This window comes from Pistacia vera, unplaced genomic scaffold (genome assembly GCF_008641045.1).
Source record: "Pistacia vera cultivar Batoury unplaced genomic scaffold, PisVer_v2 Contig478, whole genome shotgun sequence".
In the NCBI taxonomy this organism is placed as follows: domain Eukaryota; kingdom Viridiplantae; phylum Streptophyta; class Magnoliopsida; order Sapindales; family Anacardiaceae; genus Pistacia; species Pistacia vera.
Genome location: NW_022196310.1, coordinates 1,794,136 through 1,866,224, shown reverse-complemented (window position 1 = coordinate 1,866,224; position 72,089 = coordinate 1,794,136). Strand labels below are relative to the sequence as shown.

General features: G+C 32.4%; 2 protein-coding genes and 2 pseudogenes across 2 annotated transcripts; all 4 read right to left on the bottom strand.

Annotated features, from left to right (window-relative positions):
* The window catches only part of LOC116146449, a 2,239-nt pseudogene extending 619 nt beyond the window's left edge, over positions 1-1,620 (bottom strand).
* Positions 1,621-7,329: 5,709 nt separating this feature from the next.
* Positions 7,330-9,738, bottom strand: LOC116146447 (serine carboxypeptidase-like 35). The gene is made up of 7 exons (XM_031431840.1): positions 9,372-9,738; positions 9,063-9,251; positions 8,728-8,816; positions 8,111-8,371; positions 7,877-8,013; positions 7,696-7,788; positions 7,330-7,588 (listed from the first exon to the last, which is right to left on the bottom strand). Exons 1-7 carry the CDS (start codon positions 9,736-9,738, stop codon positions 7,330-7,332), a joined length of 1,395 nt encoding a protein of 464 aa, XP_031287700.1.
* A 6,424-nt stretch (positions 9,739-16,162) lies between these two features.
* Positions 16,163-17,962, bottom strand: LOC116146446 (annotated as a pseudogene).
* Positions 17,963-20,242: 2,280 nt separating this feature from the next.
* On the bottom strand, positions 20,243-38,524 carry LOC116146464 (BAG family molecular chaperone regulator 7-like). The gene is made up of 3 exons (XM_031431863.1): positions 37,624-38,524; positions 23,419-23,709; positions 20,243-20,597 (listed from the first exon to the last, which is right to left on the bottom strand). Exons 1-3 carry the CDS (start codon positions 38,311-38,313, stop codon positions 20,370-20,372), a joined length of 1,209 nt encoding a protein of 402 aa, XP_031287723.1. The 5' UTR covers positions 38,314-38,524; the 3' UTR covers positions 20,243-20,369.
* Positions 38,525-72,089: the final 33,565 nt, after the last annotated feature.

Genomic DNA, 72,089 nt, shown 5'->3' with positions numbered 1-72,089 from the left:
TCACAACGTTTCAAAAAAAAATTAACAACATAAGGCAAAAAATATTGCCACTGGTAGCATCAAGTTGTCAAAACTTCAGTGCTTAGCAGAAACCTTTACCTTCTCTTCTACATTACGTAATGAACAGAGATGCAGAATTTGTTGTTCTCAATTTTACTCCCTCAACTCTCTGGTATCTCCACAAGGGAACTAAAAATTGTTCATACACAATTAATATGAAATTGTATATTACATCAAAGAGAAAAAACAAAGCAAAACTTGTGATCTGACCGTAGAGGAAAGAGTTACACACCTCATCAATCATAGGCAAAAATTCCCTAGCAGGCTGAAAAATATTAACTTTCCTCCACTAATCCAAGGAAAGCATATCAAAAATCAGTTCACAAAAAGAATTAACATGATGGGGAACAAAGTAGTAGAGGAACATTAGCATCACACTACTGTTGCTGGTGGACATATATTGTTTGGGTGATCACCAGATGTAAATTGTTCAACAGGACCCATGATGTCCATTCCATGACTTCCAGCGTAATAAGCTCTTTCAGTCTACAAACTCGTACCTGAATAAGTGGGACCAAACAATTGTCAATACTATAAGGACAGTGGAATTATAAACAAACAGAAAAAAATGCCATGGAAGAATTTAGACTGATATCAATGTCATTTTAAAGAGAAGATCAGCAAAGTAACCTTGTCACGGCTTCTTCGCTGGTATTGCAGTAGGGATATGTTTTGCCACCTTTTTAACAAACAGCACGCATCTGAAATTTACACAGTGCAATGTGAATATGGAGGAAATAAAATAAATTAAGTTTGCTGGAAATTTCACATGTTGTTCATACTGAGAATCTGTACTTACAGCATCAGACATGAAGGCACAGTCAGGGTTGTCCACAAGGTGAAAGAGTTCCATAAATCTAGAAACAAAGCTATCCTCTTGCCTTTTGCACAATTCGTTATTTGTTCAAAAGACGTAAGTGTGAGGGAAATGGAGCTGCAAAATCAAAGAAATGTACAAAGAACAAAGAAAACACATTATATAACCTATCAAAAGTTTGTCAGACAAAATCCCATATAAACTTAAACGCGACAACATACCAGCCAAGTACGGTAAGCAACATCAGCATCAGTTGAGCAAGGTCATTGTTAGAATCCTGGATTATCTTCCTATGAGGAGGAGATGAAGCTTTCATGGCATCCAGCCAAGAATTAGCACGAACATCATCAAGTATTCCAGTTTTCTTCCGAGGAATGTTTAGGAATAAATCTGAGGAAAAGGCTGCGGTGAAGAGTATGGCACATACTGGAATGCACACCCATTCTGACTTTTAGGGGCACAGGATCAGCGAGAACAGGAGCAGTATGATTAGATTTCAGGCCATTCAATCAAGATTTGTAGCACAATCTATAACGTGGAAACTTTGTAAAACTTAATCCCCCACAAAAATGCCAAAGCCAATATGCTGTCAATCTTCAACTCAAATATCCTGTTACCCAAACTTTTATCAATGAAGAACACCTCTTCAATGTTTTCTTGTCACAGCTATTAGCGAGCAGTCCATCAAGCAGCAGGCTCCTGAACACTAAATCATCAAAGAATGTGTTAAGTGAAGAACCCATAGAGCTAATGCCCAGAAGTTTTTTTAAAAATAGAGAGAGAAAAAATTTGTAACTATACCTTCTCATCTCCATAGCCACGTTGTCTGTGAGTGTGGTGACAGAAGCTATCTGTAGAAGATAATTTATAAGAGAAAAAATGATTAGCTTTCTGAACCAGAGGAAAAATTCTGCCTCCCACTTGATGTCAAGAAACAAGAGGCAACAAAAGAAACTGATGTTGTAGTATACTGAATAACAGAATAGAATTAGAATTAGGTAATTTGGATGAACAAAGATAACATATTCAGAATATTTAATAAAAACAACTCTTAAATAAAACAATCCCATTCCAAAAATGAAAAAAAAAAAAAAAATACAATTTAATATCACCTGCATCACCAATAACTACTTATATACTTTGTAAATAGAACTGTTAGGTTAAAAAAAGGATTTGGCAGAGTTGGTGTAAAGTAGGAAAACATATTTTTCCACTGTCAATAAACTTACACACTCCACTTTTCTTTTTCCATTACAATGTAATTCTTCACCAGAACAATTTCTTTTACAATGAGAACGAGGGCTTAGGTATAACATTCTCCTGTTTCAATTTAAATAATAACTTATATTACACATAAAGTGCTTCCTTGGCCCTTCACTTTAGGATATTTCATCAAAGTAGAGACAAGAAATGTTTTCTTGTTTAGTCCTTTCCATGATAACATTAATGCAAAAGTTATCAATACATTTTTTATTTAACCCGCTAAACTCCCAACTTTTTATGCCTTAAAATGGCAAGGAAGATGGGCGACCTAAAATTTTATCATTCCTACATCAATGTCAAACACAGAGATTGCAAACAGAACAATAAAATATGAACATACTAAAAGACAAACCAAAGAATCTGCAAAAAATCATGGACAAAATTAGAATTGAAGGGAGAGTTTTATCGAGATTAGACAACAAATTACAGAAAAGTAGCGTTTGACAACAATAAAGATAAATGCAAACAGTCCACAGAATCGTTTTGTGTGTTAACGTGGAGGCCCCCTATGTGATTTCAAGCAAGTTCAAACATTGTTGGGTTACCTGAATCCTAAGCTCCTATATGAAATATGTAAGGTATCACATATAAAAATAAAATATATAAAAAATCTCACTCAGCTGACAGAAACCTGGTAACTTATGTCCTCCTTGTGGTTAAATAATTTCACACAGCAATGACAGAAAGACAAGTTAAACATAAAAAATACGGTCTTAAAAATCATCATTGAACCAGCTACATCACACTCAAATTTAAAAGCATAAGCAGAAAACAAACCACAAACAATAAACATGTACACAAGATAATGACAAATTATAAACAGTGTTGGACATTAAAAAGTGGCCCACAGAAATAATATCTGGTAGAGAAAATACCAGCCATAGGTGGTTGTATACAATAAAAAGCTCTGTTACCCCACATAGTGGAAAGCAAACAATACCATATGCAACCACACGGGATGGTCCTACAGCTACACAAGCAGCATTAAACATGAAGGACCCAATTCACAATCAATGATTTTAATTCATTATATTTATGCAAAGAAAATCAAAGTTTCATTTCATGTATTACTATTACTTGGGTTGTTGCTATCAAACATTCCACCAAAAATCAAAAACCCCTCTTGTGGAATTGTCAAATGTAAGGTGAAGATTCAACCCCGGCAAAATTGGCATTTGACCATTCATTTATGACTTGTAGTGAACAGAGGCCAACAAAACACATTAAAACTTGAGAAATCGAAGACCAAAACAAAAAAAATATCGCATCAAACTTTTTCAAGCACAGCTTTAAGATATACAAATCTTGTTCAATCTCAAACAGTATTGCGGTTGGAAAACATTGGAAAAACTGAATTAACCAACCATCTGAATGAAAATACCATATTTACCCTCCTAAAAAAGAAACAAATGCGTGCATTTCTCTGTATTCTTTCCAAGAAATGAACGACTAAAACGTGTAAACGCATTGCGTACAGATACGAGAACTGTAAAAGATTAAAATAAGCCGCGGAGTACCTGTCGTACGAGGTCGAACGAAATGGAGAAACGAAACACGAAACAATCTTCAAATGCCGAAAACCGGTATTAGCTAATGTTATTATTCTCTCTACAAGAACAGAACAAAGAAACAATACGTCATTGCTTACACAAACGAAACAAAAGATTGAGTGTTCGATAAAACGTTATTCATTGAGCCGAACCTTTCGTCCGATTCTAAAGCTCTGCCGAAATATGAAGGAGCGAGAGAGAGGGATTAAGAAATTAAAATAATATGATAATTAGTAATGAACAAATTTAGCAAAGAAATCGTGGAGAACAAGAACGAGAATCAAGCCAGATATCGTATACGAAACCCGAGAGATAAAAAAAAAAATATAGAAGAGAGGGGCTCTAACTCAGCGTTCCGATATTTATAGAGTTTCGGGTTTGACGAAACGTGCTTTACAGGGTAAACTCTCGGTTGTTGAATCGGGAACACACCACCTAAATTAATTTATTCGCGTTTACTCACGCCTTCTGCGACAGCGTATTAGTTACCAGCCACGGGATGGGCGAGTAGAAGGTTGAAAATGGAGGGAGCGCGTGAAGATGTGGGTTTTGTGAATTTAATTTGTCAATAACTGAAAGAACCGGAAAGGGAGAAGCTTCTGATTAGTTTAATAAAAACGGTCTAACGTCGAAGGGGTCCACAGGAATCTTGGGGAGGATGGACACGTGGCTTAAAGACTTTGAGGCCAAAGCGCGTGACGACACCTGTGACTGAGTCGGAGCTGATGTGGCCACGTTTGGAGCGGGGCCCGCCACTTAAGTGCTGGACGTGTTTAGAGACGTGTCGTCGCTTTCAATCACAGCTGGGTGGTCATCGGTCGGTGACGGACGCTGTGTTTAAATTATAGCAGCCAAATACGTGGACCCACGTGGCAGGTTATGGGACCGTAGGGACCTACTTGTTTTAAGAAATAGCAGCCACAATGGTTCCCACGTGTGATTGACACTGTTATTCTACCTACATCACAGAACAAAAATACTTTATTAAATTGTTTGAAAAATATACAATAAAATAAATAAATAATATTTATTTAAGGCATTATCAAAAACATTTATTGGTGAAGTAATGTTGCCTCTTGGACCCTTGGTGAAATCTTAAAGCCAATTTCATTTATAAATAATTAGCATCATATTATTTACAATACTTCCCATGTGCATATAATATTTTTCAATTACATTATGAATTTAAATCTTATATTATTAGAAATATTAATATTTTGATTAAAGGGCCAAAAATAAAATTATAGGGTTAGGTCGGGGGCCTCGGGGTGATATGTGCTTTGCAGGAGTAAGTAAACTCGTGTGGGTTGGCGGGAGGGAGGGGCCCAGTCCGAGCTGGCGACAGAAGCTTTATAAATATATAATTTTACTTGGTCAAAGATAGATTCCGACAAGAGAAGTAAGAAATTAAACTGAGATTTGATGAATGGGGTAGGGGTTAGGTGAAGTTATGTAGTAGTGTAAGTGTGTATATTTTGGAAGTTGGAACACACAATGGAATCTTCTAATTCAACGCCGCGGTTTTTAGTATACTGATTTTGAATACAAGGAGAAAAGTCACCATATTTTTTTTTGATAATCACAGGTATACAAATTGATTTCTTTGAAGTCTATTAAATACCCTATAAGCTTAAATGACCAAAAAAATTATAATATTATTATGGTAGGTGATCATAAGATTTGAATCCAAGAACTCAAGGAAGAGAGAAAACTTCCTTGACCACCAGACCAACCCCTTGAGGTTTGCTTGTTAATTTTATATCGTCATATATCCTAAGCTTAATATTATGTGTAGACAAGTCTGACATTAATATTGTTGTTACGTAAAAACGCAACAATCAGAGATACCCAATCGACCACAATGGGATTGGGTAGGATGCGTGTTTGATTAAGAGTAACCAGTTTGGAATAAATTTTAGTGAAAAGGTGATAAGAGAACATAGATGATTTTTAAAATGGTTCGGTTCAAGCCTACATCCGTTGCTATGTTATTGTTTTGTATTTACTTTACACACAAAGTGATTATAGAGAAAAAAAAACACGTAAAAGCGAGGTTAAACCCTCTCTAAGTGGATTTCCTATTCTTGTGTGAATAATCGCTCCTCCAAAACTAAGGTGGTTTCTCCTTTTTTATACTCCTTCTGACAATGGTTGGGAGTGGTTATTACGGAGTGAATTACATGCACAATCTCCCATAATCCAGATCTGAGTCAAGTCTCCTCATACTTAAGTGTGAATATGTACTCATGCTTAATATTGATGAACTTGCTGGTGAAGTCATTTGCTCTGAGGGCAACACATGGGGCTAACTTGTCTGTCATACCCTCGCATGTTATAGAGGACAAGTGGCATGAATCTAGTCGTCCAAAATAATTGTACAACAAATATTATGCACAAACATAAATTAAATATTTTTTTAATTTTAATTGTCAATCTCTTTTGACTATCTAATAATAATGGAAATATAAGCTCTTATAGATTCATCATAAAAAGAAAAAATAGTTAATCCCACCTAAAAAGTTAAAATAACCTAATTTATAGGTTTGTAGAAATTGGTTTGATTGATAATTAATTAAACATGGAAAATATAAAAGAGCAGCCAAGAAAGTTTTAGAATTTAGAGCTTTTAGTTTAAGAAAGTTAGGAAAACTTGGCCACCAACCTGGCAACCTTAACTATATTATTAAGAAAAGAATCTCTAATGGGATCTTAATTCTCAACCTTATTAGCCATTAAGTTTGACTTAGACCAAGTTGTTTATACATCTTTGTCACGTCATTAGAATCTAATTTATATTCTTAATTAATTAAATAAACAAAGAGAAAAATGTATTTTCACACTTGAACTATAAAGATTTTGGCTTAATTAAATCTTTATGTATAATAAACTAATTAAAAATACTAAGAATCAAGCTGGAGTCTACATCAAACAATAAATATAAAACTCATATAACCCAACGTGAATCAACTCAATTTTATAGACACAAAAAATTATATATTTGTTTTTAAACATAGAATCAAAGCCCACCAACAGACGCAATTAGGAAAAAAGTTGTTTGATTAAATATTTAATAAATAAATAGCAAAATATTTGAAGATTTTATTTGAAGGAACAAAAGTCTTGATTTTGCCTTTAATTTTGGAAGGTGAAGCATGGGACATATAAATGTGATTCATATTACGTTTTGACTTTGATTTTTAATTACCCCAATACTCAGGGTTATTTTCTTGGATTGCTTGCCGACTACTAGTTAATTGTATGGCAACTGTCAAATTATAAACTTTATGATTACGTCTTTGGTATAATCAATGTTTGAAAAATTCATTACATTTTAATTTTAATAATAGCCTAAAGACAAGTTATAAATGATTGATATTCAAACCAAATAAATTTGACTGGGCTAGCTGATTCATCCTTTCTTGTTGAATAAGGCCCATTTAAAATGATCGGCCCATCACCCAAATAGTTAGTAATCTTTCAACTTTGATTACAGTGGCTTTATTTATTGTGCTCTAAAGAAAATTTTATTATTTTTGATATTCATCGCAATATAATTATGATTTATAATATCATATAGTCATAGAGACAAATATGATTGTTAAAAATTAGTAGATCCAAAAACTTTTTACTGCACGTAAATTAGAAACGGGAAGATGGCAAGCTAGTGTTGGAGAGAAAATGGGTGAACAGAGAAAGTGACCAATCTCGTGCCGACAATACAGCTTGATGCCCTCCACCGCGTATGGTGGTCAAGGTGAGTCCTTTATCATAAGTCTCCACCCACCCAGCTACTTGACGCTTGTAAAACCACGGTCTCCATTCTTCCATAACTGGTAACCCTAATTTGTTTACACTATATCTTGTAGATGTCACCGGTACTCTTGCATCCGCGTCACCACTGTAGTATTAATCATTTATTAATTTTATGATAAACCAATCGACGAGGTTGAATAATTACTTGAAAAAAAATTACTATAAGAGTATTAATGTTTGAAAATGTGGTACCTATAGGTCCAGATGCGCATTCCTGCGTCTAAGAGCTTCGAAATGGTCGGCAACACAGTCGTCGGAGAGTCAGTCCATTTGGTAAGCTGAGAACTGAATAATTACATGAAAAACAATATGAGAAAAAATAAAAAAATTGATACCATTTGGGTCTCGTATTTATCTTACAAATTAAATGTACCTGCATAGAGTGTAAGGATAGGGCAAATTGGTCACGTTGGCATGAAGTGCCCTTTGAACCTCTTTTTGGTTGAAATACTTTCTTACATAATTGTTTACACATGGATCAAACGTTGATGGTATCTCAAATTGATAGTCCTAAAATCAAAATATTAAATTAAATTAAATTAAGTTAAACATATATATATTATACTGCAAATTTATGATTCTCTTAAAGTGTAATTCACTTAATTACTTCAAGGATTGAAGAATTGGTGGTGGCAGAAAAGTTAAGGACGCAAACAGGAGAGTAGATGTTGAATATATCAATGCCGGAAAAAGCATCGAAGAAAGCTTTGAGTTGATCGTTGCATCGACTACTTGTATGAGGAAGCTTAAAATCTTCACAGTCTGCCTTTAAGCTTTGGTAGAGTTTGTCTGATATGATTCCGTGACTCCATGCATAATCCACAATCCCAAGGGTATCTGTTTGATCGTTAATCACAGCATTTCCCATCTGATTTTTTTTTTTCAATCAACATTAAATTTCAATTATTAGTAATTTATGTATAAATTAACTAATTTATGTGGAGTGTAGAAAACAATTTTAAGTAGGTTGAAGAGAAGATAAATGTTAATAATGTAATAATTAGGTAACATAAGTAGTTTCTTTCATGGGCGAGCCCACCCTCAAATTTAAAAAAAAAAAAAATATTAATAAGTACAATTTTTGGATTTTGACCCAACTTAACAGAAATATTAATGGACAAAAATATTAATGTGCAATTAGTTTTATTTTGGGTCACCCTAACAGAAATTTCTGGATCCGCCCCTGGTTTTTCTTGTGTATATATAATAGTAAGGGTTACTTACCATGAATCCTTTGAGATTGATAAACGAGTCTTGGGTAGCTCCTTTGTTTGTTTCATAAATAAGATCAGCAAGTTGAGGAGCATAGTGTCCTAAATAATATAGAGAATGAAAGCAAAAATTATTTCTACATGATTAAGATATTATAAACGAAATTAACATATCAATTTTTTTTTTTTTATCATTATATATTCCAAAAACAAAGGAGTATTACACATGGGCTATAACAATTTATATGAAAAAAGAAATTTTTTTTAGTAATATTATTATTTCAAAAATATCTTGTGATAATGAAAATATAAATAATAAGAAAAAGATTAATGTGAATAAAACCATACCACCATAACTCTCTCCGATGATATAAAAATCATTGGATTTGAAGTCGGGAAACCTTTTGAACCATCCAAGTAAAAATGCAAGAGTGTCATTGGCTACAACTTGATCACCGATCTCAAGTAAATCATTAGAGTTGTTGGTGTATGAAAAGCCTACGCTCACCGGTGACTCCAGGAATAGAAGATTTGCAACTAATTCCATTTTAACAATAAGAAGCGAAGGTTAGAATATGAAAAAAAAGAAAAAAAAGAAAAAGAAAAAAAGGTAATGATAAATATAGAGGAAGATGGCAAATTCGAGATCGTCATTACCTTGATTCCAAGAGTATTTATTGAATGTGAGTCGATTTATAATATAGCTCGGCCTTCGTACCAAAAATGGTCCGATTTCTTGTGCAGCTCCAAAGGCCACTGATGAGCAGCCAGGGCCCCCATTTAGCCAAATTACAAGAGGCTTAAGAGCAGGTTCAACTTGAGCTTCAAAGAACCAGTAGAACATTGCCTTTTCATTTTGAGTTTGAAGTTGAATATAGCCAGAATAGTGCTCGAATCTCCCCGGTGGTTGTCCCGGCAAGTTTGTGACTTTGTCGGCGGCCCTTTGTTGAGCTTCTTCATCGGCAGCCATGGTGGAAGCCACCAAAGTGGTTATTAGAAGGCAACGTAGCAAATGCCTCTCCATTGCTTCTTACACTTAAGTGATGAAGTTTTGGATGCCCTACATGAGAGTAAAGAGTGCATTTATATAGAGAAGAAAGGAGATTATACTGCCCTCTAATTATGGAAGAGATTTTGTTAGGGTTGGATAAAATATAAAAAGTGGTTTTAACTTATTGTTATACTAGAAAATTCTACCCATCTTATTCTTTTAATAGAATATATAGGAATAAGGTAGGTTTTAAGGTACAACTCTTTCCTTGTAGAGTTAACGCACCTTTTGTTGGGATTTTTTTACATCTCACATGAATCACAGTGAAAGATACTTGATTTTAGGTTGGGCTTACTAGAACTTGTGGTGTTAGGTTGGAAACTTTATAACTCCAATTATATTTTTAATTTAGGAATTAAAATAGAGTTACGCAAGAAATTAACTAATATGAACATATTTAATTAAAACTCCGATGAACAAGTTTATTATCTATTTATCTCTTAAATACAATGAACCTTGATCTATTAATTCTAGGCTATTCAACTAAAAACCCAAAATTAAACTCTTTTAATTTAATACTCTATCAAGAAAGCTTCGTTAAATCAATTTGATTAATTGTACATTAAAATCCTATCCATACGGCAATTAATAGCATGTGTGTCCTCATTGAATATCAATAGTTGAAGTTGGGAGAATTCACCGTTTACCCTTTCATTTACATCTTAATCCGTTGAGACCATTTTTCATCTAATGGACGATTAAGATTGTCATAGTTCATACAAATATAAACACAGTCTCAGTTTGATGAATCTAATCATCTAATACTTGGCCACAATTATTATCCGAAAGTCCTTGAAAAATCCTCAAGGTGATAATTTTATCTCACTTAGGTGTCATGAATTCAACATTTCTGGATTAGAGTTCTCAATGTTTATGAGTACATTCTTCCAGCTAATCAAGGTATTGACAGTATAGATGTGGTCTCACCTTGTACTCTAATAAAATAAAACATACTATAAACAAGAGCTACTCTATCCACTTAGGATTTAGATAGACAGGTCTTTAATTGCTAGAGTGTGAAATTTATGTTTAGTTATAGTATTTATACTAAACATAAAATTCACGTGATCTATTCAATACAATCTAAATGCGCAAGTATATTTGGCCTAAAGTCTTCCACTTTAACAACGTGAGACTGGTTATTCTCCATTAAGGCATACAACACGACAACCTTTAACTAAACAAAGTGCCCAACTTTATATAAGGTGGTGAACAAGTTTTGGACTTATAAAAAAATATATTTCCTATATATGAACACTTCATATAAATAGTTCTTTACAACGATCTAAGTTTTGGAGCCTTACACGTTATGTTGATTAAGTTATCAAAGAATTTAATACACTGTATGATTTATCATGAATAAAATACATGTTTATCATTAAAAAAAAACATCTTGCATCTAGGACATATTCCTAAAACCTTTGAAATCAAGCATATTAAGATTAATTTTAATTGTCCAAAATGTATTAGTAATTTAGTTTATAACTTACAAATTTACGCTAATTTCTTCGTAAAAGCTGAGATATTAATGAACGTGCTCTAACTTTTTATTATTTATTATTTTCCTAATTTCAGCATTGGATTGAATTAAAAAATGGGTATAAGCCCATTGGCCTTAAAACCTAAAGATCATAAAATCCAATAAAAATTGTAAACATCGATTTGATACTATTAAACTTCTCGGGAGAGCTTGTGAGTTATAAGATTTCGGACCCAAAAAATCCAAGGCGAAAATGGGCTCAACAACATTCACCAACAAAAATTTACCAAAAAATGAGACAACAAACTAGAGTTCACTCGGGTTGCAAAAATAAATAGCCAAGCTCTGGTTAAAACAGCACAAATACAAGTCTACGCACATCAAGTACAATCCTCAGCCTCAGGCAATGTAAAGACCAATTGTAAACACTTAAATAACAACATATAAAAACACTGACCCCAAAAGGGAGGTGATTTATTAATTACACAACGTTATACTATATGCATGCCTCAAAAGTGCCGGCAGCTAGAGGTGGGCAGGGACCAATCCCAAATGGGACCAGTCGGTCCCAGGCCCATGAGCAAAATGAGGACCCNTGGTTATTAGAAGGCAAAGTAGCAAATGCCTCTCCATTGCTTCTTACACTTAAGTGATAAAGTTTTGGATGCACTACATGAGAGTAAAGAGTGCATTTATATAGAGAAGAAAGGGGATTATACTGCCCTCTAATTATGGAAGAGATTTTGTTAGGGCAGGATAAAATATAAAAAGTGGTTTTAACTTATTCTTATACTAGAAAATTCTACCCATCTTATTCTTTTAATAGAATATATAGGAATAAGGTAGGTTTTAAGGTACAACACTTTCCTTGTAGAATTAACGCACCTTTTGTTGGGATTTTTTTACATCTCACATGAATCACAGTGAAAGATACTTGATTTTAGGTTGGGCTTACTAGAGCTTATGGTGTTAGGTTGGAAACTTTTTAACTCCAATTATATTTTAAATTTAGGAATTAAAATAGAGTTACGCAAGAAACTAATATGAACATATTTAATTAAAACTCCAATGATCAAGTTTATTATCTATTTATCTCTTAAATACAATGAGCCTTGATCTATTAATTCTAGGCTATTCCACTAAAAACCCAAATTTGAACTCTTTAAGTTAGTACTCTATTAAGAAAGCTTCGTTAAATTAATTTGATTAATTGTACATTAAAATCCTATCTATACAGCAATTAATAGCATGTGTATCCTCATTGAATATCAATAGTTGAAGTTGGGAGAATTCACCGTTTACCCTTTCATTTACATCTTAATCCGTTGAGACCATTTTTCATCTAATGGACGATTAAGATTGTCACAACTCATACAAATATAAACACAGTCTTAGTTTGATGAATATAATCATCTAATACTTGGCCAAAATTATTATTCGAAAGTCCTTGAAAAATCCTCAAGGTGATATTTATCTCACTTAGGTGTCACGAATTCAACATTTCTGGATTAGAGTTCTCAATGCTTATGAGTACATTCTTCCAACTAACAAAGGTATTGCCCATATAGATGTGGTCTCACCTTTTACTCTAATCAAATAAAACATAGTATAAACAAGAGCTACTCTATCCACTTAGGATTTAGATAGACATGTCCTTAATTGCCAGAGTGTGAAATTTATGTTTAGTTATGGTAGTTAGTTATACTAAACATAAAATTCACGTGATCTATTCAATACATTCTCAATGCGCAAGTATCTGGGCCTAAAGTCTTCCACTTTAATAACTTGAGACCGGTCATTCTCCATTAAGGCATACAACATAACAACCTTTAACTAAATAAAGTGCCCAACTTATTTAGGTGTGAACAAGTGTTGGAGTTATAAAAAAATATATTTCCTATATATGAACACTTCATATAAATAGTTCTCTTACAACGATCAAAGTTTTGGAGCCTTACACGTTATTGTTGATTAAGTTATCAAACAATTTAATACATTGTATGATTTATCATGAATAAAAACATGTTTACATTAAAAAACATCTGCATCTAGGACATATCCTAAAACCTTTGAAATCAAGCATATAAGATTAATTTTAATTGTCAAAATGTATTAGTTTATAACTTGCCAGATTTACGCTATTCCTACGTGAAGATGAGATATTAATGAACATGCTCTAGGTTGTGTTTGTTTATTATTGTAGTATTTTGAGAAAATACAGTTGGATTGTTATTACAAGGGTAGGATTTGAAAAAAACAAAAAACGCCCCATAAGTTGTTAGTTTAGCTAAAAACCCCAACAATAAAAGTTATAAATTAACAAAAACACCCCCAACCACCTATATTTGCAGATTCAGCCACCACGGGGAAGGTGGCCCAAATCTAGCATAATAGCACATGACCGACTGGATCTGACCGGTCATGCACTGATATGACCTTTCGGCTAGATTCACCATGGATCTAGCGTGGAAAATGCCAGATCTACGGCCAATTGACTGCCAAAGATATGGCCGTCATTGACGATAGATGTGGCCAAAGATTTGGCGTCAACGGCCATATCCATGTGGATCTGGCTAAAAAAGGCCAGGTCGATGCTACCGACCAGATTTAGCTGGGTAGTAGGCCATCACGCCAGATTCCAGCCACCTTTCACGATGGTTGGCCGGATCTGGCAAAGTGGATGGGTGGGGGTGTTTTATTAATTTATAAACTTTTTGTTGGAGATGTTTAGTAAAAAACAAAACAATGGGGGTTTTAAAAAATGAATAATAGTATTGGATATGAGAATAGAAAAAACAAACGGCATTTTGGGTAGAATAATACCACACCAACAACTTTTTCTCAAACCCTGACGTGACAGCTCGCAATTGATCAGCCCGTAATTAATATGGGACCCATACGGGATCATGTGGGACCTGTTGTGAACCGACAATTGCAAGCTGTCACGCCAGGGTTGTGAGAGAAAGTTTGTGAGAAAAGGTTGTTGGTGTAGTATTATTCTTTCGAGTAAGATAGAAATAGAATAGGGCAACAAAGTAAAACAAACAAAGCCTATGGGCCCCTTGGTTCACTATTATTGCCCCATCCTATTCCACTATCTTATCTTAAAAATCCAAAAATGCATTTGTTTCAAATTCTCAAAATAATTTACTTTATTCAACTCTCAAAACATTAATAATTATCTTTCTCGTAAAGATAACAAACTTACTTTTTCCAAAATACTATCTAAAAAGCATCGGAATAGTGAACCAAACGAAACCTATATACGTTTTGACTTTGATTTTTAATTAGCCCAATACTCGGGGTTGTTTCTTGGATTGCTCGCGACGACTAGTTAATTGATGACAATTGTCAAATAAAAAACTTATGATTACGTATCTGGTATAATCAATGTTCGAAAAATTCATTACATTTTAATTTTAATAATGTATAAATGATTGATATTCAAACCAAATAAATTTGATTGGGCTAGCTGATTCATCCTTCATGTTGAACAAGGCCATTTAAATGATCGCCCAAAATCCAAATAGTTAGTAATCTTTCAACTTTGATTACGGTGGCTTTATTTATTGTGCTCTAAAGAAAATGTTTATTAATTTTGACATTCATTGCAAATAATTACGATTTATAATATCATATAGTCATAGAGACAAATATGATTGTTAAAAATTAGTAGATCCAAAACTTTTACTGCACGCAAATTAGAAACTGGAAGATGGCAAGCTAGTGTTGGAGAGAAAACTGGGTGAACAGAGAAAGTGGACCAATCTCGTGCGACAATACAGCTTGGTGGCCTCCGCCGCGTATGGTGGTCAAGGTGAGGCCTTTATAATAGTCTCCACCCACCCAGCTACTTGACGCTTGTAAAAACCACGGTCTCCATTCTTCCATAACTGGTAACCCTAATTTGTTACACTATATCTTGTAGACGTCACCGGTACTCTTGCATCCGCGTCACCATGTAGTATAATCATTTATTAATTATGATAAACCAATCGACGTGGTTGAAATTACTTAAAAAAAAATACTATAGGGTATTAATGTTTGAAAATGTGGTACCTATAGGTCCAGATGCGCATTCCGCGTCTAAGAGCTTCGAAATGGTCGGCAAAACAGTCGCCGGAGAGTCGGTCCAGTTGGTAAGCTGAGAAATGAATAATTACATAAAAAACAATATGAGAAAATAAAAAAAATTGATACAATTTGGGTCATTTATCTTACAAATTAAATGTACCTGCATAGAGTGTAAGGATAGGGCAAATTGGTCACGTTGTGCATGAAGTGCCTTTGAACCTCTTTTTGGTTGAAATACTTCTTACATAATTGTTTACACATGGATCAAACGTTGATTGTATGTCCTAAAATCAAATATTAAATTAAATTAAAATAAGTTAAACACGTTTATATATATTTATATTGCAAATTTATGATTCTCTTAAAGTATAATTCATTAATTACTTCAAGGTTTGAAGAATTGGTGTGGCAGAAAAGTTAAGGACGCAAACAGGAGAGAGATGTGAATATATCAATGCCGGAAAAAGCATCGAAGAAAGCTTGAGTTGATCGTTGCATCGACTACTTGTATGAGGAAGCAAAATTCACAGTTGCCTTTAAGCTTTGGTAGAGTTTGTCTGAATGATTCCGTGACTCCATGCATAATCCACAATCCAAGGGTATCTGTTTGATCGTTATCACAGCATTTTCCATCTGATTTTTTTTTTTTCCAATCAACATTAAATCAATTATTAGCAATTTATGTATAAATAACAAATTTATGTGGAGTGTAGAAAAAAATTTAAGTTGGTTGAAGAGAAGATAAATGTTAATAATGTAATAATTAGGTAACAGAAGTAGTTTTCTTCAGGGCGAGCCACCCTCAAATTTAAAAAAAAAAAAAAATATTAATATGTACAATTTTTAGTTTTGACCCAACCTAACAGATATTAATGGACAAAATATTATGTGCAATTAATTTTTATTTTGGCTACCTAACAGAAATTTATGGATCACCTTGTTTTTTTGTGTATAGATAATAGTAAGGGTTACTTACCATGAATCTTTGAGATTGATAAACGAGTCTTGGGTAGCTCCTTTGTTTGTTTCAAAAATAAGATCAGCAAGTTGGGAGCATAGTGTCCTAAAAAATAGAGAATGAAAGCAAAAATTATTTCTACATGATCAAGATATTATAAACGAAATTAACATATAATTTTTTTTTTTTTTTTTTATCATTATATATTCAAAAACAAAGGAGTATTACCATGGGCTATACAATTTATATGAAAAAAAAAAACAAAAAAAAAACAAATTTAGTAATATTATTATTTCAAAAATATCTTGTGATAATGGAAATATAAATAATACGAAAAAGATTAATGTGAATAAAACCATACCACCATAACTCTCTCGATGATATAAAATCATTGGATTTGAAGTCGGGAAACCTTTTGAACCATCCAAGTAAAAATGCAAGAGTGTCATTGGCTACAACTGATCACCGATCTAAGTAATCATTAGAGTTGTTGGTGTATGAAAAGCCTACGCTCACCGGTGACTCCAGGAATAGAAGATTGCAACTAATTCCATTTAACATAAGAAGCGAAGGTAGAATATGAAAAAAAAAAAAAAAAAAAAAAAAAAAAAAAAAAGGTAATGATAAATATAGAGGAAGATGCAAATTCGAGATCGTCATTACTTTATTCCAAGAGTATTTATTGAGTGTGAGTCGATTTATAAAATAGCTTGGCCTTCGTACCAAAATGGTCCGATTTCTTGTGCAGCTCCAAAGGCCACTGATGAGAGCCAGGTCCCCCATTTAGCCAAATTACAAGAGGCTTAAGAGCGGTTCAGATTGAGCTTCAAAGAACCATAGTAGAACATTGCCTTCATTTTGAATTTGAAGTTTAATTAGCCGGAATGTGCTGGAGCTCCCCGGTGGTTGTCCCGGCAAGTTTGTGACTCTGTCGGCGGCCCTTGTTGAGCTTCTTCATCGGCAGCCATGGTGGAAGCCACCAAAGTGGTTATTAGAAGGCAAAGTAGCAAATGCCTCCCATTGCTTCTTACACTTAAGTGATAAAGTTTGGATGCACTACATGGAGTAAAGAGGTGCATTTATATAGAGAAGAAAGGGGATTATACTGCCTCTAATTATGGAAGAGATTTTGTTAGGGCAGGATAAAATATAAAAAGGGTTTTAACTTATTTTTATACTAGAAAATTCTACCCCTCTTATTCTTTAATAGAATATATAGGAATAAGGTAGGTTTTAAGGTACACACTTTCCTTGTGAATTAACGCACCTTTTGTTGGGTATTTTTTTACATCTCACATGAATCACAGTGAAAGATACTTGATTTTAGGTTGGGCTATAGAGCTTATGGTGTTGGTTGGAAACTTTTTAACTCCAATTATATTTTAAATTTAGGAATTAAAATAGAGTTACGCAAGAAACTAATATGAACATATTTAATTAAAACTCCATGATCAAGTTTATTATCTATTTATCTCTTAAAACAGAGCCTTGATCTATTAATTCTAGGCTATTCCACTAAAAACCCAAATTTGGACTCTTTAAGTTAGTACTCTATTAAGAAAGCTTCGTTAAATTAATTTGATTAATTGTACATTAAAATCCTATCTATACAGCAATTAATAGCATGTGTATCCTCATTGAATATCAATAGTTGAAGTTGGAGAATTCACCGTTTACCCTTTCATTTACATCTTAACCGTTGAGAACATTTTTCATCTAATGGACGATTAAGATTGTCAACTCATACAAATAAAACACATCTTAGTGATGAATATAAATCATCTTAATACTTGGCCAAAATTATATTCGAAAGTCCTTGAAAAAATCCTCAAGGTGATATTTATCTCATTAGGTGTCCACGAATTCAACATTCTGGATTAGAGTTCTCAAGCTTATGAGTACATTCTTCCAACTAACAAAGGTATTGCCCATATAGATGTGGTCTCACCTTTTACTCTAATCAAATAAAACATAGTATAAACAAGAGCTGCTCTATCCACTTAGGATTTAGATAGACATGTCCTTAATTGCCAGAGTGTGAAATTTATGTTTAGTTATGGTAGTTAGTTATACTAAACATAAAATTCACGTGATCTATTCAATACATTCTAAATGCGCAAGTATCTTTGGCCTAAAGTCTTCTACTTTAATAACTTGAGACTGGTTATTCTCCATTAAGGCATACAACATAACAACCTTTAACTAAATAAAGTGCCCAACTTTATATAAGGTGGTGAACAAGTTTTGGACTTATAAAAAAAATACTTCCTATATATGAACATTTCATATAAATAGTTCTTTACAACGATCTAAGTTTAGGAGCCTTACACGTTATGTTGATTAAGTTATCAAACAATTTAATATATTGTATGATTTATCATGAATAAAATACATGTTTTTCATTAAAAAAACATCTTGCATCTAGGACATATTCCTACAACCTTTGAAATCAAGCATATTAAGATTAATTTTAATTGTTCAAAATGTATTAGTTTATGACTTGCAAATTTATGCTAATTCCTACGTAAAGGATGAGATATTAATGAACATGCTCTAGACTCTGTTTATTTTATTATTTGGATTTTGGAGTAGTATTTTTGAAAAAGTAAAGTTAGGTTGTCATTATGAGGTAAGATTTGAAAATAACAAAAACACTTCCTACGTTTGTTAATTTAGCTAAATGCCCTAACAATAAAAAGTTTATAAATTGATAAAAACACCCCCAGTCACCCACATTGAATATCAATAGTTGGAGCTAGGAGAATTTACCGTTTACCCTTTCAATTACATCTTAATCCGTTGAGAGCATTTTTCATCTAATGGACGATTAAGATTGTCACAGTTTATACAAATATAAACGCAATCTCAATTTCATTAATCTAATCATCTAATACTTGGCCAAAATTATTATCCAAAAGTCCTTGAAAAATTCTCAAGGTGATATTTTATCTCACTTAGGTGTCATGAATTCAATATTTCTATATTAGAGTTCTCAATGCTTATGAGTACATTCTTCCAACTAATCAAGGTATTGACCATATAGATGTGGTCTCACCTTTTATTCTAATCAAATAAAACATACTTTAAACAAGAGCTACTCTATCTACTTAGGATTTAGATAGACACGTCCTTAATTGCTAGAGTGTGAAATTTATGTTTAGTTATGGTATTTATATTAAACATAAAATTCACGTGGTCTATTCAATACATTCTAGATGCACAAGTATCTTTGGCCTAAAGCCTTCCACTTTAATAACTCGAGACTCATCATTCCCCGTTAAGGCATACAACACAATAACCTTTAACTAAATAAAGCGTCCAACTTTATTTAACGTTCTGAACAAGTTTTGGACTTATAAAAAAAAAATATCTCCTATATATGAACACTTCACATAAATAGCTCTTTACAACGATTGAAGTTTAGGAGCCTTACACATTATGATGATTAAGTTATCAAGCAATTTAATACATTGTATGATTTATCATGAATAAAAAACATGTTTGTCATTAGAAAACAAAAACATCTTGCATCTAGGACATATTCCTAAAACCTTTGAAATCAAGCATATTAAGATTAATTTTAGTCGTTCAAATATAACTTACAAATTTATGCTAATTCGTACGTAAAAGATGAGATATTAATGAACATACTCTTAACTTTTTATTATTTCTTATTTTCTCTATTTTCAGCATTGGATTGAATTAAAGAATGGGTACAAGCCCATTGGCCGTAAAACCTAAAGATCATAAAATCCAATAAGAATTGTAAACATCGATTTGATACTATTAAACTTCTCGGGAGAGCTTGTCAGTTGTAAGATTTCGGACCCATAAAATCCAAGGCGAAAATGGGCTCAACAGCATTCACCAACAAAAATTTACCAAAAAATGAGATAACAAACTAGAGTTCACTCAGGTTGCAAAAATAAATAGCCAAAGCTCTAGTTAAAACAGCACAAATACAAGTCTAAGCACATCAAGCACAATCCTCAGCCTCAGGCAATGTAAAGACCAATTGTAAACACTTAAATAACAACATATAAAAACACTGACCCCAAAAGGGAGGTGATTTATTAATTACACAACCTTATACTATATGCATGCCTCAAAAGTGCCAGCAGCCTTCTCTTCGTCGATCATTTGTACAACCTGTGCAACGCCTGCTGCAATTTCTTTCTGAATAACACCATCAGGCATGTCAAAGGTCCTTCTCCTCATTGAAAGAGATCTTCCCGCTGGCTGAGGATCCACCACATCAAGCATTGCTTCAAGCTCGTCCACCATTGACCTCTTTGCAGCTCGCACCATCAGATCAGCTCCCTAACATTGCGAAGAATCAGAATATCAGATGGAAAAGCAATATAGACTAATGCTTCATTTCAATAATGTAGAAAACAGTGTTAAAAACCACACCTGCAATAGGCAAATGATATGCAACTAAGATTGTGTTTGATAGTTAGGGTTAGTCTAGGTTTACTTCTCCAGATTGAAATAAACTGAACTACGTTATATTTGGCATAACATGGAACTGGATATAAACGTATATATCAAAAAATTAATTAAAAATCTTTAAAACTAATTTAATATTTTATTTTTCAATTATTAAAATTCTCTGTAACATTCTATTTATAATATGAGTAAATAATTTCTCAGTTATAATTATATATTAAATTAAATTAACATTACCTAGTTAACAATATTTATATTTATGTTATGACTTAAAATTGAAAATTCTACTTAAGAATATTAATAAAATAAAGTAATGAATATATAATTTTATTCAAATAATAATAATAATTCTATTCTATTGGTATTAATCATCTCAATTCTATCATCTGACTTTTAATAATAATTATCTTAAGTAATTTATACTAACAATATTATATTTTTTAATAAACTTAAATGGAAAATATATTAATTAACAATTTATCATTTTAGATCATTATTTCCATTGCACGAATAAAAATTTTAGTATTATTGAATATAGTATTTGTATTTTTGGATAGTAAAGTTAAATTAAGTATACAAAATTTATTAAAACATTTCTACTGATATTATTCTTTTAAATATATAAATTATTTAAGAATAGATCATTATATAAGAACAATATGATATTATTAATAATGACATTAATAACATTTTAGCAAAAAAATAAAACATTTAACATTAATTTACTTAATATACATTACATATAATGTAAAAGGAAAAAAAAAAAATACTGTCAACTTCCAACAAGGAGAACGGGACTAAGTCTCGTCCCATTCTCCTAAAAGAGTAACCCAACATGCGATTGGACTAATTTATTGTTTGAAATATTTTTTAAACAATTGATTCAATCCGCCTTAAAAGTAGCCCAACATGGGTTGACATGACACGAAAATTTTCGTATCGTGCCAGGGCCTTAAAAAAAAGACACAAGGCCGACACGACACAACACAGCCCGATAAAAAAGGTACAAAAAAAGTTAGTCGTTAATCGTTAATCACTGTTAAATTTCTTTTATTTTTTCCCACTACAATTCGAGTCTTCATTAAGCAGGCAAGTTGTCCTGCGTGCTAAGGCCACAGCACGACCCATGACACGATATACCTTGCATTTTTAGGCACGACACGACATGACCCACTGTCAACTCTAATCCAACCCTATGTCCCAACTAGAGCTGACAGTGGGCCGTGCCGTGTCGTGCCTAGGCCTGTCATGTGGTTGGTCATACATGCCAAGATCCACAAAAATTTGCGCCATGGGCCGTGTGATGCCAAGACCTACAGAAATTCGTGCCTTGTCATGTCGTGTCGGCCCGCCAAATCTGAAGGCCCACGACACGACTCGATATATAGCATGTTGTGTTGTGGGCCTAGCACACAGGCCGGCCCATGCACTTAATGAAGACTGGAATTGAAGTATGAATAAATGGGAAATTAAAAAAAAAAAAAAAATGAAATACCCACTACCCCCCTTGCGTAAGAGTAATGCTATGTGCACTAACCAATTAGTATTAATCCAAGTACTAACATTGAAAATTTGATAATTTCAAATTTTCAATATTAGTACTTTGATTAGCACAAATGATTAGTGCACATAATATTATTCCTTACGTAATGACTAATTTAAAATAACCGTTACCCCCTATGAAGGTAACGGTTATTTAAAAATAACTGTTACTCCCTTAAAATTTAAACTAACCATTACCCCCCGCACAGGGGGGTAACGGTTATTTAAAACCGTCGTTACCCCACTATTTTAAATAATATTCGTTATTAACGACTAATTTTTTTTATATGTACTTTTTTTAGCAAGTCGTGCCATGCCGGCCCGCGTGCATTTTTTCTATGGCCCGCATTATTGTGGGCTTTGGCACGAACCCATGCGGGCTACTTTTAAAGTGGGTCATGCCAGCACATGTTTTAAGGTGGGTAGACAAGAAATAAGCCTAGTCCTGTCCAATCCGGACTCCCAAACATACCCAGAGTTTTAGTGCTAAAAGCCACTGCCTATAAATCTAGCAACCATATCAAAGTGTTGTGCTTAAGAAACTTCTAATTCAAGTTTTGAGTCCACCCCCATTGACACTTTATTGAGAAAAAAAACATGTTAATAAGGGGTATGAGAGTTGGCAACCTTCAGCACTGTAGGAAAGGGTGAAAGATACAAGCGAAAGGCAGACCAACCACATATGCAAAGTTCAACACTACTGAATGCATTTTTAGTGCACTTATTTCCTATTATACAAAGGAAAATGGGCAAGACAAACTAATTCAGTGACAGATTCCTGTATCATCCCTGAATTGTCAGCATAAGCTACATGCTTACACATATACCAAATGAGAGTAAATACACCATTTTAGTTGGCTAATTAACTTAAAATAAACTACCTAATATATACAAATAATTAATTTTCCAAGAACACACATTAATCAAACTCAAATAAAAACATCTCATATAGAAGCTTGCTTCTAGATAAGATTGTCAAAATCAAAAAAAAAAAAAAAAAAAAAGAAGGAACTATGGTTAACAACATTAAGAATTACCAGAGCAACAACCGTTATTGCAGACCATATACCCAACTATGTATGCATGAAAGGTAAATCACCAAATAGAAGTAAAAAAGTAAAGCAGCTTTCTGAAATACAAGTAAACTTACCTCAATGGCATCAACAGTGAGGAGTAGGACCATAATTTTCTCTGAGAACCTTTGTCGCTCTTCTGCATCACGAGCCACTTGACGACGGTAGGAGAAGTTGTTGAACAATGCTCTAATCTCCTTCAACTTCATCTTTGCAATAGCCAGATCTCTAAGAGCACGAAGAGCCTGAGATCTTCGAATCAGATAAGCTCTGAAAGTCATCTGAATCATTATTGCTGCATCTTGAGGAGACAGTTCCTTGTGCTTGCCCCTGATGTTTCTAACAACTCCAGGTCTTTTTGAAAAAGCCTTCCTCGACAAGAAAATAGAACATTAGAGCCTCAGAACATCGGGAACACTCAAGTAAAAGAACATATAAGCTTTTAGTACAAAATAATAAAGGCATAAAGGCTTTATAAGTTCATAAGGATTGGATTTGCGTGTTTACGAAAATAAGAATGATGTGATTTATTTTCCTTCAATAATAGGGGTATAATCAAGTAAACAAAGGATGCATTTGAATCACTAACAATTAGAATGAATAGTACTATACTTCTCAAATGATGTGGCTTTGATTTAAGAAATTAATGTGGATAATGAAATAATCTGGGAAATTAAATGCGAACCTATATAGACTCTGATACAAGGTCTCTAAAAACAGTTAGATAACGATAAATAAAAATGTGGTGAACCTCATCAACCGTTCATAATTCACTGATATCAACAGGACCTGGTATTGTAAACCACTAGGAAGCATATCCTTCCAATTGAAAAAGTAAAATGCTGCCTTTCCATTCATATAATCTTTTCTTTCTGTCATCTGCAATACTCAGGATCCGGACTTTGATTATGAGTCAACAATCCAATAAATTGTTAGCCAGGAGACGGAAATACAATCCTGGTACTAATTAGGAATGAATGGTATAAAATTTATTCTCCCAAATGCAATCATTGAATGACCTAGAACTGCATGAAGTAGTATACAGAGACAGGCATAACAAGAAGAAAAATCTGATCACTAATTCACCGGAGTCTAGTTTAGCTCAAAGGAACCAAATAAACAAAAAAACGAAAAACAAAAATGGCAGCCCGCATTATACCTGAAAGGGAAATGTGCGACGTATTATGTAATAGTTCAAAACCTTCTCCAATTCGCTTATCGCTACTTCAACTGAAATTCAAGACACACACCTAACAATAAAATTAAAAAATTAAATTCAATTTCATACCATTATAATATCAGGAAACTGCAGATGGCAGTGATAAACACTTAATTAAGATAATAGAGGGAACAAACAATCAACATCACGAAATTTCCATGTTCATCATGTAGTCATTTTCACAAATCAGATAATTCGTGTTACAGGTCAGTAAAGGGTTTCAATTACAATTGACCACACACAATAATACACTACTTTTAAATTTAACACTCGCTGTCGCAAAGGATCTAATTAAAAAGAAAAAAAATTGACATACCTGTCTTAAACAAGAGCCCATGATCGCAAGGCTCTTCGATCTCCACCACACGCCTGTCATTCTCTCCTTTCTTCGTATCTTTTTTCCTTTCTTATTGATTGCTACCGTCACCTGCATCACCAGTTGATGCTTCAAAGGTGTAAGTCCTCAAGGTCGGACCATCTTCTCCTTTCCCTTAATCTTAGCCGTCATTTATAGTTCTTATCAATCTTCTTTTTCTCTTCTCCCTTCTTTTTCCCTTCCTTAATTTCGGCAGTCCATTATACTTCGATCAACTGGACCGCCCTCGATCTCCGCGCCTGTGTATTCCTGTTCCCTCGTTGGCTCTCGCGTTGACGAGCCTGTCAAATCTCGACTCCAGCGCGCTCACTCTGTCACACAGAGTCTCCAACGCAAACTCAGGTGCGAACCTCTTCTGAACTCTCTTGTAGGAGTAAAGCGACGCGCGTTTTCTCAATTTGGACGAGATCGGTGACAGTATCAAGAACTTCAAGGGACTAGGTTTAGGAGTCAAGAGATCGAGAGCGAAGTTCGATCGTATTCTTCTTCGAAAAAATGAGGAAACGATAATGGCGTGGCGCGAAAATGGAGGTTTCTGACGAAGAGTGGTGGTGCATAGTAAGGTCAACAAATTCAATCTGGTGAAGCGTCTCATTTTCGGTTGAGTTGAATCGGTTCACTCAGTGAGTCAAACTTGAACGGGTTAGGGTTTTGTGGGAGTAGGCTGGATTGGTTTACGATGAGCTTAAAGGAGCTTGAAAAGAGAAGGCGACAAAATTTTGTAATGAGCGAGGAGAGGATGAAAAATAAACGTTACAAAGAGTGAAAAAGATGTCTTTCAGGGGTAAATTAGAAAAAAAAATAAGAGAGAAAGGGTGGCGGTGCTGGCCTGTTTGGTAGTGAAACCTGGCTCGCCGCGTACTGGAGGATAGTGAAAAGACGGAAACGGGCAGGGGGGTGTTGAGAAAATTCGGAGACATGAGAATCTGCTAGTGCGATTACAAGTTATAATTCGGTGGGGAAGGGCAGTGTGGATCTGAAATCTGACTGTTCCACGTGACGCGTGACGTGAAGGGTATCTAAAGCTGGTTCACTGCTGCGATCAGTTACACATTGCACTTGCGTTTTGGGAAATGTTATTGAAACGTGATATATGTTTTTAAACGATAACAACATTTTACATTCAAACTAAAAATATTATTATGGATTTAGGATTCTTATATCTTTAATCACGCATGAAAAAAACGATAAGCACTTAAAATTTGAGCAAAATCTCATATAAAATATTTTATTCAAAAATGTTTTAATTAAATTAAAATTATAATTTAGTGACAAAAGGATCATATCTATCATTCAAATAGAGTAATATATTTTCTTGTAATTATCACTGAATTGCCTAATAATCAATTAAGATGTTTTAGTTATATTATTCAAAAGTTTTGAATTCGATCTACTTAGATGATAATTGTGAGAATTTATCGATTTATTCGATTCTCAATTTCAAAGTTGACAGATTAGTTGAGGGCAAAAAGAAAAAACGTTTATTTTGTGATGCAGCATGTGGCATCATTGATGAGTTGAAGGAGGCATTTGTTGGAAGGTTATTGGGGATCACTGGGTTAAATCATCTTATATTTTGTTACCATGTTTGGTTGTCAAGTAATATAAGTATGGTAATTTTCAAATATCAATAGTAGTTACTTACTAATATTGGAGGTAACTTGATTATCTTTATTTCTTAGGTATTTAAGTACCAGGGTTCTTTTTTGTTACAATTCTATCCCTTATTAATAAAATTTAGGATAATAATGCTTTTTTTTAAAAATTATTTACATGAATATAACTTTTATTTTTATCCCAATTAATTAACTTTTTAACAAAATTACCCTTGAATTCAAAACAATTACAGTCCACCCAGGCCACCACCCCACCACCTGCCGTCGGTAACCACCGTTGCGGCCAGCCACCGTTGCCCCAGAAAAATACACAAAAGGCCGAAAATGATCACCATGAGTCGATATGGATATCTGATTGGAAATGGCTAGATCTGTCACGTCTAGCCATTTTCGACAAGATCTCTTACTGGAAATGGCAATAGATGCATGGAGGTCATTTCCTATTTCCATGCAATGTTACGTCGCAAGCTGCCAGTGGCCTGTGATGGTTGCCGCGGTCGACAGTGGATAGGTTGGTGGGGATGCTTGTTGATTTCCAAACTTTTATATAAGGTTGTTTTTACTAAATTTCTAATACAATTAGTATAATATATAAAAAATAATCATATAAAAAATATATAATAATAACAGTTAATTAGAAAACAATTCAATAATTAAAAAACATACTCACTAATTTATTCATCTAACTAATATTAATATAATATATCATCAATTAATCAAATATATTTTCTTAAAAATCCCCAAAAATCTTAGTCCAACATTTTCTGAATCGACGCCTCCAAATAAAGTTTGACACAAACTCCCATGCTTATGTCAATGTCAGTGCACAATAAACTTTCTATTTCATTGTGCTAAACTAGTTGCATCAATAATTAAAGAGTAAACAGCATGTTCGCACCCAAGGAATAGCAATCTCGCTCCTCTAACGCAACCTCCCATTTCTCTCCTAATCGGCAGCCGCCCAATCTTCCCTCCCTAGCCCAATCTGCCAAATTGGAAGCCGCGAATAGTGTGCTTATTGTCCACGTCACTCTCGTCTTTAATCCTCCAGCGGAAAGAACTCTCTCGGCGTCAGGGAACAGTCAGGGGGGCATCTGATGACGCAAAGAGAAAATGAGGGCACGACACGAAGTAACGAGCAACAATACCAACAAAGTCGTGACAACACCAACCACCAAAATCCGAAAGACACCGCGAACTTGTCGCGATGCAGCTGCGAGATCTATGTTTGGCAATGCAAACGCGACGAAAACCAAGAAGACGCAGTCGGCACAACCACTGGAGGTAGGTAGGGATTGGGATGGTAGGGGCTGCAATTGGCCAGATGGGGTGGGATTTTGTGTTATTTGGATCCTATGAGCAAGTTCAGTCATGTTCAGGTTGTCAAATTTACAATGATCCGTATGAATTGATGGAGATTTGCTTTGGTTGACAGGATGTTGAAGGAGGTAGTGAAGCAGGCATGACATATTTTCCCATTTGACGCCCCCGATGTTGTTAAGGTTCCTTGGCTAAACCCCAACTAGGATGTTCTAAAGTTGACAAATTTGATTGAGAGTTGAGAAAGCGACGAGAGGCTTTGGTGAAACAGAGGAATGTGATCGGTTCCAAAAAAAGAAATAGAGGAATGCAGTAGAGATTTTACCGCCATGTTGTAGAGAGTTTGAGTGAATCAAGGATGAGAGAAGGAACCGTTTTAGGATGTGGTGAGTTAGTGAGGGAAGAATTAAACTAAATGCAGAAGAGAACATTAATATTGAAATAAAAAAAAAAATCTAAAAAGTAAAAAAATAAAAAAGATATATTGTTTCTACTTTGAGGGTGGTGGCAAATTTTTAATTTGGTTGGATGGTGACAGTGGGGTCAGTGGCGGCGGTGGCTAAGAGAGGGGTGGTAATGGCAAACAATGGTTGGGTGGTTGTAGATAAGGATGATGCAAAGTTGAAGAATAGAGTTTCATTAAAATAAATTTGAAATTAAAATATTATTTTTATTCTGCTAATTGGGAGATTAAAATTTTATAATTTATTTGGAATAGTATTTTTAATACTTTATCAAAACCAAAAAAAATATTATTATCATTTTAATTAAAAGTAAGAATCTAGAATTTATAAAAAACACATGTTATATTTACCTTATTTACTGTTCATTTATTATTATAATTATTTTATTATAATATTAAAAAATAAAAATAATTAAAAATTATATAGATATGATATATCACGTGATGATATGATATAATAAAATGTGTATATAAAATGGAAACTTGCCATTTTGATAAATAGTAGATGGGACATGTCGTTTACTCACAATTAAATTCCGCAAGCCATGCATACTGTCAAAAGATTTAGCAATTTATCGATCTGTTATTTATTTCACGTAATTAATAGTGTCTTTAAGTCAATGATATTGGCAAGAAAATAATCATTATTATTTGTAGATATGATAGATTGATATGCCAGCAATACTAATTGACATGTGCAAATTTTCGATTTAAAATCACTTAAATCCCGTGTCAATTAGGGGCGTTAAAAAAATGTGCTAAAATTGAAAATCCCATTCGATTTTGGTTAAAGAAAATACATAAAATTAAATTTCGGTCGATATTAATTTAAAGAATTTATAAAACTGATAACCATAACTGATTTTGTAAACCGATTTCACTTTAAAAAAAAAAAAAACCCTAAATCACCAATATATTTTTTTTACTCTTCACTTTTAGGTATTTTATTATTATTTTTTTTAAATACAAGCACAAATTTTAGAATTTAAATAAAATTCAAATCAAATAAGGTGAGGAACATATTCATATGTAAGTTGAAAACAAAATTAAATGAAATAAAAAATAAGTTAAAAGGGAAAATCAGTTAATTGGTTATTACTAACTGAAAAATTTATTTTTCCCTTAATCATTCAGTTTTGGTTCAAAAAAATTCTTAAATCAAAAAAATCAGTTCGGTTAAAAAAAAAAGGGCTAACTGGTCATGAACACCGATAATGTCAACAAATAATTATGATGGTAAAATAAAAATGGAACTTACAATATCTAGGTAAAATTTGCTTCGAATTTACAAAATCATCTCAAAATACACATCGTAATTTACTTCTACATAGGAGATTACTTAAAAGCACTTAGGTAACTTTAACCGGTCAAAAGCATTGTATACGCCTTAAAAACTCTAATTAAGTTGGCATAAGCAAAACTATGTGCTTCACGTTACGAAAACAACTAGAAAAGCTTACCACGGCCAAACCCAATATCAAAGCCGTTCCAAGCACCAGCCCAGCAGCCAAAACGCTACCGTATTCCAACCCACCTCTTCTGTTTTCTCTCTTCACTTCTTTCTCACTAAACTCATTCTACTCTTTCAATCCTTCGAAAAAATTCTTCGCCTCTTCAAAACCCGGCCATCCCAACTCACCAGAACACTCTCTGACGAACTCATTACCACGGCTCGTGATCCATGCTGTGCACCTTTTCTTCCACCAATCTTCGTAAAACTTCTCTGTCAGTTCAGGAGGAGAGGCGTCACCGTCATCATGACAAATGACTCGCTGCAAGAGCAAGTTGAAACGGGCTCGAAATCTTCATGATGAAATGTTAAGGCTATGGATTGGAGTGTTCCCATTGGGTGAATGCAGTTTCGAGTTCTGTGAGCCTGCGAGTAATGTTGTGCAAGTTGTAGGGCGTTTTGGGATGCGATGCGATCTCGGCAGATAAAAGTTTTCTTAGGAACTGGAATCTTTTCTGAATATATCAGAAATTTTGAGATGATCATTGTGAGGACTGGGATGGGAGAGAGAAGACTATGCTGAGTTCGGATTCGAGTTTTTGAAGTCTCTTCTGCAAAACGGGGATCTCTTGTCTTTGTCATTTTTATGAAGGTTTAATTTGGCGAATAATGAGGATTGGTTGAGGTTGTAGGAGATGATGCTGGAAGATGACGGTGTTATTGCTTGGGAGTTAAAAGAGTTAATACGTGACGGTTGAGGCCTCAACTATCACGACTTGCAAAGTGGTTTTACGATTAAATACGTGCCAAATTTCACCTTAATAAAACTACCTACCCATCCCTTATACAAACAATATTTTCTTATCCTAACACCATTAAGTGGTCATGATAAAAGAGCAAAGTATCCAAAATAGGATTGTAAACAAATCGAGTGTTCACAAACAGTTCGATATTCGTTTAAAACAACTCGATTCGACTCAATAACAAACGATCATAAACAGTTCAATGTTCGTTGATAAAGTGTTTGATTTAAGTTCGAACAAGGGGTGTTCATTTGATTTGTTCGCGAATAATATTGTGTTGAGTGATTCATCTGTTCGCAAAACACCTATCACTTATTCTGTTTATGTTTGAAAATAGATACATTATTATATATATTTATATGGTGTGCTAAGTTTTTAAGGATTTTCTATGATTTAGTGTTAAAAATGCAATTCTTTTTAATTTAAGGTCCTTAGTTCAAGTTGCATTAAGGTTTATATTTTTTCATTTTTTCATTTTTATATTATGTTTGGTCACTTTGAATGAATTTTTTTTTTAATGGTAATCAATAATAAAATACTATAATGCTTGTTTTTTTTTTTTATTATATATAATATGTTTGGATGATTTTTTTTTTCAAATGTCATCAATATAAAATATATAAGTAATATAACATTTTAATTAATAAATAATAAATATAGTATGCAGCCAAATGATGAACATAAACATATTATATAATCAAGTTATATATAACTGACAAATTTAATAATATAATAGCTAATTATACTATATATATATATAGTAAAATATTCACTCAATAGTATTCATGTGATACTATGTGAGATAAGGTTTTCTATAAATTAGGAGGCTTCATGCAAATGTGAACCAAGCTTTGCCAAGCCAATTCTAAACTTTCTCTTCACTTCTTTTTGATGAAACTTTCCAAAAGCTCTCCAAAAAGAAAGCTTCATTGTAAGTTAAATTTCTTTCAATAATCATTCAATGTTTATCTTTCAAGTTCTTTGATTTCTCTTTTAATCTTTCAAGTTCTAGTTCTACAAAGTGGAGAGTTATCGCAAAAATCTGTGTGTTCCCTCTGGTATCAGACCAGGGAGGAGGTAGGGATTTAGGATTGTTAAAATTTTTGATTAATATTTGAATACCAAGTCATTTGGGTTGTGTAGGGTTGTAGGATTTTGCCATTGTAAGTCCCTTAGATTAACCACTATAGGGAAAGAAATAGGTGATATACAAAATGGAAAACTTTTCTAGATCAATGTCTACTTTCAGTTCAAATACTAGAGATGAACAGATTGTTCATCAAGAAGAGATTTGTATAAATCAAAATGACAACATAATTGAAACAAGTCATGCTTGTACACAAAAAGATAAACAGGTCATAAGACCTCAAGATTTACAAAAACATTTTGATAAATGGAACATTCCCAAAATTTATGTAACAGATGTTTACAAAGAAGGAAAATTATCAAGTCTCAATAGAGTTAACCCTTTAAACAAATCAAAATACATAATTAAAACAGAAGAAAAAACTCTTAAGATAAACAATTTTTCTCAAATCACTCAATTATTATCTAAGGAAATGGTTAAAAAAATACAAAAAGAGTTATAATTATCTTCATATAGGACTTGTCCAAATAGGAATCAAACCTCTAAGCATTGAAGGCTTGGACACTGCCATCTTTGCCCTGTTTAAGAAATTGTAGATGGCTAAGATTTAGAGATTCTCTATTAGGAACAATAGAATCCAGCCTGTCCAATGGACCAATTTATTTCAATTGTTTTCCTGATTTCACAGTTTGCTTAGATGACCAAAATATACTAGATGTTTTAACTTTAAATATTAAAACGTTTAATTATGACTTAAAACCGGGAACCATCCCTATAGCAACCATTTATAGGATCCAATATAAAGTAATGCAATCAGCTTTTGAAACTAGAGCCATTAATCATGACCAAAAAGGCCACACAGTGTTATTTCAAACTGACTTAACAAGATCAAATATAACAGTTCCTAAAACAATCAGTTGGGATCAAATAACTTTACCAGACGATTGGGGATTAGCTAACGCAGTCATTCCTTTAGAAATGAGAATTCCTAAACCTTTAACTCAACCAATCCAAAATACAGAAATTGAAAACATAACTGAAAATTCTGATAAAAGCGTTCGGATTAGGTTTAGTAGGCCTCCAATCATAAGTTTTGATGACTCACACTTATCCTGATCCCGATTAAATCCCAAAGAACCTCTTGAACAAGAAAGATTTTCTTGTTCAGTAAGGTACCCCCCTTGACCTAGCCAGGTTAAAACTAATATTCAAGGAATTGATAATTCCTCAACAATACCACAACCTTATTATTCAGTTCAAACACCCTCCCAACAAGATGGGGAAGAGACATCACAAAGAATGTCTCCAACCTATTCCCAAATGACAGATTTGCCAGAGTTAAACATTATTGAAAAATTTGATATTGACAAAAAATTCTTAAGAAATGATTTTTATTCAAAAGATAATCAAGAATTAAGAGAAACATTCTTCAAAAACTTTAATAAAAAATAAAGAGATCTATAGCTTAATATAATATATCCATCAATTAATCAAAATATTTTCTTAAAAATCCCCAAAAAATCTTAGTCCAACATTTTCTGAATCGAACGCCTCCAAATAAAGTGTTGACCAAACTCCCATGCTTATGTCAATGTCAGTGCACAATAAACTTTCTATTCATTGTGCTAACTAGTTGCATCAATAATAAAGAGTAAACAGCATGTTCGCACCAAGGAATAGCAATCTCGCTCCTTCTAACGCAACCTCATTTCTCTCCTAATCGGCAGCCGCCAACTCTCTCCCTCCCTAGCCAATCTAGCCAATTGGAAGCGCGAATAGTGTGCTATTGTCCACGTCACTCTCGTCTTTAATCCTCCAGCGAAAGAACTCTTCGGCGTCAGGGACAGTCAGGGGGGCATCTGATGACGCAAAGAGAAATGAGGCACGACACGAAGTAACGAGCAACAATACCCAACAAGTCGTGACAACACAACCACCAAAATCGAAAGACACCGCGAACTGTGCGCGATGCAGCTGCGAGATCTAGTTTGGCAATGCAAACGCGACGAAAACCAAGAAGACGCGTCGGCACAACCACTGGAGGTAGGTAGGGATTGGGGATGGTAGGGGCTGCAATTGGCCAGATGGGTTGGGATTTTGTGTTGATTTGGATCCAATGAGCAAGTTCAGTCAATTGTTCAGGTTGTCAAATATTACAATGATCCGTATGAATTGATGGAGATTTGCTTTGGTTGACAGGATGTGAAGGAGGTAGTGAAGCAGGCATGACATATTTTCCCCATTTGACGCCCCCGATGTTGTAAGGTTCCTTGGCTTAAACCCCAACTAGGATGTTCTAAAGTTGATCAAATTTGATGAGGGTTGAAGAAACGAGAAGGCTTTGGTGAAACAGAGGAATGTGATCGGTTACCCAAAAAAAGAAATAGAGGAATGCGTAGAGATTTTACCGCCATGTTGTAGAGAGTTTGAGTGATATCAAGGATGAGAGAAGGAACCGTTTTAGGATGGGGTGAGTTAGTGAGGAGAATAAACTAAATGCAGAGAAGAGAACATTTAATTGAAATAAAAAAAAAAAATCAAAAAGTAAAAAAAATAAAAAAGATATATTGTTTCTACTTTGAGGGTTGGTGGCAACTATTTATTAATTTGGTTGGATGGTGACAGTGGTTCAGTGGCGGCGGTGGTAAGAGAGGGGTGGTAATGGCAATCACATGGGGTGGGTGTTGTAGATAAGGATGATGCAAAGTTGAAGAATAGAGAGTTCATTAAAATAAATTTGAAATTAAAATATTATTTTTTAATTTGCTAATTTGGGAGATTAAAATTTTATTAATTATTGGTAATAGTATTTTTAATACTTATCAAAACCAAAAAAAATATATTATCATTTTAATTAAAAGTAGAATCTAGAATTTATAAAAAAACAATGTTATAATACCTTATTATGTATCATTTTTATTATATATAATATTTTATTATAATATAAAAATTAAAAATAATTAAAATTATATAGATATGATATATATCACGTTATGATATGATATATAAATGTGTAATAAAATGGAAAATTGCCATTTTGATAAATAGTAGATGGGACATGTCGTTTACTCACAATTAAATTCCGCAAGCCATGCATACTGTCAAAAGATTTAGCAATTATACGATCTGTTTATTTATTTCACGTAATAATAGTGTCTTAAGTCAATGATATTGCAAGAAAATAATCATTAATTTGTAGATATGATAGATTGATATGCCAGCCAATACTAATTGACATGTGCAAATTTTCGATTTAAAATCACTTAAATCCCTGTCAATTAGGGGCGTTAAAAAAAATGTGCTAAAATCTGAAAATCCCATTCGATTTTGGTAAAGAAAATACATAAACTTAAATTTCGGTTCGATTATAATTTAAAGAATTTATAAAACTGATTAACCATAACTGATTTTGTAAACCGATTTCACTTTAAAAAAAAAAAACCCTTAAATCACCAAATATATTATTTTTACTCTTCACTTTTTAGGTATTTTATTATTATTATTTTTTTAAATACAAGCACAAATTTTAGAATTTAAAATAAAATTCAAATCAAATAAGGTGAGGAACATATTCATATGTAAGTTGAAAACAAAATTAAGAAATAAAAAAATAAGTAAAAGGGAAAACAGTTAATTGGTTATACTAACTGAAAAATTTATTTTCCTCTAATCAATTCAGTTTTGGTTCAAAAAAAATCTTAAATCAAAAAATCAGTTCGGTTAAAAAAAAAGGGCTAACTGGTCATGAAACACGATAATGTCAACAAATAATTATGATGGTAAAATAAAAAATGGAAATTACAATCACTAAGGAAAATTTGCTTCGAATTTACAAATCATCCTCAAAATACACATCGTATTACTTCTACATAGGAGATATCTTAAAAGCACTTTAGGTAACTTTAACCGGTCAAAAGCACTTGTAATTACCGCCTTAAAAAACTCTAATTAAGTTGGCATAAGCAAACTATGTGCTTCACGTTACAGAAAACAACTAGAAAAGCTTACCACGGCCAAACCCAATATCAAAGCCGTTCCAAGCACCAGCCCAGAGCCAAAACGCTACCGTATTTCCCACCACCCTCTTCTGTTTTCTCTCTTCACTTCTTTTCACTAAAATCCTTCTCATCTTTCAATCCTTCGAAAAAATTCTTCGCCTCTCAAAACCCGGCCATCCCAACACCAGAACCCTCTTCTTGACGACCCTCATTTACCCACGGCTCGTGATCCATGCTGTGCACCTTTTCTTCCACCAATTCTTCGTAAAACTTCTCTGTCAGTTCAGGAGGAGAGGCGTCACCGTATCATGACAAATGACTCGCTGCAAGAGCAAGTTGAAACGGGCTCGAAATCTTCATGATGAATGTAGGATGGAGATTGGAGTTTTCCCATGGGTGAATGCAGTTTCGAGTTCTGTGAGCTGCGAGTAATGTTGTGCAAGTTGTAGGGCTTTTGGGATGCGATGCGATCTCGGCAGATAAAAGTTTCTTTAGGAACTGGAATCTTTTCGAATATATTCAGAAATTTTGAGATGATCTTGTGAGGACTGGGATGGGGGAGAGAGAAGACTATGCTGAGTTCGGATTCGAGTTTTTGAAGTCTCTTCTGCAAAACGGAGGATCTCTTTGTCTTTATTTTTATGAAGGTTTAATTTGGCGAATAATGAGGATGGGTTGAGGTTGTAGGAGATGATGGTGGAAGATGACGGTTATTTGCTTTGGGAGTTAAAAGAGTTAATACGTGACGGTTGAGGCCTCAACTATCACGACTTGCAAAGTGGTTTTACGATTAAATACGTGCCAAATTTCACCATTAATAACACCTTACCCATCCCTATACAAAACATATTTTCTTATCCTAACCACCATTAAGTGGTCATGATAAAAGAGCAAAGTATCCAACATAGGATTGTAAACAAATCGAGTGTTCACAAACAGTTCGATATTCGTTTAAAACAACTCGATTCGACTCAATAACAAACGATTCATAAACAGTTCAATGTTCGTTGATAAGGTGTTTGATTTAAGTTCGAACAAGGGGTGTTCATTTGATTATGTTCGCGAATATAATTGTGTTCGAGTGATCATCTGTTCGCAAACACCCTATTCACTTATTCATTCGTTTATGTTTGAAAATATTGTATACATTATTATATATATTTATTGGTGCTAAGTTTATTAAGGATTTTCTATGATTTAGTGTTAAAAATGCAATTTTTTACTTTAAGGTCCTTAGTTCAAGTTGCATTAAGGTTTATATTTTTCATTTTTTTTCATTTTTATATTATGTTTGGGTCACTTTGAATGAATTTTTTTATGGTAATCAATAATAAAATACTATAATGCTTTGTTTTTTTTTTTATATATTAATATGTTTGGATGATTTTTTTTTCAATGTCATCAATAATTAATATATAAGTATATAACATTTTAATTATATAAATAATAAATATTAGTATGCCAAATTGATGAACATAACATATATATAATCAAGTATATTATAACATGACACAATATTAAAAATATAATAGCTAATTATACTTATATATATATATAGTAAAATATTCACTCAATAGTATTCATGTGACTATAGTGAGATAAGGTTTCTATAAATTAGGAGGCTTCATGCAATGTGAACCAAGCTTTGCCAAGCCAATTCTAAACTTTTCTTCAATTTTTTTGATGTAAACTTTCCAAAAGCTCTCCAAAAAGAAAGCTTTCATTGTAAGAAATTTCTTTCAATAATCATTCAATGTTAATCTTTCAAGTTCTTTGATATTCTCTTTTAATTTCAAGTTCTAGTTCTACAAAGGGAGAGTTATCGCAAAAATCGTGTGTTCCTCTGGTATCAGAACCAGGGAGGAGGTAGGGATTAGGATTTTAAAATTTTTTGTTATTAATTATTTGAATACCAAGTCATTTGGGTTGGGTAGGAGTTGATTGACATACCTGTCTTAAAACAAGAGCCCCATGATCGCAAGGCTCTTCGATCTCCACCACACGCCTGTCATTCTCTCCTTTCTTCGTATCTTTTTTCTTCTCTTTCTTCTCTTTCTTATCTGATTTGCTACAGTCACCTGCATCACCAGTTGATGCTTCAAAGGTGTAAGTCCTCAAGGTCGGACCATCTTCTCCTTTTCCCTTAATCTTAGCCGTCCATTTATAGTTCTTATCAATCTTCTTTTTCTCTTCCTTCCCCTTCTTTTTCCCTTCCTTAATTTCAGCAGTCCATTTATACTTCCGATCAACTGGACCGCCCTCGATCTCCGCCGTCCATGTGTACTTCCTGTTCCCTTCGTTGGCTTTCGCGTTGACAAGCCTGTCAAATCTCGACTCGAGCGCGGTCACTCTGTCACACAGAGTCTCCAAGGCAAACTCAGGTGCGAACCTCTTCTGAACTCTCTTGTAGGAGTAAAGCGACGGCGTTTTCTCAATTTGGACCAGATCGGTGACAGTATCAAGAACTTCAAAGGGACTAGGTTTAGGAGTCAAGAGATCGAGAGCGAAGCTTCGATCGTATTCTTCTTCGAAAAATGAGGAAAATGATAATGGCGTTGGCGCGAAAATGGAGGTTTCTCTGACGAAGAGTGGTGGTGCATAGTAAGGCTCAACAAATTCAATCCTGGTGAAGCGTCTCATTTTCGGTTGAGTTGAATCGGTTCACTCAGTGAGTCAAACTTGAACGGGTTAGGGTTTTTTGCTGGGAGTAGACTGGATTGGTTTACGATGAGCTTAAAAGGAGCTTGAAAAGAAGAAGGCGACAAAATTTTGTAATGAGCGAGGAGAGGATGAAAAGATAAACGTCACAAAGAGTGAAAAAGATGTCTTTCAGGGGTAAATTAGAAAAAAAAATAAGAGAGAAAGGGTGGCGGTGCTAGTCTGTTTGGTAGTGAACCCTGGTTCGCCGCATACTGGAGGATAGTGAAAAGACGGAAACGGGCAGGTGGGTGTTGAGAAATTACGGAGACATGAGAATCTGCTAGTGCGATTACAAGTTATAATTCGGTGGGGAAGGGCATGTGGGATCTGAAATCTGACTGTTCCACGTGACGCGTGACGTGAAGGGTATCTAAAGCTGGTTCACTGCTGCGATTACAGTTACACATTGCACTTGCGTTTTGGGAAAATGTTATTGAAAACGTGATATATGTTTTTAAACGATTAACAACATTTTACATTCAAACTAAAAATATTATTATGTATTTAGGATTCTTATATCTTCTTAATCACGCATGAAAAAACGATAAGCATCTTTAAAATTTGAGCAAAATCTCATATAAAATTTAATTTTATCTCAAAAATGTTTTTATATTAAATTAAAATTTATAATTTAGTGACAAAAGGATCATATCTATCATTCAAATAGAGTAAATATATTTTCTTGTTAATTATCACTGAATTGCCTAATAATCAATTAAGAGTTTTAGTTATATTATTCAAAATGTTTTGAATTCGATCTACTTAGATGATAATTGTGAGAATTTATTCGATTTATTCGATTCTCAATTTCAAAGTTGACAAGATTAGTTGAGGGCAAAAAGCAAAAAACGTTTATTCTTGTTGATGCAGCATGTGGCATCATTGATGAGTTGAAGGAGGCATTTGGTTGGAAGGTTATTGGGGATCACTGGGTTAAATCATCTTATATTATTTGATTACCATGTTTGGTTGTCAAGTAATATAAGATATTGGTAATTTTCAAATATCAATAGTAGTTACTATTACTAATATTGGAGGTAATCTGATTATCTTTATTTTCTTAGGTATTTTAAGATTACCAGGGTTATCTTTTTTTGTTACAATTCTATCCCTTATTAATAAAATTTTAGGATAATAATGCTTTTATTTTTAAATTTATTTACATGAATATAACTTTTATTATTTTATCCCAATTAATTAACTTTTTAGACAAAATTACCCTTGAATTCAAAACAAATTACAGTCCACCCAGGCCACCACCCCCACCCACCTGCCGTCGGTAACCACCGTTGCGGCCAGCCACCGTTGCCCCCAGAACAATACACAAAAGGCCGAAAATGATCACCATGAGTCGATATGGATATCTGATTGGAAATGGCTAGATCTGTCACGTCTAGCCATTTTCGACAAGATCTCTTACTGGAAATGGCAATATGATGCATGGAGGTCATTTCCTATCTTCCATGCACTGTTACGTCGCAAGCTGCCAGTGGCCTGTGATGGTTGCCGACGGTCGACAGTGGATAGGTTGGTGGGGATGCTTGTTGATTTTCCAAACTTTTATTATAAGGTTGTTTTTACTAAATTTCTAAATACAATAGGTTATAATAATATAAAAAATAATCAATATTAAAAAATAATATAATAATAACAGTTAATTAGAAAACAATTCAATAATTTAAATAACATACTCACTAATTTATTCATCTCAACTAAATATATTAATATAATATATCCATCAATTAATCAAATATATTTTCTTAAAAATCCCCAAAAAATCTTAGTCCAACATTTTCTGAATCGAACGCCTCCAAATAAAGTTTGACCAAACTCCCATGCTTATGTCAATGTCAGTGCACAATTAAACTTTCTATTTCATTGTGCTAAACTAGTTGCATCAATAATTAAAGAGTAAACAGCATGTTCGCACCCAAGGAATAGCAATCTCGCTCCTTCTAACGCAACCTCCCATTTCTCTCCCTAATCGGCAGCCGCCCAACTCTCTCCCTCCCTAGCCCAATCTAGCCAAATTGGAAGCCGCGAATAGTGTGCTTATTGTCCACGTCACTCTCGTCTTTAATCCTCCAGCGAAAGAACTCTCTCGGCGTCAGGGAACAGTCAGGGGGGCATCTGATGACGCAAAGAGAAAATGAGGGCACGACACGAAGTAACGAGCAACAATACCCAACAAAGTCGTGACAACACCAACCACCAAAATCCGAAAGACACCGCGAACTTGTCGCGATGCAGCTGCGAGATCTATGTTTGGCAATGCAAACGCGACGAAAACCAAGAAGACGCAGTCGGCACAACCACTGGAGGTAGGTAGTGGATTGGGGATGGTAGGGGCTGCAATTGGCCAGATGGGTTGGGATTTTGTGTTGATTTGGATCCATATGAGCAAGTTCAGTCAATTGTTCAGGTTGTCAAATATTACAATGATCCGTATGAATTGATGGAGATTTGCTTTGGTTGACAGGATGTTGAAGGAGGTAGTGAAGCAGGCATGACATATTTTCCCCATTTGACGCCCCCGATGTTGTAAGGTTCCTTGGCTTAAACCCCAACTAGGATGTTCTAAAGTTGATCAAATTTGATTGAGAGTTGAAGAAACGAGAAGGCTTTGGTGAAACAGAGGAATGTGATCGGTTACCCAAAAAAAGAAATAGAGGAATGCAGTAGAGATTTTACCGCCATGTTGTAGAGAGTTTGAGTGATATCAAGGATGAGAGAAGGAACCGTTTTAGGATGTGGTGAGTTAGTGAGGAGAATTAAACTAAATGCAGAAGAGAACATTTAATATTGAAATAAAAAAAAAAAAATCTAAAAAGTAAAAAAAATAAAAAAGATATATTGTTTCTACTTTGAGGGTTGGTGGCAACTATTTATTAATTTGGTTGGATGGTGACAGTGGTTCAGTGGCGGCGGTGGCTAAGAGAGGGGTGGTAATGGCAATCACAATGGTTGGGTGGTTGTAGATAAGGATGATGCAAAGTTGAAGAATAGAGTTTCATTAAAATAAATTTGAAATTAAAATATTATTTTTTAATTCTGCTAATTTGGGAGATTAAAAATTTTATTAATTTATTTGGTAATAGTATTTTTAATACTTTATCAAAACCAAAAAAAATATTATTATCATTTTTAATTAAAAGTAAGAATCTAGAATTTATAAAAAAACAATGTTATATTTACCTTATTTACTGTATCATTTTTATTATATTATAATTATTTTATTATAATATTAAAAATTAAAAATAATTAAAAATTTATATAGATATGATATATATCACGTTATGATATGATATAATAAAAATGTGTAATAAAATGGAAACTTGCCATTTTGATAAATAGTAGATGGGACATGTCGTTTACTCACAATTAAATTCCGCAAGCCATGCATACTGTCAAAAGATTTAGCAATTATTACGATCTGTTTATTTATTTCACGTAATTAATAGTGTCTTTAAGTCAATGATATTGCAAGAAAATAATCATTATTATTTGTAGATATGATAGATTGATATGCCAGCCAATACTAATTGACATGTGCAAATTTTCGATTTAAAATCACTTAAATCCCGTGTCAATTAGGGGCGTTAAAAAAAATGTGCTAAAATCTGAAAATCCCATTCGATTTTGGTTAAAGAAAATACATAAACTTAAATTTCGGTTCGANTTTATCTCACTATAGCATCACATGAATACTATTGAGTGAATATTTTAATCTTTTCTTTTCTTTTCTTTTTTTCTTTTTTTCTTTTTTCTTTTTTGTAGAACTAGAACTTGAAAGATTAAAAGAGAATAATCAAAGAACTTGAAAGATTAAACATATATATAAAAAATAAAAACCCAATAACTAACCAACTAACTCGGTCCAGCCCAAATTTTTTATTCGAACAGGTATTCGAGCGAGTTATTTGAACAAGAATTCACGAGTTATTCGAACAATTTCGAATGGTGATTCTGTGTTCGTTCGAGTTCGAACACGATTTCGAACAATCCATTATGCTTATCGAACGATTTTCGAATGGGGTTTTTTTGTTCGTGTTAGGTTCGTTTGCAACCTTAATTCAACATGGGTTCTTGAGTTCAAGTCCTCATAGGTTCTAATGGGGGTGACCATTGAGAGGATTTACCCGGTCGTCATCTTTGAGGCCCCAGATGATTAGTTGAGGTGCACGTAAGCTGGGTCAGACACCTCTAGTTAACAAAACAAAAAAAAAATCTAATCCTCATAATTAGAGACAAAAATGATATTATTATTATTATTAAAATATATATATCATTTATAGGAAATTAATTGACAAAATAAATAACATTTATGTTACTCCTCTTATATAGGGATGATAAAATATGTTGTAATTAACACAAAAGATAAACAGGTCATAAGACCTCAAGATTTACAAAAACATTTGATAAATGGAACATTCCCAAAATTTATGTAACAGAGTTTACAAAGAAGGAAAATTATCAAGTCTCAATAGAGTTAACCTTTAAACAAATCAAAATACATAATTAAAACAGAAGAAAAAACTCTTAAGATAAACAATTTTTCTCAAATCACTCATTATATCTAAGGAAATGGTTAAAAAAATACAAAAAGAGTTATAATATCTTCATATAGGACTTGTCCAAATAGGAATCAAACCTCTAAGCATTGAAGGCTTAGACACTGCCATCTTTGCCTGTTTAAGAGATGTAGATGGCTAAGATTTAGAGATTCTCTATTAGGAACAATAGAATCCAGCTGTCCAATGGACCAATTATTTCAATTGTTTTCCTGATTTCACAGTTTGCTTAGATGACCAAAATTACTAGATGTTTTAACTTTAAATATTAAAACGTTTAATTATGACTTAAAACCGGGAACCATCCCTATAGCAACCATTTATAGGATCCAATATAAGTGCAATCAGTTTTGAAACTAGAGCCATTATCATGACCAAAAAGGCCACACAGTGTTATTTCAAACTGACTTAACAAGATCAAATATAACAGTTCCTAAAACAATCAGTTGGGATCAAATAACTTTACCAGACGATTGGGGATTAGCTAACGCAGTCATTCCTTTAGAAATGAGAATTCCTAAACCTTACTCAACCAATCCAAAATACAGAAATTGAAAACATAACTGAAAATTTTGATAAAAGCGTTCGGATTAGGTTAGTAGGCCTCCATATAAGTTTTGATGACTCACATTATCCTGATCCCGATTAAATCCCAAAGAACCTCGAACAAGAAAGATTTTCTTGTTCAGTAAGGTACCCCCTTGACCTAGCCAGGTTAAAACTAATATTCAAGGAATTGTATTCCTCAACAATACCAAACCTTATATTCAGTTCAAACACCCTCCCAACAAGATGGGGAAGAGGATCACAAAGAATGTCTCCAACCTATTCCCAAATGACAGATTTGCCAGAGTTAAACATTATTGAAAAATTTGATATTGACAAAAAATTCTTAAGAAATGATTTTATTCAAAAGATAATCAAGAATTAAGAGAAACTTCTTAAAAACTTAATAAAAAATAAAGAGATCTAATTCAACAAAATTATACAACTCTATGAAAAAACACCAAATTCTATACCTTCTTCCAACGGTTTGTTGAAAAAACAATCAATGTCCAAACAAATACAAACAGTGGAAAATCGCAAGAGGAAAAGATAATGAAGTGATAGAGTCAATTCATCCACCTTTAATAGAAGTAACGATTCCCTATAAAGGAGTAGAAATTAAGGCTTCAGCTTTTAAACTCAAGAAAAATTAAGTGAAATATCAGGAAATGATATAAAAAATATTATTTATGCAAACCAATGGTGAATACTATTAGCGAACAATGAATAGAATTGAAGAAGTTGTAGCAAAACCCGTCCTAAAAACCTATTGACGAAAGGTCAAAACCACTAAAAAATGTTGATAACAAACCTTTATTTATTCACATGAAATCCCTCCAAAACACACTAAAACTTTAACCAACAAAGAAGAATTTATGCAAGAAATAAATAGAAAAAACTAGATAAAAGAAGAATTCTTTAGTTAAGAAATAACACTGTGTGGCCTTTTTGTATGATTAATGGCTCTAGTTTCAAAAGCTGATTGCATTACTATATTGGATCCTATAATGGTTGCTATAGGGATGGTTCCCGGTTTTAAGTCATAATAAATGTTTTAATATTTAATGTTAAAACGTCTGTATATTGGTTACTAAGCGACTGTGAAATCAGGATAACAATTGAAATAAATTGGTCCATTGGATAGACTGGATTCTATTGTTCCTAATAGAGAATCTCTAAATCTTAGCCATCTACAATCTTAAACAGGCAAAAGATGGCAGTGTCTAAGCCTTCAATGCTTAGAGGTTGATTCCTATTTGGACAAGCCTATATGAAGATATTATAACTCTTTTTGTATTTTTTAACCATTTCCTTAGATAATAATTGAGTGATTGAGAAGAATTGTTATTTAAGAGTTTTTTCTTTGTTTTTTAATATGTATTTTGATTTGTTTAAAGGGTTAACTCTATTGAGACTTGATAATTTTCCTTCTTTGTAAACATCTGTTACATAAATTTTGGGAATGTTCCTTTTATCAAAATGTTTTTGTAAATCTGAGGTCTTATGACCTGTTTATCTTTTTGTACAAGCATGACTTGTTTCAATTATGTGTATGTTTATACAAATCTCTTCTTGATGAACAATGTGTCATCTGTATTTGAACTGGAAGTAGACATTGATCTAAAAAAGTTTTCCATTTTGTATATCACTTATTTCTTTCCTACAGTGATTGATCCAAGAGCATACAATGGCAAAATCCTACAACCCTAACAAACCAAAATGACTCAGTACTCAAAATATTAATAAACAAAATTTTAACAATCTAAATCCCTGCCTCTCCCTGGCTCTGATACCAGAGGGAACACAAGATCGTTGCAACAAAGAGAAGATGCAGAGATTAAATAAAACTTAAAAAAATTAAAATAAACTTAAATAATCATAATTTAAATAATCTTACAACTTAATAAGACAACGGCGGCAGAGCCGCACAGAAAAATATTAAGAAGTGAGATTAACACTTAACTAGGTAACGGCGGCAGCGCGCACTGGAACCAAATTAAGTGATGAACAAAAATTAAATAAAACAAAGAACCAAAAATAAAAACTTAATAAACATTACAAATAAAACTTAAATAAACATTAAAATCAAACATGATGAATGATTAATAAAAGAACTAGAACTTGAAAGAAAAAGAGAATAATAAAGAAATTGAAAGATAAACATTGAATGATTATTGAAAGAAATTTAACTTACAATGAAAGCTTTCTTTTGGAGAGCTTTTGGGAAGTTAATCAAAAGAAAGTGAAAGAGAAAGTTTAGAATTGGCTTAGCAAAGCTTGGTTCACATGCATGAAGCCTCTAATTTATAGAAAACGATAATGTCAACAAATAATTATGATTGGTAAAATAAAAATGGAACTTACAATCACTAAGGTAAAATTTGCTTCGAATTTACAAATCATCCTCAAAATACACATAGTAATTTACTTCTACATAGGAGAAATAATAAAAAGCACTTTAGGTAACTTTAACCGGTCAAAAGCACTTGTAATTACCGCCTTAAAAACTCTAATTAAGTTGGCATAAGCAAACTATTGTGCTTCACGTTACGAAAACAACTAGAAAAGCTTACCACGGCCAAACCCAATATCAAAGCCGTTCCAAGCACCAGCCCAGCAGCCAAAACGCTACCGTATTTCCAACCCCACCCTCTTCTCTTTTCTCTCTTCACTCCTTTCTCACTAAAATCCTTCTCATCTTTCAATCCTTCGAAAAAATTCTTCGCCTCTTCAAAACCCGGCCATCCCAACTCACCAGAACCCTCTTCTTGACGACCCTCATTTACCCACGGCTCGTGATCCATGCTGTGCACCTTTTCTTCCACCAATTCTTCGTAAAACTTCTCTGTCAGTTCAGGAGGAGAGGCGTCACCGTCATCATTGACAAATGACTCGCTGCAAGAGCAAGTTGAAACGGGCTCGAAATCTTCATGATGAAATGTTAAGGCTATGGAATTGGAGTTTTCCCATTGGGTGAATGCAGTTTCGAGTTCTGTGAGCCTGCGAGTAATGTTGTGCAAGTTGTAGGGCTTTTTGGGATGCGATGCGATCTCGGCAGATAAAAGTTTTCTTAGGAACTGGAATCTTTTCTGAATATATTCAGAAATTTTGAGATGATCTTGTGAGGACTGGGATGGGAGAGAGAAGACTATGCTGAGTTCGGATTCGAGTTTTTGAAGTCTCTTCTGCAAAACGGAGGATCTCTTTGTCTTTGTCATTTTTATGAAGGTTTAATTTGGCGAATAATGAGGATTGGTTTGAGGTTGTAGGAGATGATGCTGGAAGATGACGGTTATTTGCTTTGGGAGTTAAAAGAGTTAATACGTGACGGTTGAGGCCTCAACTATCACGACTTGCAAAGTGGTTTTACGATTAAATACGTGCCAAATTTCACCATTAATAAAACTACCTTACCCATCCCTTATACAAACAATATTTTCTTATCCTAACCACCATTAAGTGGTCATGATAAAAGAGCAAAGTATCCAACATAGGATTGTAAACAAATCGAGTTGTTCACAAACAGTTCGATATTCGTTTAATAACAACTCGATTCGACTCAATAACAAACGATTCATAAACAGTTCAATGTTCGTTTGATAAGGTGTTTGATTTAAGTTCGAACAAGGGGTGTTCATTTGATTATGTTCGCGAATATAATTGTGTTCGAGTGATTCATCTGTTCGCAAACACCCTATTCACTTATTCATTCGTTTATGTTTGAAAATATTGTATACATTATTATATATATTTATATGGTGCTAAGTTTATTAAGGATTTTCTATGATTTAGTGTTAAAAATGCAATTCTTTTTACTTTAAGGTCCTTAGTTCAAGTTGCATTAAGGTTTATATTTTTTCATTTTTTTCATTTTTATATTATGTTTGGTTCACTTTGAATGAATTTTTTTTAATGGTAATCAATAATAAAATACTATAATGCTTTTGTTTTTTTTTTTTTATATATATAATATGTTTGGATGATTTTTTTTTTCAAATGTCATCAATAATTAAATATATAAGTATATAACATTTTAATTAATAAATAATAAATATAGTATGCCAAATTGATGAACATAACATATTATATAATCAAGTTATATATAACATGACAAATTTAATAATATAATAGCTTAATTATACTATATATATATATATAGTAAAATATTCACTCAATAGTATTCATGTGATACTATAGTGAGATAAGGTTTTCTATAAATTAGGAGGCTTCATGCAATGTGAACCAAGCTTTGCCAAGCCAATTCTAAACTTTCTCTTTCACTTTCTTTTGATGTAAACTTACCAAAAGCTCTCCAAAAAGAAAGCTTTCATTGTAAGTTAAATTTCTTTCAATAATCATTCAATGTTTAATCTTTCAAGTTCTTTGATTATTCTCTTTTAATCTTTCAAGTTCTAGTTCTACAAAGTGGAGAGTTATCGCAAAAATCGTGTGTTCCCTCTGGTATCAGACCCAGGGAGGAGGTAGGGATTTAGGATTGTTAAAATTTTGTTTATTAATTATTTTGAATACCAAGTCATTTTGGGTTGTGTAGGGTTGTAGGATTTTGCCATTGTAAGTCCCTTAGATCAACCACTATAGGGAAAGAAATAGGTGATATACAAAATGGAAAACTTTTCTAAATCAATGTCTACTTTCAGTTCAAATACTAGAGATGAACAGATTGTTCATCAAGAAGAGATTTGTTATAAATCAAAATGAAAACATAATTGAAACAAGTCATGCTTGTACACAAAAAGATAAACAGGTCATAAGACCTCAAGATTTACAAAAACTTTTGATAAGGAACTTCCCAAAATTTATGTAACAGATGTTTACAAAGAAGGAAAATTATCAAGTCTCAATAGAGTTAACCCTTTAAACAAATCAAAATACATAATTAAAACAGAAGAAAAAACTCTTAAGATAAACCATTTTTCTCAAATCACTCATATTATCTAGGAAATGGTTAAAAAAATACAAAAGAGTTATAATTATCTTCTATAGGACTTGTCCAAATAGGAATCAAACCTCTAAGCATTGAAGGCTTAGACACTGCCATCTTTGCCTGTTTAAGAGATTGTAGATGGCTAAGATTTAGAGATCTCTATTAGGAACAATAGAATCCAGCCTGTCCAATGGACCAATTTATTTCAATTGTTTTCCTGATTTCACAGTTTGCTTAGATGACCAAAATATACTAGAGTTTTAACTTTAAATATTAAAACGTTTATTTGAACTTAAAACCGGGAACATCCCTATAGCAACCATTTATAGGATCCAATATAAAGTAATGCATCAGCTTTGAAACTAGAGCCATTAATCATGACCAAAAAGGCCACACAGTGTTATTTCAAACTGACTTAACAAGATCAAATATAACAGTTCCTAAAACAATCAGTTGGGATCAAAAACTTTACAGAAGATTGGGGATTAGCTAACGCAGTCATTCCTTTAGAAATGAGAATTCCTAAACCTTTAACTCAACCAATCCAAAATACAGAAATTGAAAACATAACTGAAAATTCTGATAAAAGCGTTCGGATTAGGTTTAGTGGCCTCCAATCATAAGTTTTGATGACTCAACATTATCCTGATCCCGATTAACAAAAAGAACCTCTTGAACAAGAAAGATTTTCTTGTTCAGTAAGGTACCCCCCTTGACCTAGCCAGGTTAAAACTAATATTCAAGGAATTGATAATTCCTCAATACCACAACCTTATTATTCAGTTCAAAACCCCTCCAACAAGATGGGGAAGAGACATCACAAAGAATGTCTCCAACCTATTCCAAATGACAGATTTGCCAGAGTTAAACACTTATTGAAAAATTTGATATTGACAAAAAATTCTTAAGAAATGATTTTACAAAAGATAATCAAGAATTAAGAGAAACATTCTTCAAAAACTTTAATAAAAAATAAAGGATCTAATTCAACAAAATATTACAACTCTATGAAAACACCACAAATTCTTACCTTTTCCAACGGTTTGATAGTGAAAAAAAACAATCAATGTCCAACAAATACAAAACAGTGGAAAATCGCAAAGGAAAAGATACTGAGGATAGAGTCAATTCATCCACCTTTAGCAGAACTAACGATTTTCTATAAATGAGTAGAAATTAAGGCTTCACCTTTTAAGGTCAAAGAAAATTTAAGTGAAATATCAAGAAATGATATGAAAATATTTACCAACAAAATAATCATGCAAACCAATGCTTGAATACTATTGGCAAACAATTAAATAGAATTGAAGACATTGTAGGAAAACATATCCTAAAACCTATTGACATACGGTCAAAACCACTAAAAATTGTAGATAATAAACTTTTGTTTATTTCACATGAAATCCCTCCAAAACACACTAAAACTTTAACTAATAAAGAATAATTTATGCAAAAAATAAATAAAAAAACTCAACCAAATAAAAGAAGAATTTTCTACCGATGTCACACTAGAAACCCCACAAACTTATAGACATATAATTTTTTTTGCCAAAACTGATTTATCAGAATTGTTAGAAACTGATGATCAAAATGCATCTTCAAGTGATAATTCTATTCAAATCAACAACATGAATTGGAAAAAACCCCCAAAAATGTATTATCCAAGAGCTTCAGCCCCGAGTTTAGTTTTGGAAGAGTCCTCTCAAATACAACAAAGAAAATACAATGCTAATTCTATCTATGAATGGAACATAGATGGAATGTCTGATTATAATATTATTATGGTTTACAACAAATGATCATGGTCAGTAATGCCTATAGGACTAAACATAACTCAACAGACTAAACCATAGCCCACTTGTTAGTAGCTGGTTTCACTAGGTCTCTCAAATCATGGTGGGATAGCCACCTACAAGATCAAAACCAAAGTGAAATTGTTAATGCAATCAAAATTGATGATAATGGAACACCAATTTTAGATGAAGATGATAATGAAATTCAGGATGTTGTTAATACCTTAAATTTTGCAATAACTCTTCACTTTGTAGGAGACGCTACAAACGTAAAAGACAAAAGTCAAACTGCATTAATGAACTTAAAATGCAAAACCCTTCATGATTATAGGTGGTATAAAAAAACATTCTTTGTTAGAGTTATGCAAATGCCTAATAGTAACAAAGCTTATTGGAAGGTTAAATTTTTGGCAGGATTACCCAACATCTTAGCTGAAAAGGTTAGAGAAACAATTAGGAAACAATATGATGGTATTATACCATTTGACAATTTAACTAATGGACAATTACATAGTTTTGTCTAGAAAGTTGGATTTAAAATTTGCAAAGATGAAAAACTCACTTACCAAAGGCGAAAAGGAAGAAAATAGCTAGGAAAAGAATTAAGAAGTTTTTGTCAATAATTTGACAATCAACACAAAGATTCTTTTAAAAAAAAGAAAACCAAGAAAACAATAACTTGCAAAGGTCAATGTGATAAAACCATAAATAATTGTAAGAACAGTACATACAAGAAAAACCCATACAAACCCACATTTAAGAAAAAAATCTTTTCAAAAAAAGCAAATCTTCTAAAACAGACAAACCCACAAAATAATTCACATGCTTTAGGTGTGGTAAACAAGGTCATATCGCTAAGTATTTCAAAATTAGTAAAGGAATCAGGGAATTAAGCTTTGATGAAGAAGTCATAAATAAAATTGAAATGTTAATTATACAATCCTCTGATTCAGATTCAAGTGAAAAAGAAATGTCTAATGACAACCAAATTGATGAAATCGAAACCTCAAGTGAAAATGAAATAAATGTCTTAACCAAAGACCAAAACTTCCTCCTAGAAGCCGTTAATAAAATTGATAATCCTCTTTTGAGAAAAGAGTATCTAGAAAGACTAAAAAATACCTTCGAAAAAACTGATAGGAAAATAAAAACCCATAAAGCTTAGTTTTCAAAATATTATTGACAAATTCAAAAAATAAGAAAAAAGGAAATTAACACTTGAAGATTTAACAAAAGAAATCCAACAAATAAAAATTGAAATCAAAGAATTAAAAGAACAACATTCGAAATTACTTTTTACTAAAGAAAAAGATAAATCTGAAGATGATAAAGATCGTAATGAAGATTTTATAAATATGTTAACCCAAATAAATTATAAAAATGGCATATTAAGATAAAACTCTTAATCAATGATGAATTTATCCTAGAAACAATTGCTCTATTTGATGCTAGAGCAGACTTCAATTGCATCAAAGAAGGATTAGTTCCTAAAAAATACTATAAAAAAACACTAGAATCTGCTAAGTTAGCCAATGGCTCAACACTTTTTATCAATTACAAATTATTAGATGTTAAAGTTTGTAATTAAAATATTTGTTTAAAAACCTCATTTTTATTAGTAAAAAATTTGAGAAGAAGTACAATATTAGGAACACTCTTCATTATTTTAATACAACCATTTAGTGTTGATGATTCAGGAATATCCACGAAAATAATAGGTGAAGTTCTTATCTTCAAATTTATACTCAAACCCATAAAAAAAAAACCTTAATATTCTTCAAGAATACTCAACATCAAAGAAATAAATTAATCACCTTATCCTAAACAAACAAAAACATATACACTTCCTCCAAGGAGAAGTTAAAACTAAAAGAATCGAATCTCAACTTCAACATAATGATATCCGCTCAAAGATAAATCAAATAGAAAAACTATTGAAACTCAAATCTGCTCTAACCTACCTAATGCTTTTTGGGAAAGGAAAAAGCATATGGTCAGTTTGCCTTATGAAAAAGATTTTGATGAAAAAGAAATATCTAAAAAAGCCAGACCAATACAAATGCATAAAGAATTAGAAGAACACTGTAAAAAGGGAATCAACGATCTTCTACAAAAAAAATTAATTAGGAAAAGCAAGTCTCCTTGGAGTTGCTCGACCTTCTATGTTCAGAAAAATGCTGAACTTGAAAGAGAAGTTTCAAGACTTGTCATAAATTATAAACCTCTTAATACAGCCTTAAGATGGATAAAATACCCAATCCCAAACAAAAAAAAAAATTATTACTAAAACTATCCAATTAAAAAAAAATTTCTAAATTCGACGTGAAATTTGGATTTTGGCAAATCCAAATTAAACCAGAAGATAGGTATACAACCGCATTTACTGTACCATTTGGTCAATATGAATGGAATGTAATGCCCTTTGGGTTAAAAAATGCCCCATCAGAATTCTAAAGAATAATAAATAATATATTCAATCCATACTCTCAATTCCTTATTGTCTAGATAAATGATGTTCTTATATTTTCATCTAGTATAGATCAACACTTTAAACATTTAAAAACATTTATTCACATTATCAAAACAAATAGTTTAGTTGTATCAAAAACAAAAACAAACCTTTTCTAAACAAGGATCCGATTTTTAGTTCAAATAATCTACAATGGTACAATCATACATGTTCAAAAATCCACTGAATTCGGTCAAAAATTCTCGGATGTCATCATTGATAAAACTCAGTTACAAAGATTCTTCTATATATATATATGTGTGTGTGTGTGTGACCTATTATATACATATATAGTAAGCAATACTACATACATGTCATACATATATAGTAAGTCATGTAATGTTAAATAAATTTTATGTACATTGAATTTCAAAGTCAAATTATTATTATTATTGTTTTCCATAGAAATAACATCTGAGATCAAATTTTCGTAGGGCTTTAAATTTAAATACATAGATTATGTAACATCTTTCAAATAATTACTTGAATTTAAGATTGTTTGATTAAGTTACATATGGTAAAGGAGATAATTGGAGGATGTAATATGTATATGTATATGACATTTTCTTTTCTAACTAATTACTACTTGCTATATATAAATTCCTACTAATTAATGGGCAGAGTATTACATTTAAAGTTTTAAAAAGTGAAGTTCAATCCAATACTAATACAAAAAAAAAACATCGTTGCTTTTAGAGTATCTCCAATGGTTCTCTTTATTTTAAAGAGTATCTTTCATATTAATATAGAATATCTTCATTAATTTCTAAATATAAAGAATAATTTTTTTTTTATACAAATCCAATAGACTCTTTAAATTTTAGTGTAATACTATACCCACAGCCTCTTTTCACAAACTTTCTCTCATAACCCTGACGTGGCAGCTCGCAATTGGTTAACCGCAATTTATCAAATGGGACCCAGGTGGGTCCCATTACGAGCTAACCAATTGTAAACTACCATGTCGGGATTGTGAGAGGAAGTTTGTGAGAAAAAGTTGTGGGTGTAGCATTTTCCTAAATTTTAATTTTTTATTTTGCATTTTCCCACAAAGAGACTTAATAGGAGAGAGAATTAATAAATAAAATATATAAAAACTTGTAATTTATTAATTAAAATTATGATAAAAAGTGAAATTTGACTTTCACAATGTGGAGAGTCAAACTAACTATTTAATTTATATTTGAAAAATAAATAATTTGTTGGACTCTTATTTTTATGAATAAACTCTTTATAATACAAATGTGTAGCTTGTGTTGAGACTTTCAAACATATTTCAGATAGATTTATTATAACATTTAAATCTTCTTGGTAACAAATATAATATTTTACAACAAATCCAAAATTTTGAAAATATCTCCTTAGAGTTTCATTTCTAGACTTAATAATAATGAGAGAGAATTAAATGAAATTTGAAGCTATCCCACTATTGAATCAATTTTTACTTCTTAATTCATGAAGGGCAAGTAAATCCTTTTATATATGAATCACCATATGAAAATTCAAATATATCCCTATTTGATTGAGTGCAATTGATCAAACTAGCATTTTTCAATTTTAAAATACACCTGCTTAACTTCCACTTTATACAGTATATAAAAAAAATTAAGGAGTAATCATTAAAGTTAATTCACGCACGTGTATATGATCAGGTGATCGTCCATGACGCCATGTCGTCTCATCATCTTCAATTTTTACTTGCTGTAGCCTGTATGTGTGGAAAGCTAATACCAACGGTTTCTTGTGATTAATGAAAGAAGAGTAATACTACACTTATAAAGAAATTTTACAAAGATTTTTATACAAAGTGAATAATAAAAAATAAATAAAAAAGTAAATTTAATGAGTTTGACTTTTTATTTCACTCTTGTATTTACTTTTTGCCACCTCACTTTGTATAGAAATCTTTATAAGATTTCTTTGTAAGTATAATATTATTGATATAAGAAATAGCTTTTACATAATAGTGTTGAAAATTCTTACTAGCAGAAGTTCACGCTCACCACCTTTGATGAGATGGTGCTAACATTAACATTTTCTTAAGAGATGACACAGCGGGAAATATACTTTCGAGATAAATAACATAGGATTAAAATCATACTACACAAAGAGACATGATATTTACGTGGTTCGACATAACCCGTTTATATCCACAAATAAGAGAAATCCACTATAGTTTCATGAATATGATATATAAGAGTACACAACACCATAAACCTGATACATAAAATAGAGCGGAAACATCTAGTTTCTAACCACGTCAACCCAGTATCTAGAGTGGAAACAATCCCCATTTCTAAGACACTCTCCTCATGATGTTTAATAACTCTTATATCAAATACCCTGTGTTCTCACATTCTCTCATTCTCTCGTAACCTTGAATTGGTTTTCACCCTTATAATTATAAGTAGTATACACGATATTATATTCCTAATAGAGTTCATATTTCAAATCCTAATAGGACTCTCATAATTCTATTCCTATTTAGAATTGTATTCTTTACTAAAGAGTTTTCCTAAAGACATACAATTTTACATGGGAACCAATAGGAAAACGGGTCATAATATCTCAACAATCTCCACCTTGACAAGTTTTCCATCACAATGATGAACATGACGAAGATAACGCTCCATCACCACAACATTGAGGTTAACCACGTCAAATTTTGCTAGCATCCAGGTTGCATAGTAGCCCTGCCGAATTTTGCCGCCAAGATTTGAGAACCACTCCACCTATAACTTAAACCTGTTGTAGTCTATCTCTTATGTGCATCCACCATCTTGAAAGAAATCATCTCCCATGTAGAAACCTAGAGCTCTGATACCACTTGCTAGGAGATCACGCAACGAAAAATATATTTTCAAGATAAACAACATAGGATTAAATTCATATCACACAAAGAGACATGATATTTAAGTGGTTCGGCATAATCTGTCTACATCCACGGATGAGAGAAATCCATTATAATTTCATGAACACGATATACAAGAGTACAAAATGCCATAAACCCGGTACATAAAACAGAGTGAAAACATCCTAGTTTCTAACCACGCTCAACCCAATACCTAGTGTGTAAACAATCTCAGTTTCTAAGAAATTCTTCCCATGGTGTTTAATAACTTTTACATCAAATACTCTGTGTTCTCACATTCTCTTATAATCTTGAATTGGTTCTCACCCTTATATTTATCGATAGTATATGAGATATTCTATTCTTAATAAAATTCATATTTCAATTCATAATAAGACTGTCATAATTCTAATAAAGACATACAATTTTACATGGAAACAAATAGGAAAATGAGCCACAATATTCCAAACACGTTTATGTTGAGCTCAACGATTGATGATGGTCTAAGTTGATTAGTTTCATGGAAGATTAGAAAATAGTTTGCAGACATATAAAAGCATAGCAAAGCAACAGAGAAATATTTCCATTAATTAAACCTCAACTCTAAAAAGTGAAACCATAAACTCAATTATTCTTCAAAGAATCTTAGCAAAAATAAAACTAATAAATAGTATAAGTATAGCAATTATTCTAAGATAAAGAGTCAATTTCTCATAGATCATGCCGACTACACTTCTGGGGAATTTTATGGAACCGAGGTTCAATCCATACTCCTTTAAGGCGGCGGCCGCGGCGGCTTCGGGTTTCAGTTTTTTGAGAGATATTCTCATTGAAAAGTAGTATGTACTGTATATGATTATCAGTACGATATGATGCTAGTGTTCCACAAGTATCAATTGATCCGACATCAGCTTCAGAGAATATCTGGCATAATATTGAAGAGTCAGAGATTCCCTGCAAAAGAGACATTTAATGCTCTTTAAAAAAAAAAAACAAAATTACTAAAATATTCACTCAATAGTATTCATGTGATGCTATAGTGAGATAAGGTTTTCTATAAATTAGAAGGATTCGTGTAATGTGAACCAAGCTTTTGCCAAGCCAATTCTAAACTTTCTCTTTGACTTTCCTTTGATGTAAACTTCCCAAAAGCTCTCCAAAAAGAAAGCTTTCATTGTAAGTTAAAGTTCTTTTAATAATCATTCATCATGTTTGATTTTAATGTTTATTTAAGTTTTTATTTGTGTTCTTTGTTTCTTTAAATTTTTGTTCATCATTTAATTTGGTTCCAGTGCGGCACTGCCGCCGTTACCTAGTTAAGTGTTAATCTCACTTCTTAATATGATTTCTGTGCGGCTCTGCCGCCGTTGTCTTATTAAGTTGTAAGATTATTTAAATTAATGTTTATTTAAGTTTATTTTAAGTTTATTTAAGTTTTATGTTTATTTAAGTTTTATTTAATCTCTGCATATCTCCTCTTTGTGTGCAACGATCCTGTGTCCCTTCTGGTATCAGAGCCAGTGAGGAGGCAGGGATTTAGGATTGTTAAAATTTAGTTTATTTATTATTTTGAGTACTGAGTCATTTTGGGTTGTGTAGGGCTGTAGGGTTTTGCCGTTGTAAGTCCCTTAGATCAACCACTGTAAGGAAAGAAATAAGTAATTTACAAAATGGAAAACTTTTCTAGATCAATGTCTACTTTTAGTTCTAATACTAGAGATTAATAGATTGTTCATCAAGAAGATATTTGTATAAATCAAAATGACAACATAATTGAAACAAGTCATGCTTGTACACAAAAAGATAAACAGGTCATAAGACCTCAAGATTTACAAAAACATTTTGATAAATGGAACATTCCCAAAATTTCTGTAACAGATGTTTACAAAGAAGGAAAATTATCAAGTCTCAATAGAGTTAACCCTTTAAACAAATCAAAATACATAATTAAAACAGAAGAAAAAACTCTTAAGATAAACAATTCTTCTCAAGTCACTCAATTATTATCTAACGAAATGATTAAAAAATACAAAAAGAGTTATAATTATCTTCATATAGGACTTGTCCAAATAGGAATCAAACCTCTAAGCATTGAAGGCTTAGACACTGCCATCTTTGCTTGTTTAAGAGATTGTAGATGGCTAAGATTTAGAGATTCTCTTTTAGGAACGATAGAATCCAGCCTGTCCAATGGACCAATTTATTTCAATTGTTATCCTGATTTCACGGTCTGCTTAGATGACCAAAATATACTAGACGTTTTAACTTTAAATATTAAAACGTTTAATTATGACTTATATATATATATATAAAATAAAAATTCTTTTGATTTAGTGATAAAATTTATTGACTTAGGTCTAGAGGTTGATATCATACTTATTGATTTCATTGCACAGTAGCAAGGCCTATATGGGTCACTACTATTAGGGTTTTGTAGAGATTTACTCTTAATATTTGGAGAGTTTTCTATATCTACGGATGAATTATTGGATTCTTTATTAGAATTATTTTGAATAAGGTTTAATGATTGTTGTTTTTGTGTTTTAGTTGGACCCTTGAGAGCATTATGTCCTTGTTTGCATTTCCAACATTTTATTCTTTTACCTTTATTATTATAATAACAACGTTTTCTTTTTCTATAATTTTGTTCTTTTATTGGGGTTGATTTTGAAAGGACATTAATGTTAGATTTAGAGGGTGATAATTCATTGAGTTTTTTACTAATAGATTCTAAAATAGTATTGTCATTATTGAATTTAACAATTTCTTCTTTTGGTATATCAAAAGGTTCAAAAAATGGTTTAAAATATTTTTATGAATAAAGAGGTGTTGAATTAGAAGTTGAATTTCCTATTTCTACTATCTCCTTCCCGGGGGTTTTTGAAAATTTTGTTATTATATGTGTGGTATTATCTTCTATCCTATTCATTTGTTGACTAATAGTGTGGAAAATTTTATTAGAGTAATTGCTTTGATGTTGAATATTTTTAATATCTCTTAAAGTTGATTGTTTTTTATCATCATCAATCTTATGAATTTTTTTAAAGGGTGATGCTATTATTTCTGCTTGTTGATGTTCTATTTTAATTTCTTCTAAAGGTGGATGTACATATGTAATAATTTTATTTGTTAATGTTTGCTAATTTTTTGTTGTATTAGTTGTTACAAAAATAGTTTTCTTTTCACTTAAATTTTGATAATATTTTCGATTTTTTTTGTCAATTAAAGAAATAAATATTTTGTTTTAATTTTTCTTGTGTATTGTACCATTCAGATCTAAGGCTATTTTGTTCTTTTTTTTTAAATTTTGTAAAGAATATTTGTCTTTTTTTTTTTTTATAATTTTGTAGGAATTCTTGTTTTAATAATTCTTTGTTAATTTCAAAGGGTTTTGTTATTGTGTTAATTTGACTATAATTTTCTAATACTTTTGATTGTGTTGGTGAACTAGGTGGACTTGATGTGTTTTCATGTGCAGGTTTTGGTACATAAGCGGAGTAATTTACACCTATTAATTTACTTGTTGAATTTGCTGATGAAGGCCTAGGTGTAGTGATTTCTTCAATCCTAGGGTTGTGATGATCTTTATTAGTAATTATGGGTTGATTTTGTTCTAAGGGAGTTTCTCTAAATTTTAATCTTATTGTACCATCTAGTTCTTGTATTATTTGTTGTATTTCAGATTCATTTTGATCATGTAAAGGTATTGGAGGGCATAATTTTTCTAATTTCCAATCCATTTGTTTAATAATTTCATCACAAGCTAATCTTTTTGGTGTAAAAGTTTTGTGTTTTGTTCTATTAGCTTCCATAATAACTGTGTGTCCTAGTAGGGACATCCTAATAGTTTTATAGTATTCATAACTTTGTAATAAATCCTATATATTAATGCTACCGGTTGGGCTTTATCTTGATAAGTAAGATTAGAAGCTTTTAAATTAATAGTTAATGCAGACATTATTGTTGGATCATATAAACCTACTGTAAAGTTTGGATAACAATCAAAATATACTGGACAACTTTCTAAATTAGAATTTAATACTGCTAATAAAGAGTTATTGAAGTTTAAATTTCTTGCATCTCTTAACATTACTAATATTGGAATGTTTTATCCTAATCTAATTAATGGTTTTACTGCTACTTGAACTAATCCTATGTGTAAAAAATTATAATTGTTTTGTCTATGTTTATGTATTGCTTCTCCAGAAAAAAAGTTTAATTTCTTCAACCTTTTCTTTGGTTATCATTATTGTGTCTTTTGTTGTTTTAATAGAGTAATCTGACATAAATTCAAAACCATCTATTTGATATATTGTGTCTTTCCTAACTGGTGGTATGTTCTAATTATGTAAGTGTTGATCAATTTTTGCCATCTTAATTTCTTGTGTGTTAATAGATTTCATTAATTCTTGATTATTGTTTGTGTTTTGTTGTTGATTATTAATTCTAATAGCGTTACTGCTACTACTGCTACTTCCTAATCTCTTTAAGAAATTAGACATCTCTAAAATAATTCTAACCTAAAAGTTCTAGTTTTTCTCCTAGATTACAGGTCCACCAAGGTACGGGACCACCCTTGGGACCATCTAACATGGCTGACCAATGGTTACAGGCTGACCAAGCGCAACCTAGAATCAATTCTAGAGTTCTTCTAGATTAAAACCTTCTAGATTTATCTCATCCTTAATTTAACTAAGAAATGAATAGTACTACAGACACACAGTAATGAACAGTAAACTACTACAGTGCGTGAATAGTGATGATGAACAGTATTTGCTACAGTATCTACGGTAATGGCAGTTAATTTGTGAAGATTTTGATTCCTAATTCCTCACTTCTAAGGCAAGATCTTTAAAAACTTGAGGAATGTAATCAAATAAATGTATTGAAAATGAATAGTAAATGTTCTTGTAATAATAAATGTGAAAAGAAAAGAAATAATGAAAAGAAAAGAAATAGTGAGTAATAACTAACAAGTAGAAGTTTTGATGAAGAAACGTTTTATTGCTTGATGATTTTTACAAAGTGTTTGTCAAAGGACAATTTTTTTCTCTCTCACTTTGTGTTCTCTCGTTTTCTCTCTTTTTTCAAAACAATTACTCTAATCAAATTCTCCACATTATTAGTCAACAAATGAATATGATATAATATAATACTACACATATAATAACAAAATTTTCAAAAACCCCCATGAAGGAGATAGTAGAAATAGGAAATTCAACTTCTAATTCAACACCTCTTTATTCATAAAAATATGTTAAACCATTTTTCGAACCTTTCGATATACCAAGAGAAGAAATTGTTAAATTCAATAATCACAATACCATTTTAGAATCTATTAGTAAAAAACTTAGTAAATTATCACTCTCTAAGTCTAAATTAATGTCCTTTCAAAATCAACCCCAATAAAAGAACAAAATTATAGAAAAAGAAAACGTTTTTATTATAATAATAAAGGTAAAAGAATAAAATGTTAGAAATGCAAACGAGAAGGACACAATGCTCTCAAGTGTCCAACTAAAACACAAAAACAACAATCATTAAACCTTATTCAAAATAATTCTGAAAAAGAATCCGGTAATTCATCCGTAGATATAGATAACTTCCAGATATTTAGAGTAAATCTCTATAAAACCCTAATAGTATCGACCCATGTAGGCCTTGTTACTGTGCAATAAAATCAATAAATATGATATCAACCTCTAGACCTAAGTCAATAAATGTTATCACTAAATCAAAAGAATTTTTATTAGATATTATTGATAAGATTTAGGATGAAGATATTAAGAGAGAATATTTATTAAAACTTAAAGAATTAATTTTATCTGAAGAAAAACAAAAAGATGTAGATTCTTATAATTTAAAAGATATATTAAAAAGATTTGAAAAACTCACACAAGTTACTCTAAGTGACTTACAAGAAGAAATTAATATTCTGAAAAATCAAGTCAAAGAATTACAAAAAGATAATTTTGAAATTAAGACAGATTTATTATGCTTAAAAGCCTCTAAAGAAACTATAGGACAACCATCAACCTCAAAATCAGAATTAAAAATTGTTGAAGAATCGGAAAAATTATTTATTAATGAAATCTCTAGAATTTAATTTAAAAAATGGCATGTTTATATTAGGATTAATATTAATTATGAATTAGATATTATTACGTAAGCCTTAGTAGACATAGGAGTATATCAAAATTGTATGAGAGAAGGATTAATTCCAACAAAATATTATGAAAAAACAAAAGAAATATTACATGGAGCTAATTGTCAACAATTAAACATTAATTATAAATTATCCAATGCTCATGTATGTATACAAATTTTTGGTTTTAAAAATACTTTTATTCTAGCAAAAGATTTAGATCAAGATGATGTTATATTAGGTACCACTTTTATTACTCAAATTTACCCTTTTGCAGTTAATAATAAAGGAATTACAACAAATATTTTAGGACAAGATGTAACATTTGAATTTGCTAATCCTCCATTTGTAAAGGACATTAGTAATTTGAAAAATATTTCAATATTTAGGATAAATGCTATTACTAAATTAGAGAGTCTAGAAATTGTTCCTACAAGAAAATGGCTCAATACTAGAAAATTTTGGATGCTTGCATTACAAAAACATGTTTTAAACTTTTTGCATTAAAATTTAAAAATGTTCAAAATCCTGTTTTCAATAAAATACAAGAGTAAATTTTTTTTTTTTACTCTAATAGTCTCTCTCATAATAACTTTCAAGACGAGATAATTTTGAGAGAAAGTGAGGAAAAGACGGGCACTCCCATCAAACCCCAAAATAATCCAAAATCAAAAGCTTCGTATGCAATGCTACCACCTCAACAACCTATTACCGCACACTCAAAACCTTCCCAATAAATAGAAAATCATTATTACCCAACCAAATTGGTTCACTCTTCTAGATGAAGAATCTGTTTCTCTATCACCACCAAAAATTTACCAACAAGCCTTTACAATGCCAACATCTTATTCACATTCTCCATCAAAACCTGTTAACATTAATCCAAATTTTCAATACATTGAAAAAGAAACAACCCAATCAATTTGTATTATTGAACTCGAATTCTGGGGACAAACTTTTTAAGAAACCTTATAAAAAAATTTCTCTCCAGATTTTTATTTTATTCCTGATGATATATTAAAAATAAGAACCTTTTATGAATTTATTTTAGTTGATACTGATTCAATTGAAATTTCACATAATCCAGATAGAAATGATCCAAATAAAATTGCTTTTTCAAAATGCAAAATCAGAAAAGTCTTGAGACCACAAGATTGGTGTATTGGAATTTATAAAAAACACCCATTTTCTCAAACCTTTTTTCCTCAAGAATTTTCATATAAAGATTATGAAAAAGCATGGTTTTATACTTTTTGTTTATCACATACAACACATTCTTGGTTCTTTATATTTAACAAAACTTGTCCAAAAACTTTTCCAAAATGGTTTCAACAATGGTTCAATTTTTTCGGTTTAAATGAAAAAATTCTCCCACCTTCGGTTTGGGAAGGATATCAATTATTCATCAAAAATTTCAATAACAGTGAAGAACCTTTGCAAGCATTTTCTAGCAATTTCTTAATTGCTTAGATAATGAGCTGACAATTTTATATCACTATACCTCCTCCTCCAAAATTCAGAGAATTACGAAGAAAATTCTTTATTAAATGGTGGGCAAGCTTTTCTATCCAAAATGTTGGCCCACCAGCCATGCAAGTATGGATTTCTCAACACCCTCATTTTTGTCAACCTCAACAACAATCAACATTTCTAACGCAAAAATCAAAACTTCTGGCTGAATTGGCTCAATGCCAAACCACTCAAGATATGGACAAAATCATTATGGCCATTGGATCTTCCTCATCTCAAAAAGTAGATTCGGACAACACTAAGTCACCAAGTGATCAAGACGAAGATGACTGTTATGCAATGTTCCATGTTCAATTATGATTTCAATAAAAGAAAGGACAATGACTCAACACCAGCTTTATCACATGTTCAATACTTTCTGTGGATATCAAGATTTTCAAGATTCTCCTTATCAACAAGATCATTTTGTCAGCCAATATTAAGACAAGTTCTCAATAATTCAAGACATGTATTCAAGACAGCTCATCAACTTATCAACTACTTTATGTTTTATTCTGTATTGTAATAATGAAGGCGGATTCAAATGTATTTGAAATTCGTTCCCTTGTAATATAAATATGTATCACTTAGAATGCAAGAGTGGAATGGGAAAAAAAAAAAAAAAAAAAGAAAACGAGAGAACAAAAAGTGAGAGAGAAAAAATTTATAGTGTCCTTTGAAAAACACTTTGTGAAAATCATAAAGGAATAAAACATTTCTTCATCAAAACTTCTACTTGTAAGTTATTACTCACTATTTCTTTAATTTTCACTATTTACATTATTTCATTTCTTTTCACATTTACTATTCATTTTAAACACATTTCTTTTATTACATTCCTCAAGTTTTTATATGGTCTTAAAGCCAAGAGTCATTAGAAGTGAGGACTTAGGAATCAAGATCTTAACAAATTAACTGCCATTACCATAGTTACTGTAGCAAAAATAATGTTCACCATCAATGTTCATCACTGTTCACTGTTACTGTTCACACACTGTAGTAGTTTACTATTCATTACTATGTGTCTATAGCATTATTCATTTTTTAATTAAATTAAGGATTTGATAAATCTAAAAGGTTTTAATCTAGAAGAACTCTAGAATTGATTCTAGGTTGCGTTTGGTCAGCCTAGAGGGTGCACTTGGTTAGCCTGTAACCGTTGGTCAGCTGTGTTAGGTGGTCCTGTACCTTGGTGGTCTCGTAATCTAGGAGAAAAACTGGAACTTTTAGGTTAGAATTATTTTAGAGATGTCTAATTTCTTAAGGAGATTAGGAAGTAGCAGTAAGCTAGATGATAGTAGTAGCAGTAAGCGAGATGATAGTAGTAGCAGTAACGCAATTAGAATTAATAATCAACAACAAAACACAAGCAATAATCAAGAATTAATGAAATCAATTAACACACAAGAAATTAATATGGCAAAATTGATCAACACTTACATAACTAGAACATACCACCAGTTAGGAAAGACACAATATATTAAATAGGTAGTTTTGAATTTATTTTAGATTACTCTATTAAAACAACAGAAGGCACAATAATGATAACCGAAGAAAAGGTTGAAGAAATTCAACTTTTTTCTGAAGAAGGAATGCATAAACACAGACAAAACAATTATAAATTTTTACACATAGGATTAATACAAGTAGCAGTAAAACCATTATTTAGATTAGGACAAAACATTCCAATATTAGTAATTTTAAGAGATGCAAGAAATTTAAACTTCAATAACTCTTTATTAGCAGTATTAAATTCTAATTTAGAAAGCGGTCCAGTATATTTTGATTGTTATCCAAACTTTACCGTAGGTTTATATGATCCAACAATAATGTCTGCATTAACTATTAATTTATTAAAAGCTTTTAATCTTACTTATCAAGATAAAGCCCAACCAGTAGCATTAATAAATAGGATTTATTACAAAGTTATGAATACCACAATAAGTCCAAGAGCTATTAGGATGTCACCACTAGGACACACAGTTATTATGGAAGCTGATAGAACAAAACATAAAACTTTTACACCAAAAAGATTAGCTTGGGATGAAATTATTAAACAAATGGATTGGAAATTAGAAAAATTATGCCCTCCAAAACCTTTACATGATCAAAATGAATATGAAATACAACAAATAATACAAGAACCAGATGATACAATAAGATTAAAACTTAGAGAAACTTCCTTAGAACAAAATCAACCCATAATTACTAATAAAGATCATCACAACCCTAGGATTGAAGAAATTACTACACCTAGGCCCTCATCAGCAAGTTCAACAAGTAAATTAGTATGAGTAAATTACTCTCCTCCAGTACCAAAACCTGCATATGAAAACACATCAACTCCACCTAGTTCACCAACACAATCAAAAGTATTAGGAAATTATAGTCAAGTTAACACAATAGCTAAACCCTTTGAAATTAACAAAGATTTACTAAGACAAGAATTTCTACAAAATTATAATAAAGAAAAAAGACAAATTTTCTTTACGATATTTAAACTAGAAGAACAAAATACCCTTAGATCTAAATGGTACAATACACAAGAAAAATTAAAACAAAATATTTATTTCTTTAATTGGTTAGATAATAGAAAATATTATCAAAATTTAAGTGAAAAGAAACTATTTTTGTAACCACTAATACAACAAAAATTAGCAAACATCAACAAATAAAACTATTACATCTGTACATCCACCTTTAAAAGAAATAAAAATAGACCATCAACAAGCAGAAATAATAGCATCACCCTTTGAAAAAATTAATAAGATAGATGATGTTAAAAAACAACCAACTTTAAGAGACATTAAAAATATTCAACATCAAAACAATTACTCTAATCAAATTCTCTACACTATTAGTCAACAAATGAATAGGATAGAAGATAATACTACACATTAATAACAAAATTTTCAAAAACCCCTGGGAAGGAGATAGTAGAAATAGGAAATTCAACTTCTAATTCAACACCTCTTTATTCACAAAAAATATGTTAAACTATTTTTTGAACTTTTCGATATACGAAAAGAAGAAATTGTTAAATTCAATAATCACAATATTATTTTAGAATCTATTAGTAAAAAACTTAGTGAATTATCACCTCTAAATCTAACATTAATGTCCTTTCAAAATCAACCCCAATAAAAGAACAAAATTATAGAAAAAGAAAACGTTCTTATTATAATAATAAAGGTAAAAGAATAAAATGTTGGAAATGCAAACAAGAAGGACACAGTGCTCTCAAGTGTCCAACTAAAACACAAAAACAACAACCATTAAGCCTTATTCAAAATAATTCTGATAAAGAATCTAGTAATTCATCCGTAGATATAGAAAACTCTCTAGATATTAAGAGTAAATCTCTACAAAACCCTAATAGTAGTGACCCATATAAGTCTTGCTACTGTGCAATGAAATCAATAATTATGATATCAACCGCTAGACCTAAGTCAATAAATGTTATCACTAAATCAAAAGAATTTTTGTTAGATATTGTGGAATATTCATATTTGTCAAACTTATGAGTTGTGTGTGTGCACATCAATTCTGTGTGCACACAAGTTGCCAGACTTATGTCTTGGCTTGGTTCGTTTCGAGTGTGTGTGCACAATGGTTTGTGCTTATACTCTCACTTCAGATATTTGCAATCCAGCACGAGTTGCATGTCTGATAAAGGGAAAAAGATATTGGTTATCATTGTCTCTTGCTTTTTAGGACCTTTTTACATATGTCATAACATGCTTAGGTGGTCCTAGGGAATAAAGTTATCTTTCCCAATTTATTTTGTGGTCCAAAATAAAAGAAGAAATATTTTCCTTATTTGGACAAACATGGGTCAACCCCTTGTTGGCTGACGTGGCACTATATTGTTGAGCATGAAACCTTTAATTATTTAATACTCTTTCTTGCATGAATGAATCTAACCTTTTGATCTTTTATTTCATTCTTACTCTAAATTTCTTAGAGTATTCTTTCTCTTAATGTTCAAGGTTCATTTTCCATTTTGTGCCAAAACCTCACCGTATCAAACATAGATTTGATGGCTCTTGGAATGTGGTTCCTTTGATGATGCTGGTGCGTGGCGTCATTGCTTGAAGCTTGGTGTTTCGCAAGCTGTTCTCGGGTGTGTTCCCAGTGTGAAAAAGATCCCAAGAAGTTGGTACATGTTAAGGATTCAGAGTGTAGTGCTAAGTGTAAAGTTGAACATGGAGTTCTTTTTACTGTAACTTAGATCAACTTTGAATGTTATCTTGTAATGTGTTTTTAACTTAGTGGATTGCTTTGATCTGGACAAGGTCCCATGGATGTAGGCTAAAAGTGGATTTAGTCGAACCATTATATGGTTGTGTTCTTTACTTTCGGCACCTGTGTTTGATGTGGATAAAAACCGGAAATGTCTTAATCTACTTGGTAAATATTTCGCTGCACCTTAAAATGGGTAATCCAAAACCAAAGTGGTTTAATCAATCCCCAACAAGTGGTATAAGAGCATGTTCTAATAAGTTACTTTAGTAGATCCTTACCCATTTTACTTGTTTTTGTGTGCATTTGAGTGGTCTGGTTGTTGGACGAAGTTTGGTCTATGTTGCATTTTTATTTTAGATCTGTTGTTTGTCTATGTGTGCACTGTCGTTTACTATGTTAGCATCTGTCTGACTGTTTTTCATCATGAGTTTCTTCATAGAAGGTGGATCTACTCATAGACCTCCTCTGTTAGAAGGACGTAACTATTACACATGGAGACCTAGGATGCGTGCCTTAAGTCTATAGATTGTTAGGCAACGATCAAGTCATGGTAGCGGATGATGCGTGTTTACTACAACATGCAAAACTAGCAAGTGCACTAGTCATTCAAGTAATAGAGTGATGGGTAGGATATCGTTCCCACGAGGACTGGTAGCTAAGCACTAAGTTCCTAACGTTAACAAGTTGAAGCAACCGAAAATCTTGGATTTGTGGGAGCAATTTGCTATTAAACTAAAAACAAAATAAAATTTAACAAAGAAGTAATTCTTAAAAGGAAAACAAATGAAACACAGAAATTCAGTTTAAGTAAACGGGTAGGGTTTTGACTTCGTTTGGATTATTTATGGGTCAAACCTAAGAGTTACACATTTTCACATCACTTGCAATGGTTGTAAATCGGATTCACTACTATGATAACATACCCTCTCGGCTATGTTTTCCTATTCATCATTATTAACATTCCGCACCCAACAAATTGAAAGTTAATAATTCTAAATCATGAAGCACAAGAATCCTAAATTGATTTCATTAATGCTTGAATCTATCTCTAGCATCCAATATTATAATGGTTATTACCCATGAAGCTTAACATAATTATTTCTCAATCTCATCATGTTCATCACATACAACAATTAATCAAGTAACACACAACCACAGCTCATTCACATGGAAATAGCACAATCACATATCAACCATTTCAAATCCAAACTACAATCAAAACCCTAACCAGAAGATTAGTTCATAGCTAATTTAACAGAATAAAAACGGAAAAATAAAGTAAACAGAATAAACATAATGAAACTAAGATGAAAGAATAGAAATCTCCCAAAAGATGAATCTTCCAGTCAAAATCGAACCTTCTCTCTAACAATCTGAAAAACTCAAGCTTTTTCTCTAAGGAAAATGTAAAAGACGGCTCAACCTAACAGTTCCACCCTTTCTAAAAAGTTAAAGTTTTCTTTTATACCTAGTCCTAAACCCAGTCAAAAACAAGCACACACGAAACTGTGCGTTTACAAAACTGAAAATTTTAACGTCGCCGCGGCGAAGAATGAAAATCCAAATTCGACTCTGCCCAACTTCGCTGCGGCGAAGACAATTTCTTCGCAGGGGCGAAGCTTCTTCAAAAGTTCTGAAATTTACAGAACTCGCACTCTGCTTGCCTCTTCGTCCGTTTCTATTTTCGACTCTCCACCTTGGAAAGCTTCATCGTGCATTGTCCTACTCCGAAACTCTCCTATCTCTGAATCCTTCAATTCTGATTCAAAATGTCAAATTTTGTCTTTATTCACTAAAAGAGTCCATTTTAACCTGAAACACGAAGTAGAGAATTACGCACCAATTCAGTAAAAATGCACTAGAAAGTACCTGAAATCCGACAAAAGATCAAATAAAAACTGTATAATTTACGGATTATCAGCGGAAAACAAAAATTTCCAACATGGATCATTCCTTAGAACCAAGATCAGGGCACAAATTTACAGTTTATATAATAAATTAGAATCTACAGAAATTCAATCTAGAATTAAAGAATCATACACACATTTGGAGGTTCCTCTAACTTGTCTCTTGAACGAATTTCGCTACCAACCCAAGGGTAGGATCAAACCATGTAGTCCACACGTAGCTAACCCTGAGGAACAAAAAGGGATTGCTAGATCTCTTTAGCCTTAAGAACCAAGAAGAATCAAATAATATTTGATTCAACCAAAAGGAAAACTGGTGTGAAGAGAGAAAAAGGGGGTTGGAATTTTAGTCTAAATGATTGAATGAAATTATTCTTTAATTCACAAGTGGTGCACTTATATAGTGCACACTTTGCCCTATTCCATCATGGAATAGGCTTGGGCACCAACCCAAACACCCCTTATATCCAAACAGCCCCCCATTTAGATATTTTAATTTTAATTATCATTATTTCAATTAAATTCAATTAATATATATATATATATATTAACATTTAACAATAATGATAATTCATTTAAATATATGCGAACACATATTTAAATATAATCTCACTTATTTAATTTTAATATCAAATTAAATAAAGGCTACGACCTCAACAAATTTAATTGCACTGTGAGATTGCCAAAATACCCTTTTGCCTAAAAAGACGAAAACGCCCTTCTTATAATCTGGTTCTTAAATTATCTTCTATGTGTGTGACCCGTAGGCTCCTTATCATACTGGTAGTGTGTAGTATCGCGATTAACACCAATTAATCATCTCACTATACACAGACCAAGATTGGCCCTTGGCAAGGCATCATGGCCACCCGATAGATTCAGATTCAGTGAAGTAGCTACCTATTAACGATATGGTTACCGTACAATCCAATCCTTTCATCATCCGTTATCTTAATGAGACCGAGGCATAGAAATAGTGTCAACCTCAGTTACTCTCGATATGTATGTATTCAGTTACTGGACCAATGATCAGAATTATAAATTGGATAGAGCAACAATTCAATCCCACTGTGGCCACAGTTTTAGAGTAATTGTCATTTACTGAATTGCGCCGTGAGATAACTTCCCCCCATACCCGGGAGTGATGAATCCTCTGTCGATCCGCCATAGTCTTGATACACTCCTTGATGCAGCCAATCACTACCGTATTGATAGCTCTGAATAGAACTATATTGGGCTAGTGTCAAACTGCACCAATCGGTGCACAAGGCGCTCCGGTGATCTCAAGTCTAAGGATTACATGCACCACCATTCGTTAGATGATTTGTTCTATAGACATTGGGGTTACCATTCATATGAAATCCTCTGGTGGGTCAGTCCAGTGAACTTGCCTACAGCAAGCACCCATGTGTTGCACCAGGTTGTCACCAAACAACCTTGATAAGTGAGATCAGTCACTGCCTTTTGACAGGGTCGTTTAACACTATGATAGCCTTACCGTATTATCTGTGCCCTTACTTCTGAATAATACTAGGGCTACGGACGTTTCTAGAATGGCCACCATATGTGCTCATAGAGTTCTCACTATCAAGATTTGAAACACTTAATATCCTCGTCACGGTTCTACCATTCTAAGGATATATATCAATACATACAATAATGATTTACGAGATATAGAATAAAATGTCTTTTATTGATCAATGAACATTATTACAAAGAGTCAATTCTACACTAATTGATTGGCTTTAGGGCACATACTCTAACATAGATGAAAGAGTATGGTCCACAGTTGTGAATGGTTGGACAGCCTCGGTTATTGTTGAAAATGAAGTGTCTAGACAAAAACCTGTTGCTAGTTGGACTGTTGATGAAATAACTCTCGCTAATTATAACTCTAAAGCCCTTCATGCTTTTTTAATGTTGTTAATATGAACCAAATGAAAGTCATAGCTAATGTGAGCTTGCTAAAGATGCTTTGGATAGACTTCAAGTCAAGAATGAGGGAACTAGTATCGTGAAACAAAATAGGCTGAGAAGGCTTGTGACTGATTTTGAGAATTTGAACATGGAAGAGGATGAGACTATAACTTATTTTTATGGTAGAGTTTGTGATATTTCTAATGAATATTTTGGTTTAAGAAGAACGTATTCTAATGCTGAACTTGTTAGGAAAGTACTTTGCTCTTTGCCCCAGAGGTTTATGTCAAAGGTCACTACCATTGAAGAATGCCGAGATTTGGATGCTATGGACATTGATGAACTCATTGGCTCTTTCCAAACCTCTGACCTGAATCTATAACGATGGAAAAAATAGAAATCGAGCAAAGGTTTGGCTCACAAACATGAGGTTGATTCTGATCCTTTTGATGACTGTGATATAAGTTCGTTGGATGATGAAAATTGTGCTTTACTTATAAAGAATTTTGCAAAGTTTTTAAAGAAAAGCATGAAAAAGCCACATAATAGTGGTTATGGCTGAAAACCTTTTGTGAAAAAGCCTTATGACCATCAAATCCTGGGTACCTTTACAAAGAAGTTTTCAAAAGACAAAGAAAAGAAAAATAAAGGTATCAAGTGTTTTGAATGCATACAATCTGAGTGTGCTAACACATTGAAAAAGAAGAAAGGTAAAGCCATGGCTGCCACTTTAAGTGAGAGTGAGCATGATGAGAGTGATGATGGTGATTCGGGTGAT

What these genes read in the sequence shown, in the direction of transcription:
- LOC116146447 (XM_031431840.1), bottom strand. Translation starts at nt 9,738, where the DNA reads ATGGAGAGGCATTTGCTACGTTGCCTTCTAATAACCACTTTGGTGGCT. An exon ending in CATCGGAGAGAGTTATGGTG is followed by an intron (nt 8,817 to 9,062) that starts GTATGGTTTTAT and finishes TATATTATTTAG; the next exon opens with GACACTATGCTCCTCAACTT. An exon ending in CCAATTCTTCAATCCTTGAA is followed by an intron (nt 8,014 to 8,110) that starts GTAATTAAGTGA and finishes TTTTGATTTTAG; the next exon opens with GACTATCAATTTGAGATACC.
- LOC116146464 (XM_031431863.1), bottom strand. Translation starts at nt 38,313, where the DNA reads ATGAGACGCTTCACCAGGATTGAATTTGTTGAGCCTTACTATGCACCA. An exon ending in GGGCTCTTGTTTTAAGACAG is followed by an intron (nt 23,710 to 37,623) that starts GTATGTCAATCA and finishes TTGTCGAGGAAG; the next exon opens with GCTTTTTCAAAAAGACCTGG. An exon ending in TCACTGTTGATGCCATTGAG is followed by an intron (nt 20,598 to 23,418) that starts GTAAGTTTACTT and finishes TCGCAATGTTAG; the next exon opens with GGAGCTGATCTGATGGTGCG.